At 37.5% G+C, this 72,089-nt stretch overlaps 1 pseudogene; it reads right to left on the reverse strand.

Moving 5' to 3' along the window:
• Positions 1 to 44,778: 44,778 nt before the first annotated feature.
• LOC148028078 (pyrophosphate-energized vacuolar membrane proton pump 1 pseudogene) lies at positions 44,779 to 45,807 on the reverse strand (annotated as a pseudogene).
• Between the last annotated feature and the right edge of the window lie 26,282 nt (positions 45,808 to 72,089).

Raw genomic sequence — 72,089 nt, forward strand, 5'->3', positions numbered from 1 at the left:
CTCATTTTAGGTAGGCCTTGGTGGAAGTGAGATCTATACAAGATTAGGGAAAATGTATAATTAATCTTGTGGATAAAAGAGGGGTGTTAGAAAAATTCAACATGATTACCAAGTGGGGCATTGAAGGGGGAACAAGAAAAAAGAAGAAGGGATTACCAGTATACACTACAACATATAGACACAATAGCGACCTTTAAAGTGATGAAATTATTCATGGAAAAAATTACCCCCATCACGCTATTTGCATCGATGTTAACAACGCGATAAGATCATTGCTATTAGCAACACTATTTGCATTGCTATTTGTGTCTCTATTAGCGTCGGTATTTCTCTCGCTATTTATGTTGCTACAATCAAGATATAGCGATGCAAATAGCAACGCTAATAGCGACGCAAATAGAAACGCTAATAGTAGCGACGATTGCAAAGTAAATATCTGATGCAAATAACGACGGTTATTACAGAGGGGGAAAAAAATAGGTAGCAAGGCATGCAGTCTTGTCACCCTTATTGTATAATTCATTTGCCAATGTCACCTACACATGATGTCTAACATTGTGAATCAGATTTTCAAAGAAAAAAGGAATCCTTTGATTGCAAAAGCTAGACATTATCAATTGGAAAATGTATTATGCAAGGACGTTTTTCATCACTTATTTAGGCTCAAGAAGAAGAAGAGCTTGTGATTGCAAAAGCTAGATATAATCTATTCAAAAAAGTATTACTCAAGGAACTTTTTTATCACTTGCTTAGGCCCAAGAAGAAGAGCTTCACTTCAAGCTTTCATTGCAGTCAGGACCATGAAGTATGAATAAGTCCCATCGATCTTCTGCTCACTCAAAAACTTGTTCAAGTTTTTTGGGGGAGCATTTGAACATTTGTAAGAGTTATACCATGGCATTGGAGCAAAAAACACTTATATAGGGAGTAGTAGTGTCTCTAAGCTCTACTTCTTCCTTCTTGTTTTTACCTACGTCTAAGTCATCTTCTATCTCTTCTTTCTTGGTCTCACCCTTAATCTCAATGGATGGAGGTGTTTCAAGATCAAAAAACTCAAGATCATCCTTTACCTTCTCAAACTCCATTTCTTGAGCTCAGACTCGTTGTTGTATTTCAAGTAGCTCCCTGAAACGAACAAATTTCTCTTTACCAAGTGATTTGGTAAATATATTTGCTACCTGGTCTTCTGTCTCACATGAAGTAGATCGATCTGTTCTACAAGTACCATTTCCTTGATGAAATGGTAATGAACCTCTATGTTTTTGGATCTAGCATGATAGACGAGGTTGCTCGCTAGCATCACATTACTGAGATTTTCACAATGCAATGTGACTTTGCTGTCCAACTAGATACCCAAATCGTGTAGTAGTTTCACAAGCCAAACTGCTTTGTATGCCACTAAGGCTGCACCCCTGTATTCTACCTCTATGTACTAAATAAAGCAATGTTGGGCTGCTTTGTACTACTCGAGCTAATCATACTACTGCCAAAACTAAAAGAATAACCACTGGTTGAGCTCGTGTGACAGACACAACCAGTCCAATCAGCATCCCTATAACCTTTCAAGTCGAATGATTTTCCATGCTCATAAAATAGCCCATAATAAGCAATATCCTTCACGTAGTGCATAATCCTCCTGACTGCATGTAAGTGTGGCTTACGAGGTTTCTGCATAAATTAGCTAATTGGCCCCATTGCATAACTCAAATCAAGACAGGTAATTGTAAGGTAAATCAAGCTGCCCACCATCTGTCTGTACATATTGACATTCTCGATCTCAGTCCCAACATCAACTGCAAGTGTGACATTCTAATCCAATGGTGTTTCCATGGCTTTACACTCCATCATGCCATATTTCACCAACATATCATGAGCATATTGTTTTTGCAACATCCATACATCTTGAGGTGTAGAGACAAGCTCAATCGTGAGAAAGTACTTCAACTCACCAAGATCCTTGACTTTGAATTCGGCCTGTAACATTGCTTTAATTTCAGCAATCCCATGATCATAATCTCCAATGATGATCAAATCATTGACATAAACCACCATAAAACACTACAAGGATATAGAGGCATAGAGATGGGCAGTTGCGACGCATATTAGCGGCGTCGCTATTTGCATTGCAAATAGTGATGGTACTCAAAGAAAAAAAAAGTGTGGGACATTTTGTTGCAAAGAATGAAAGAGATCATGCCTTTGGGAGCGAGATGGAGAGGAAGAGAGAATGAGAGAGAATGAGAGCTTCTCACCGCCAGCGTCATTGTCATTCATGAAGAAGAGGAGGAAGTGCATGAAAGAAGAAGAGGGGCCATCACGAAGAGGAGACGAAGAATCCATCCTCCAGCCTTTGCGGTGAGTACATTGCCTCCTCTTGGTTTATTCTTATTCTTTATTCTTTTCTTGTGTTTTTTTTGTTGAGAATGAGGTGCATTGAGGGTGAAAGAGAGGAAATGAGAGAGGGAGAAGAAGAAAGGAAAAGGAAGAGATCATGGGAGAGAGAGAATAAACATGAAAGATAACAAAGAATGTAAGAAAGAGAGAGAGGGAGGTAGGCAGAGAGAAGAATGAGTGAGAAAACATAAGGAATTGAGAGAAACAAAGAGAGGGTTTGTCGTGAAGAGGAGAGGAACAAACCATCCTCCTCTTGGTTTTTTCTTGTTTTTTCTTCATTTTTTTGGGTTTTTTTTAAAAGAATGAGGTGCATTGAGGAGAAAGAGAGGAAATGAGAGAGGGAAAAGAAGAAAGGAAAAGAGAGAGAGAGAGAGAGAGAGAGAGAGAGAGAGAGAGAGAGAGAGAGAGAGATTTGTATAGTTTAGGGATATAGATTTATAGATTTATCTATTAGTTAGTTAGTTTAGTTAGATACTTTGCTTTAAATGATTTAAAATACTGATCATTGATTAAGATAGAGAGAGAGAGAGGTTTTTATTGTTTAAATTGTTATGTATTTAAAGAATTGATTAGTAAGTTAGTAGGTTTGTTTACAATTAGTAAGTTTAGATTTATAGATTTCTAGTTGATTTAAAGAGAGAGAGAGAGAGAGAGAGAGAGAGGGAGGGAGGGAGGAGAATGAGTGAAAAAATATGAGGAGGTGATAGATTTATTGATTTATCTATCAGTTAGTTAGTTTAGTTAGATACTTTGCTTTAAATTTTTTAGATTATTGATCAATGATTGTGTGTGAGAGAGAGAGAGAGAGGTTTGTATTGTTCAAATTGTTATCTATTTAAATAATTGATTAGTAAGTTAGTAGGCTTGTTTACAATTAGTAAGATTAGATTTATAGATTTCTAAGTGATTTAAAGAGAAAGAGAGAGGGAGGGAGAGAGGAGAATGAGTGAGAAAACTTGAGGGGTGGGAGAGAAACAAAGAGAGGATTTGTCACGAAGAGGAGATGAACAATCCATCCTCCTCTTAGTTTGTTCTGACAACACCTAAAAACATGCCATTTATTGCAATAATTTTTTGGCAAAACTGTATACAATTGACACTTTATTACTAAATTTTTACATGAATTCAATGCAGATGCGGTGTTTGTTGTTGTTGTCTTTGGAGACCGTGTCCTTGCAGTCTAGCTAGGAGATGTGGTACAATGAAGTTCTTGTACGGGAGGAAGGTGGAGTTTTAGATAAAAAATTTGATAGGTCTACTTAGTGAATCTCAGCTATGACTATTTAAAATTTTACTGTAGGGATTATTACTACTTAGAGGAGATAAGACCTTGTTATAAATTAGGAGTTTTTGGGGAATTTTAGACTTGGCAAGGTCTTGACAAGTTGATAGGATATCTTAGCATTAATCTCAGGGATGGAGGATTTCATTAGCTATGCTACCTCTTACCTCCCAAGGATTAAATTACTTATGAAAAAATACATAGCATTATGATTGTGATTATTGTCTGCAGTAATACTGTAGTGATGATGAAGGGGTGATCATTAAATCATTGATGAAAGATTTCTTTGGGGAGGTGTTGAATATCAGATTCAGGAGGATGACTCTTGGCAAGGACGAAGTAATTCAAAAGGGACTGCTCTGCTACTAGGCAATTCCCTATAGAGGCCAACATGGGTGTTATCAAGGTAATTTGTAAATCACCCATGTGCGTCAAGGTAACCATTAGCAGCCTTTGACCATGTTGAATATGTCTTATAAGCTTTTTGTCAAGGCTTTGGCACTCAAAATTAAGTGATTACTAGCTTAAGTCATCCAACCCGAGCATTATGGCTTCATTTTCTTTATCAGAAGATAGAAAATGCCATCCCTAGCTTTGCAACAGCTATTGACTAAGCAATGATTGGTGGACAGGACTACCCCTTAGTGGATGGATTTTGAAAAGGCATGTAATCATATTCCTTAGGATTTCATCTGCATTTACCTCGAAGCAATGGTCTTGGGAAGGAAGTTCTCTAGGATGATTATGATACGATCGAGATTATTCCAAATTCTCAATTCTCATATGTTTTATAGGATTGTGACCTCCAAATGCGAAACTACCTAGGAATTGAATCTGTCACCAAAGAGGTCTCTGTGAAGCTGCGCCAAGGGTACAAAGAGGTAGAGAGGCTGGAAAGGGAGGTTTTGGGATCAATTGAATTGGAATATGCACGTCATCAACAAATGGGTGATCTAACAAGTCTGAGGGAACATATGTGCCGTCTTCTTTCATCCAAGCTGCAAATGTGCAATGAGGCGAAGGAAAAAATACGGACTTCAGACCTAGTGATTGGATTCCTAACAGAAAAACTGCAAGATGTGGAAGATCACTTTGAAAAGTTTTCCAAGCTTTATAATGTCATGCGAGCTCAGAGAAACAAGTTTATTACACTTGTTCAGGCTAGTAAAATCACAATGGCTGAACTGAAAGATAAAGTGAGAAGATTGGAAGTGGAATACAACATGTTACAAGGTGAGCTGCAATATAAGGACAGAGTTCTGAATCAAATGCGAAAAGAATTTGTGAGCAGTGTGCAGGCTAGGTTCCATCTGCGCACGGAACTTATCAAATGCTCAAAGTCCCTCCAAAAGCAAAAGGAGCTTGTTGATGAGAAGGTTATTGAAGCTTCAAGGATGAATGGGTTCATCAACACTGCAGAGAAAGAGATGTCTTTATTCCGAAAGCACTATGAAACATGTGTGCTTGATCGAAATTATGTGGGAATCTCCTTGATTGACCGCAATGATGAGCTCTGCATTCTGTATGAAAAGTCAAATGTATCAGGAGGAGCTCTTCAAGGTTTCAGATATAGAGATGTCAAAGCGAGATAATGAGATATCATTCCTGAAGCATCAAGTGGGAGGCTTAGAAAGATCAATTCTAATTTGCTATACATTTTTTCCAAGAGCCCGGGTCAAAGTAAATAAAAAAAAAGAGAGAAAAAAACGGTTATGATGGGAAGGAGGGCCGTTACGGACACGTCGTGAAGAGGAAGAGAGGGCGCCATTCCCATTGACGATGGCTGCTCTGTCGTCGACGTCGTCCTTCACTCACACCGTCTTCCGGAGCGTGGCTCTGCTACCCTTCCGTCATGGCCATAGCCATAGCAGCCATGCCTTCTCCTTCCCCCCTCGTCAATCGCGCATCCCGTGGTCTCCACAGTAATAGCCATCGTCAGAGGCCGCAGCGCCCCGTCCTCTCCACCATCGCTGTCGCCACCTCCCCCTCCTGCAGAATCTATCACTACAGCAGCGTCTATAAGCTCCAGGGTTGCTCCTGTACCCTCTAGAAATGGTGATGATGCTCACAGTCCTCGCCTTATGAGATGCCATGCAGTAAGACGGGACATGTTCAACGATTGGAATTTCGAAGAATTCATGGCTGGTTGTGTATGAGTCTCATACATATAGGGTAGATTTATACATGAGTGACGACATGCTGTTGGGTCAAGAAATCACCATCTGTGCTGCCACTTCTCCCCTCCCTTGTCCATCCGACCCCGTGCCATGTCCCTGCAGCAGCAAGAGCAACCGCCGCATCTAAACGAGCACCATGTTGTTCATATTGACATGACATTACGGCTCTTCCATATTATTGGGTGACATCTTCCTAAAGGTTTTTGATCCAGATGGCTCTTCCTCGGACATGATGATGATGCTCTCAATATCCAAAAGGGTTGTCCAAGTTTATATGCAGCAAACAAGATGTTGGTAATGTACTGAAAAGGCAAGCCAAAGGTCTTCATCATCTTGGAGATGGATTTTTTTTTTAAATGCCTCTAATGGTGATAGTGAATTTGGCTATTTGAAAGTGATTACTCAAAGCTTGTTTAATGGAATAAGTGCTTTGGATGTTACTAATTCATGGGATTATTAATAAGCTCATACTTTGGATAACAATGGAGATGGTGTTTATTCCAACAACAAAGTTGCATGGAGACAAGAAATGTTGAGCTTGAGATGCACAATGGCTGGATAGTGGCTAGACAGAAAGAGGACACGGTCTCCAAGGACGTGACGACGACCTGCGGTTTTCCAAGTAAGTGTCTAACTGGTTTATCTAAAGTAAATGATATGGCATGATAATTTATCTAGTTTATAATTTTTAAAATATGTCTTTAAACCTGTTTTCTTATGCTACATGGTTGTTTGCATTTATCTGAATTGGTTTTTATTTATTAAAAATCAAAAACAATCAAAAACACTAAAAAATGACTCAAAATTATCTTAAATAAAATATTATAAAAGTAATGACTGAAAATTTATAAGTTCTGATATTGTTCCTATAAATCTTATGAGTCAGGGAATTTACTGAATTTCTATCAAGATTTTTAAAGATGCTTTGTTATATTTAAAAATTAGAAAAGAGTTATATTTAAGGAAAAAACATAGTTTTCCTTTATGTAAAATGTGTTATTTATTGATATAAACTATGGATTCTTAGTGAAGTATTGGAAACAAAATCTTTGATTGGTTAGTGCATTTATGTTGTAAGGATTAAAGAAAAGAAATAATGATTTAATAATATTTTACTTAAGAAATGTTCGTATAAAGATATGGTGTTTTAGTTTTGATAAGAGAAATTATATGCGGTGTGAACATTTAGGAAACATGGGAAATTACAAATAAAAAGTTTGACAACACTTTATAATGATTTATAATGTTAGGTTGCAGTTATAAAATTTAGTTTAAATTAAAACCAAAATAAAATCAAAATAATTTAATGATTGGATGGCATGAGAAAAAGCCTCAGCATCTATGTTAAATTTTTACATGTTATTCATTTTAAAATCAATTTCTTAAATATATGGAGTGGAGGGCCAGTAGGATAATTTAAAGAAAACTAAGGGGAAATACGGGATTTAAAATGAACGTTGTATGTGAACCATAAGAGTATGGAAGAACTTGTTTTATTCTGATTGAGGTTTGATAATAGAAAAGAAGGAAAGAACGTTATATTCGCAAAATGAATTAAGTATTTAAAAACTAATAAGCAACGACGAAATTAATATACGGAGTGGGAAATGTCTACCAAGGGAGATTAAAATTTAGGGATTTATGGTATGTCAGAAAATTTGATTTGAATGTTTGTTTAAAATTAAAGAAATAAAAAGAATTAATTTTAATCAGGAGAGAAACATAAAAAGGAATTTTAAATGGAGATATATAAATAGATCTAAGAGATCTATATTCTTGAAACAACCTTTCCAAAGTCAAACATTAAAAACATTTCCTGGATAAACCGCCACTAGCATGGCAGGAGTACATTATGAGGAGCTGCCTCTGAGAGATGAGGAGAAACCATAGTTATCTTAGGTTTAGCAATTTAGTGCCCAGTATAATTTACTGAAGTTTAGAATCTTTGCAGTTGGACTACTACAAACAACGTTGTAGATATTAAGGAAGGCTAAGTCGAGTCAAATTAAAACAATTAGTGAAATAATCACTTGTTTAGTGCAACAACTCTTAGGAGTTGGCTTGTTAACCTGGGTAAAAGTGGCTTGGTCTTTGGCCAGTCATTTTTGGTGCGTCTGCCGGGAGCCAAGTGCGCTCGAACGAGTGATAAATCTTCCGGGGGTATTTTAGATCCTAAGTGTTATTTATGAGTGAATACGCAGTCTCTTTTCTAAGGGACTATTTTCCTAATTTGCCCCAGGAGTGTCAAAGAAAAGTGCTAGACTGGGCGAGAGATACAGAGTTAGTAGAGGGAGGCACATATTTTGGGCCACAATTAACTGTGGACGTTGAACAATTATCCTCTTGGAGCTGGGGTTATAACGACTGTGCGCAAACCATAGTTCTACTAGCGACACACTTTGGGTTAATAGACGCGGTAGAAATAAATACAATCAGTGTATCGTACCACTTTGATTGGTATTACCGCACAGCTTATCGGACGTTTAGAAGAGTAGTGTGGGATGATGTGTTGCCTTGGATACGTGTATCCAGAGGTTTAAGAATTTCTTTCGACACGAAAGACGTTAGAGAGGTTGCTGAAATTCTAGGTTTAATCCCCGAGCAAGAAGAAAAGTTACCTTTTGGGGAGATAGACCCAGAGCTGCCGACTATTTTGGAACTTCTAAGTGTGCATACAAGCGACAACCTAATTTTATAGCTTCAAATAGAACGAGTGTAATTTTGGAGTATGACAGTAACAGCTAGTTTTGTACTCGTGGATGAATTCAGAAGAGAGACGGAAGCAGCAAAACGAAGCTAGGGATCAGCGAGTTAGAGAACGAGCAGTGCGACAAGAGGCTTGGCTATTAGAAAGGCTAGAGAGGGTCAACGCATTGCTGAATTTGGGAGTAGACGCTGTGTCTAACTCAACGGTAGAACCTCTTCAGCCTAACTTGTCAACTGGTAGAACACCATTGAAAGAAAGTGAAGCAGCTTCATATCAATGGGATCAAGTTGTCTCCAGTACTAGCAGTGTCACTGGGGAAAGAGGTAGGCAAATTAGGGAAACTAGGGAGAGTGAAGCTAATGCTACGGTCGGGAGTATTGAACTGCTCTTTGACTGGGATTTAGAGTCAAATTTCGGATTGCGTCAATTATTTAAGGAACCTCAGGAACCTCCGTGGTTTGATACTATCAACGATTTAGGGTTAGGGCTACTATTTAGAGAAACAATGGCTCGCAACCCAGTTAGGTTAGCTGATTTCACGCAATTCGGGGGGCTATGGGACGAAGATCCCGATGCCCATTCGCAAAGATTTGAGGTGACTTGCGTCGCCAATGAGATAATAGATGACGACCAAAAGCTTCATATCTTCCCTGCAACATTAAAAGATGAAGCAGCGAAATGGTATGGGAATTTAGATGCTCAACATAAAGGGACCTATGATGCCTTATCAAGAGCTTTTCTAGAAAAATTTAGACGACAAGGTTTTCAAGATAGATTGGCTCTTCAACTGGATTATCTGTCCCAAGGAGCAACTGAAAGTGTTGAACATTATATTGAGCGCATGGAGACGATCATTCGTAAGATGAATCCTGCTCCTGACGATCCCACGCAAAAACGTAAGTTTATTGATGGACTTAATCCTGAAGTTCATCAGCATGTTAGTTTACAACGACCAGCTACGTTGGCAGATGCTAAAACACATGCTAGATGGTGGGAAGAAGTGCAGCTTAGTCAACAACGACGGAGAGATCTATTCAAAGAATCTCGGACAGAATACCCAAGCACTTCAGGTGGGGTACCTAAGAACGTGTCTTATGTGACCGTTCCTTTAAATCCCTCGGTAACCGCAAGCTCAAACATGTCGAGTGTACCTTTAAATCCGTACACTTCAATTCCAGCCTATATGATGCAGACAGGAATGCCTTCTATGCCGCAATCTCAATCTCCTTTGGATGAAGCAAAAGTAGCAGATATTATTGCGAAATCTCTAGGAAAATTAAAGGAGGAAATTATGACTGCAGTACAAGCACCTTTGAAGGAAATTTATTCGATAACGACACAAGGATCTAGTGCTCAACAATCGTCGGGAAATTCGACTTCAAACCCACCTCGATCTAATATCTGGTGTGGCAAGTGTCATGGTTACGGCCATGTGGCTACAGAGTGTCCGAGGCCTTCAAGGTTAATGCCCGATCATCCACCGTTTTGCTCTTTTTGCCACAAGACTGGTCATTTAGACACAAATTGTTGGCATAAATTAGGTCAAGAGCAACAACAAGCTCGTTCAATGCAAACGAATTACAATTACATGGATCGTAATAATAGGACTTATGAGATTGGACCACCCAATCAACCTTTTAGGCCACGAGGATTGCCCACCCAGGGTAGACCCCCAGTGCCTCGAAACAATTACAACAGTGATGGCAATCGAGGGAGAAATTCTCCTTTTAGAAGAAATAATGGAAATTTTCGTAATCCAATGGGCCAAGGTGGTCAACAAAGACCTAGGGGACCAGTAATTTGTTATCGATGCCAACAAGAAGGTCACATAGCCACATATTGTCCAAATGCGCGTAAAAATCAAGACTATACTCCTCTTTGCAGGAGGTGCAGTGGTGAAGGACACTATGAAGAGAATTGTCCTAAGCGAGAGGATAATAAAATGTCTGACAAAGGGAAACAAACCTCTAGCGAACCTTCAACGTTTGCTGCAAATTTAGTTGAAGTAGACGCAATAAGGAAAGATATTGGAGTTAAATCAAAATTTATACCTCGTAAGGTGACTTTTAGAGCTGACCCTATGATTGGTGTTATTACTCGGGCACAAAAGCAACAACAGAAGGAGCAAGGTTTAGAGGAAGAGAGTCCACAATTAAACGGAGCAGTGAAGGATAAGTCTAAGGACATAGATCCTAATATAGAACTACCTGAATCGGATTCTCCGCAGCATTCCTCTGACCATCCATTATTACCTGTGCCCTTAGTAAATCCTAAGATTCAAGTGGGAGTAGCTCCTTTTCCCGAAAGATTGGTTCCTCCTAAGGAAAGGAGTAAAGATTATGTATAATCTGTAAATAAGACCTATGATCTTTGGGTTGCATTAGAAGAAATATCATTGACTATTAACCTTCGGCAATTGCTAGAAATAGCGCCTGTTTGTCGGAAACAACTTTACCATAAATTAGTTCGGCGTCGAAGGAAGAGGAGTGAAATAAACGCTTCTAAAGTCAGTGAAAATTCTTCCAAAGGAAAAACAACTAAGGATGTAAAAATAGTAGATTTATTTGTGGACCCAGGAGCTCCAGTTATCGATACTACTATTAATGGCCATTTGCTACATGAAGTGCAGTTAGATGGTGGCTCAGCAGTTAATTTGATGACAGAACAAGCTATGCAAGAATTAGGGTTGAAGGATCTAGAACCTACTCATATTGTTTTACGTGTGGCTGATCAAAGAAAAGTAACTCCTTTGGGGTTACTGCGAAATGTGAAATCTGTAGTAGCCGGATTAGAATTTCATGTGAACTATTTGATCGTTCGTTCGCAAACAAATATTTCATCGTATTCTGTCCTGTTGGGAAGACCTTGGTTATACCAAGCAAGATGCATTCAGGACTGGTATAAAGGTTCAATTGTGATTGGTCCTAGAGATGATAGGGTTAAAATACAAGTTATTTCAAAAGGATTTTTGAAAGATTCAGGAGATGAGGCAGTTAGTGAAATGGATGAGAAATCCAACAGTGAGTTTTATGATTCAGAAATGGAGAGGACTGATCATGAAGGGCCTTATGCCTGGTTATTTAAAACTTCACACCCAGCAGGAGCAGAGAAAGTGGAGGTCAATATAGTACATCAGCCTCACAAGGTAGAACAGATGGGTATTGGTGAGTATGCTGTAGCGTTTTCATCTGACAATGATTCGGATAGCGATATTACTCAGTGGTTATCCACATCCGAAGATACAACCCTCGACTGCTTAATGCTTTCAGCAGAGGAAGCAGAGTATCCTGATGATTCGCTTGAAACATGTTTTCAATTATCTACAAATCAAGAAGGAAATGATCAAGAAGATGTATTTTCTGCTTACAACAGGTCGGAAGTGATTTCTATGGATGAATTAGAGGAGGAAGAAATGCTTGAGTTAATGATATCTGATGTGGCTGACATTTCAATAACCTCTTCAGAAGGTATGGGAGAAGATGATGTTACTGATAATCATAATAGTATGCTTGAGAGTAGGATTTTAGAAGCTCTTCCTTATGGGGAAAATGCTTTACCCTTTGGATTTGGACAATTGCCAGATAGAGCTAAAAGGATTTATTACTACCAGCTAGAAGCGAAGGAAAGAGAAAGGAGAAGTAGGCATAGGTGCAAACCCCTACAAAGACCACTATCTCGTGAGGATGAGGATGATTCAGCTTCGGCTTTTAACAGGTTTTCACAGACTTCTCGTGAACATCATGATAATTACGCTAGGATTATTAGAGAATTGGAAGAGGCATTGGAAGTAGAGCGTGAGGCAGCGTTGACTGCTGTAAATGAAGCAATGAAGAAGATTACTGAGTTGCAAAAGGAAAAGGCAGAATTTCAGTTTAGAGAAAGGCGATATCTAGATGAAATCTCGCTTTTAGAATTTTATTTAGAAGAAGAGAAATCTAAATTCAGTAGGGGTGAGTTACAGATGGACCAAGCGTTATCTATGGATACAAATTATTGGGAAGAACATGAAAACACTGATAGGTTTTTGGAAAAAAATAAATCTAAGAATACTTTTGAACCAGAGACTCAAGAGAAAAACCCTACAAATGTTCCCTGGTTGTGTCATTCTTTTAGGCGTTCGACCGGAATTGCACAGAAGATTTATTGCTGTTCTAGGGGACCCATAATTGGTTATCAACGAGTCCAATCTGAACCTACTAAGGTTAAATTGCACAATATGCAAGCGGTGGTGTTGCCTCATCCAAAAGAAAGAGTAATGGATTTTACTATTTATGGGGATGGGCAAGAGCCACAACTTAGATGGTTTGAACCTGCAGTACCTAGAAATTTTGTGGAACTGAAACAAGTTATACATTATTTGGGCTGTCGAATTCAGGGCGAGGAGGATGAGAATCTACATTCATTAATTCTCAAGCTTAAAGATAATCAATGGTTTTGGAGTTTAGATGATCAGGAATGTCTAGAAAAGAATAACGAAATTTTACGTCGATATCGCCGTAGGTTACATGCTCAATATCCATGTACTTCAGAGCAGATACCTAGCGTAATTGACTCTGTAAGAACCTCATTTACCATGAAATCTCGTAAAAATGTAAATGTCAATAATGGCGATTTAGATAAATATGGGAAGAGATATACTGAAAAATCCTTTCCTGAGTTAGTAAATGTCTATGGAGTAGAAGTTGATAGTGCTACGCAAGATAACCTGGCTATTATTCCTTATAGGGCTTTACCCTTAGTAAATTCTGTGAATGTGGGAGAAGAAGCACTGGAATCAAGTACTAAGAATAACCTGCTTGGAAATGTGTTGATGCAGATATCCGAAGGTGTGCCCATAATTAAGCCACGAAGAATAGACTCTCTATTTATTGAAGAGCCTGAAGTTGAAGTAGTTAAGCTTAAAATGGCAGAAGGAAAATATTTAAATTTAGGAGACCAATTGGAATCGCCACATCGTGAAAGATTCGAAGAAGTCTTACGATTGCATGTTGACGCTTTTGCTTGGTCATATAGGGACCTTAAGGGTATCAAAGCTGAATTATGTCAGCATTTTATTGATCTAGAACCAGGCACAAAACCTGTATGTCAACGTCAACGACGAACAAACCCTGTGTATGCAGAGTTAGTGAAAGCTGAAATTACTAAGCTTTTAGATGCTGGATTCATTTATCCTGTTGCATACAGTGAATGGGTATCTCCTATTGTGGTAGTACCTAAGAAGAATAGTAAGAAGATTCGCATTTGTGTCGATTATAGAAAGCTGAATAGCAAAACACGTAAAGATCATTTTCCTTTGCCATTTACTGATCAGGTACTTGATAAGGTTGCTGGTCATGAGCTGTATTCTTTCATGGATGGATTTAGCGGTTATAACCAAGTACTAATTCATCCTGAAGATCAATCCAAAACTACATTTACTACTGAATGGGGTACATTTGCTTATAGAGTAATGCCTTTTGGTTTGTGCAATGCACCCGCAACATTTCAGAGAGTTATGATTGCAGCTTATCAAGATTTTCTACGTCAATGGATGGAAGTTTTCTTAGATGACTTTTGTGTCTATGGTACGGCAAAAGAAATGCCTGAGTTACTAACGCAAGTATTTGAACGTAGTGATGAAGTAGGTATATCCTTGAATCCTGATAAATGTGTTTTTGGAGTACCAAAAGAAACCTTATTGGGGCATATCGTTTCTAAAGAAGGTATTGCAATGGATCCAGCTAAAATTATTAAGATTTCTGCACTTCCTCCTCCAACAAATCTTAAGCAATTGCGTGGATTTTTAGGACATCTAAATTATTATCGGAGATTTATTTCCGATTTTGCAAAGGTGGCATCACCTTTAACAAATCTGCTACGAAAGGATACTCCTTTTATTTGGGATGGTGTTTGCCAGAAAGCATTTGAATTTCTTAAACATAAGTTAATTGAAGGACCAGTACTCGCACCCCCAGATTGGACAAAAGAATTCCATATTCATGCCGATGCATCTATGTATGCTGTAGGAGCTGTTTTGTGTCAAGCAGATGATAATAAGGTGGATCATCCAATTTATTATGCGAGTCGAAATTTAAGTGATGCAGAAAGGAATTATACCACCACTGAGAAAGAATGCCTATCAATGGTATTTGCGGTGGAGAAATTTCGTCATTATTTATTAGGGAATAAGTTTACTATATATGTTGATCATGAGGCGTTAAAGTATTTGCTTAATAAAGCAGAACTTTCAGGACGTGTGATTCGTTGGATGTTGTTATTCCAAGAGTTTGATTTTCAAATAGTTACTCGTCCTGGTAGAGCTCATGTGCTAGCAGATCATCTATCACGATTATTAACATCAGACAAAGAGGAAGGTGTGGAAGATGATTTGCCGGATGCATCACTTTTTACTGTGGAGACACAAGTTCCATGGTATGCTGATATTGCGAATTTTCTTAGTACTGCTCGATATCCACCTGGTGCTGATAAGCGCAGGAAACGTCAGATATTAATGCAATCACGCTCCTATGGATTATTAGGGGGTTACCTTTATAAATTTTTTCCACGCGAAGGTATCTATCGACGTTGTGTAAGGGAAGATGAAGTATCAGTGGTTCTTAAGGCATTGCATGATGAGCCGTGTGGTGGCCATTTTGCCGGTGAATTGACTGCAAGGAAAGTTCTATTAGCTGGTTATTGGTGGCCTACTCTATTTAAAGATACTTATTATTATTGTCGCAAATGCGATGTATGTCAAAGGACTGGTCGTCCTTCTAAGAGTTTTGCTACGCCTTTGACACCTATATTAGCATTAGCACCTTTTGAGAAATGGGGAATTGATTTTGTAGGCCCAATTGATCCGCCTACTAGATATCGATCGAATCGTTATATCTTAGTCTGTACTGACTATATTACGAAGTGGGTGGAAGCGAAAGCGCTTAAAACGGATAAAGCCATTGATGTGGCTAAGTTTATGTATGAGAATATTATTACGCGTTTTGGTTGCCCACTGGAATTAGTAAGTGATCGAGGTTCCCATTTCTTGAATGGTCTTATTAGCGAGTTAATGGAAATCTATAAAATTAAACATCGCAAATCAACACCTTATTATCCCAGAGCTAACGGTCAGGTTGAAGTAACCAATCGCATTATATGTGGGATTTTAACTAAAACGGTTGCTTCCCACAGGCGAGATTGGGATGAACATTTATATGAAGCGTTATGGGCCTATAGAACTACTTATAAGGTGACAGTGCAAAATACACCCTTCAATTTAGTTTATGGCACTAATGCTATATTCCCTATTGAGCAAGAGTTGCCCACTTTACGAGTAGCTCTATCATTACGACTAGGTGAGGTTGAATCTTTGAAACAACGGATTTTACAATTGGTAAAGTTGGATGAGGAAAGATTATTAGCTCTACAAAGTCTAGAAGCAATGCAAAAACGTCGTAAAGCATGGCACGATCAGAATATTAAAGTACGGGAGTTTAAAGAAGGCGATTTAGTTTTACTTTATGACAGTCGTTATTATAAATTTCCTGGGAAGCTTAAAATTCGTTGGTTGGGACCTTTTAAGGTGATTAATGTTTATGATAATGGTTCTCTTGATGTGCAGGATATTAATGCTGAAAATGAGATATTTAGGGTTAATGGCCTGCGCCTTAAACATTTTGTGACTTAGGCTAGCTAGGTATAGTTAGGTTAGTAGTTACAATAATATTTTGTCTAATCCACTCTTGGATGTCTTTTCTTTCTTGGGGGGGTTTTTTTTAAATGGGATGCAGGTATGGCCTTTTTGTGGATGGATGCGCTTTACCCTCGTATTGATGCCGATAGTACTGATCCTGTTCATGCTGGACCTTACGATATTCCGCGTTTTCAGACGCATGACAGGTTTTTATATGCACCGAGAGGGGAGGCCTGTTGTGGTTCTTCCTTTGTGATTATTTTTTGTTTACAGTATCATCCACCTTTTGGTTGTAGGTCTTGTCAGCGGCATTTATTTGTGCGTGCTCAGCTCTTGTGTTGGCAGTGTCGCACATACTTTCGACGCTATGGTACCACTGCCATGCAGAAAATGATTGGTTATACCTACCAGCGTCATGATTATAATAGTGTTTTTTCTCCTGAGCGCGGCGCTGGTCAGTCTAGGGTAGGTAGAGAGCGAGCAGAATTTGCGAGATATCGTTCCACTGTCTACCGCCTTACTCCATCTTACCATGATTTACAGACTAGTGTTCCCTGCCCATGTTGGGATTATATTTGTTGGTACATGGATGCGACCGAGGGGCATTCCTTAGATGCTTTACCAGTGGCCCCTATGCCCTACTATGATGATGCAGCTTCGGCTTCGCTCCATGATGTGATGGAGGTTCTTAGCGATGCACCTGATAGCGGATCTGTGACTTCTGATATGTCTACGCTAGAGGCTATTCTTGAGCATCCTATAGATGATAGTTTAGTTAATAGGTTTGACTTAGATGGAGGTGATGATTTCGGATTAGGATTATTGTTTTCACTAGAAGATCTCAGAGACTTTGAAGATTTTAGTCTAGATATTTTGTTTTCTTAGTCTTTTATGTTTTTTTTCTTTTATTCTACATTTTGAAAAAACCAAACAAACAAACAAATATATATATCGTTTAAAAAAAAAACATACAATGCTTTGAGTTATTGATATCCTGTAGGTTTTCATGCACTTTAGTTTTATTTTCCACGTAGTTAGGTAGTTAGTTGCACGCACGGTCAGGATATTCCTTTCAGTGCTGGAGTTTGGGATATTTAAGTTAGTAAGATGGACAGTTCTATATGTAAGAATGGTTATCAAGTGGAGAAATATACTGTGGGAGCGTTATGACAGTCTAGTTGATCGCGATTGTGACATGAGTATTTGACAATTCTTTGGTACAGGGAGAAGTTTTTTTATTTATCTAACCCTTTAACATTGTACTGGCTAGTGTATGTTTCATGTGCAGATTTGACTATGATTTTGCGTTACACACTGTTGTATGTTTCTGATTTATTCTTGGAGTTGCAATATCCACGAACATACAAGGTTGTTTCATACCTAAACTTTTTATTTCATATTCATTTTGAAAGATACATGAATAAAAAAATTGATGGAATGGAATTAGAGATGTCGAAGAAAAAAAAAAACACCTTAGTAAATTACAGAGGAATTATAAATAGATATTTCAAACAAATATGAATGATATATATACACAATTCTCTATATGAAGTCCACTCACATGGGATGGGACTTAGCATTAGGGAGTGATTAAAAAAAAGGGGGTGACATGTGTGCATAACATAGTGAATTTCATTGTATGGGTGTCCGATTAGGAATCCTATAGAGTTTTCCCTTATCTTTTGGTCGCTTTTCTAGCGATATGTGGGATAGCTCAATAACAAGGTTCTCTCCATGAAATTTTGACTAGGAGTAGCGTGGAAGAAAGATGCTGAGCTGGTGAGTATTCTTTGCTTATCATTTGCCTAGGCAGAGTGACTAGTATTATGCGCTAGATTAGATTCCTCGAGCAAAGTTGTTGAGCTGAAATGTTTGACCGTTCAATTAAGTGATGTATTCTTAGCTCTTAGTTGATCCTTTAAAAACAACAACAAAACAATCCTTAAAATCCAATCCAAATATTAAAAGTTTGGAAGAGTCTATATATTTATTCTTTTTAAATAAAGAAAGAAAGAAGGAAAACAAACAAGAAAAAAAAAAAACACCCTGAGACTGCAGGGTTTGAAAAAAAACCAAAAGAAGATAACCATCGCCTCTGAGGTCTTGGTAGGCTGTAGGGATTTTCTTGACGGGTGCCCTGTGTCCGATGCCTTGTATCTCTTTGGGGTGGGACCTTTTGGGAAAGAGAATCAATGTATATACTCTTTTGACATTTAAAAAAAAAAAACCATTAAACATAAACTTAAAAGAAGAGCCTTGGACAATTAGAAGTTGTGAACCATTGGCTGGTTGTTCTAGTAGAACATGAATGGTTAGCAGCTAAACCCTAGGAGTCCTATTTAGTGTTGTAGTATTAGTTTACCTTGTTTGGGTTCTTTGCTAAGTAACGACCTTATCAGTGATGCTATTTCAGAAGCAATATTTTTAGTAGGATAGTAGTGTGGCAACTTATTGCCTAGAGGGATTATTGTTGTTTAGCGATTCTAGACAGTTTCCTAGTTGGTATATTCTATGCAATGGATGAAGCTCTGTTATGCATTTCAGTGGGGAGAGTGAGTAAGGGAGAATGTTAGTTTGCACAAGTTTTTACATCTTTTCATTGAAACATTTATATTGTTTGCACTTTAATATGACACAAATAAGTATTTTTTCTACTTTTCCAGTGTCTACTAGTTGTCCATGTGCGGTTTTGCAGATCTTGTAGCTGTGCTCGCGAGGACGCTTCGCAATTAAGTGGAGGAGAGTATATTTTTCTTTCAAAGTTGCGTAGCAGTGCTCGTGATGCTGAATGTTCGTGATGTAGCTGTGCTCGCGAGGACGCTTCGCATTTCAGTGGGGGAGGAATGACAACACCTAAAAACATGCCATTTATTGCAATAATTTTTTGGCAAAACTGTATACAATTGACACTTTATTACTAAATTTTTACATGAATTCAATGCAGATGCGGTGTTTGTTGTTGCTGTCTTTGGAGACCGTGTCCTTGCAGTCTAGCTAGGAGATGTGGTACAATGAAGTTCTTGTACGGGAGGAAGGTGGAGTTTTAGATAAAAAATTTGATAGGTCTACTTAGTGAATCTCAGCTATGACTATTTAAAATTTTACTGTAGGGATTATTACTACTTAGAGGAGATAAGACCTTGTTATAAATTAGGAGTTTTTGGGGAATTTTAGACTTGGCAAGGTCTTGACAAGTTGATAGGATATCTTAGCATTAATCTCAGGGATGGAGGATTTCATTAGCTATGCTACCTCTTACCTCCCAAGGATTAAATTACTTATGAAAAAATACATAGCATTATGATTGTGATTATTGTCTGCAGTAATACTGTAGTGATGATGAAGGGGTGATCATTAAATCATTGATGAAAGATTTCTTTGGGGAGGTGTTGAATATCAGATTCAGGAGGATGACTCTTGGCAAGGACGAAGTAATTCAAAAGGGACTGCTCTGCTACTAGGCAATTCCCTATAGAGGCCAACATGGGTGTTATCAAGGTAATTTGTAAATCACCCATGTGCGTCAAGGTAACCATTAGCAGCCTTTGACCATGTTGAATATGTCTTATAAGCTTTTTGTCAAGGCTTTGGCACTCAAAATTAAGTGATTACTAGCTTAAGTCATCCAACCCGAGCATTATGGCTTCATTTTCTTTATCAGAAGATAGAAAATGCCATCCCTAGCTTTGCAACAGCTATTGACTAAGCAATGATTGGTGGACAGGACTACCCCTTAGTGGATGGATTTTGAAAAGGCATGTAATCATATTCCTTAGGATTTCATCTGCATTTACCTCGAAGCAATGGTCTTGGGAAGGAAGTTCTCTAGGATGATTATGATACGATCGAGATTATTCCAAATTCTCAATTCTCATATGTTTTATAGGATTGTGACCTCCAAATGCGAAACTACCTAGGAATTGAATCTGTCACCAAAGAGGTCTCTGTGAAGCTGCGCCAAGGGTACAAAGAGGTAGAGAGGCTGGAAAGGGAGGTTTTGGGATCAATTGAATTGGAATATGCACGTCATCAACAAATGGGTGATCTAACAAGTCTGAGGGAACATATGTGCCGTCTTCTTTCATCCAAGCTGCAAATGTGCAATGAGGCGAAGGAAAAAATACGGACTTCAGACCTAGTGATTGGATTCCTAACAGAAAAACTGCAAGATGTGGAAGATCACTTTGAAAAGTTTTCCAAGCTTTATAATGTCATGCGAGCTCAGAGAAACAAGTTTATTACACTTGTTCAGGCTAGTAAAATCACAATGGCTGAACTGAAAGATAAAGTGAGAAGATTGGAAGTGGAATACAACATGTTACAAGGTGAGCTGCAATATAAGGACAGAGTTCTGAATCAAATGCGAAAAGAATTTGTGAGCAGTGTGCAGGCTAGGTTCCATCTGCGCACGGAACTTATCAAATGCTCAAAGTCCCTCCAAAAGCAAAAGGAGCTTGTTGATGAGAAGGTTATTGAAGCTTCAAGGATGAATGGGTTCATCAACACTGCAGAGAAAGAGATGTCTTTATTCCGAAAGCACTATGAAACATGTGTGCTTGATCGAAATTATGTGGGAATCTCCTTGATTGACCGCAATGATGAGCTCTGCATTCTGTATGAAAAGTCAAATGTATCAGGAGGAGCTCTTCAAGGTTTCAGATATAGAGATGTCAAAGCGAGATAATGAGATATCATTCCTGAAGCATCAAGTGGGAGGCTTAGAAAGATCAATTCTAATTTGCTATACATTTTTTCCAAGAGCCCGGGTCAAAGTAAATAAAAAAAAAGAGAGAAAAAAACGGTTATGATGGGAAGGAGGGCCGTTACGGACACGTCGTGAAGAGGAAGAGAGGGCGCCATTCCCATTGACGATGGCTGCTCTGTCGTCGACGTCGTCCTTCACTCACACCGTCTTCCGGAGCGTGGCTCTGCTACCCTTCCGTCATGGCCATAGCCATAGCAGCCACGCCTTCTCCTTCCCCCCTCGTCAATCGCGCATCCCGTGGTCTCCACAGTAATAGCCATCGTCAGAGGCCGCAGCGCCCCGTCCTCTCCACCATCGCTGTCGCCACCTCCCCCTCCTGCAGAATCTATCACTACAGCAGCGTCTATAAGCTCCAGGGTTGCTCCTGTACCCTCTAGAAATGGTGATGATGCTCACAGTCCTCGCCTTATGAGATGCCATGCAGTAAGACGGGACATGTTCAACGATTGGAATTTCGAAGAATTCATGGCTGGTTGTGTATGAGTCTCATACATATAGGGTAGATTTATACATGAGTGACGACATGCTGTTGGGTCAAGAAATCACCATCTGTGCTGCCACTTCTCCCCTCCCTTGTCCATCCGACCCCGTGCCATGTCCCTGCAGCAGCAAGAGCAACCGCCGCATCTAAACGAGCACCATGTTGTTCATATTGACATGACATTACGGCTCTTCCATATTATTGGGTGACATCTTCCTAAAGGTTTTTGATCCAGATGGCTCTTCCTCGGACATGATGATGATGCTCTCAATATCCAAAAGGGTTGTCCAAGTTTATATGCAGCAAACAAGATGTTGGTAATGTACTGAAAAGGCAAGCCAAAGGTCTTCATCATCTTGGAGATGGATTTTTTTTTAAAATGCCTCTAATGGTGATAGTGAATTTGGCTATTTGAAAGTGATTACTCAAAGCTTGTTTAATGGAATAAGTGCTTTGGATGTTACTAATTCATGGGATTATTAATAAGCTCATACTTTGGATAACAATGGAGATGGTGTTTATTCCAACAACAAAGTTGCATGGAGACAAGAAATGTTGAGCTTGAGATGCACAATGGCTGGATAGTGGCTAGACAGAAAGAGGACACGGTCTCCAAGGACGTGACGACGACCTGCGGTTTTCCAAGTAAGTGTCTAACTGGTTTATCTAAAGTAAATGATATGGCATGATAATTTATCTAGTTTATAATTTTTAAAATATGTCTTTAAACCTGTTTTCTTATGCTACATGGTTGTTTGCATTTATCTGAATTGGTTTTTATTTATTAAAAATCAAAAACAATCAAAAACACTAAAAAATGACTCAAAATTATCTTAAATAAAATATTATAAAAGTAATGACTGAAAATTTATAAGTTCTGATATTTTTCCTATAAATCTTATGAGTCAGGGAATTTACTGAATTTCTATCAAGATTTTTAAAGATGCTTTGTTATATTTAAAAATTAGAAAAGAGTTATATTTAAGGAAAAAACATAGTTTTCCTTTATGTAAAATGTGTTATTTATTGATATAAACTATGGATTCTTAGTGAAGTATTGGAAACAAAATCTTTGATTGGTTAGTGCATTTATGTTGTAAGGATTAAAGAAAAGAAATAATGATTTAATAATATTTTACTTAAGAAATGTTCGTATAAAGATATGGTGTTTTAGTTTTGATAAGAGAAATTATATGCGGTGTGAACATTTAGGAAACATGGGAAATTACAAATAAAAAGTTTGACAACACTTTATAATGATTTATAATGTTAGGTTGCAGTTATAAAATTTAGTTTAAATTAAAACCAAAATAAAATCAAAATAATTTAATGATTGGATGGCATGAGAAAAAGCCTCAGCATCTATGTTAAATTTTTACATGTTATTCATTTTAAAATCAATTTCTTAAATATATGGAGTGGAGGGCCAGTAGGATAATTTAAAGAAAACTAAGGGGAAATACGGGATTTAAAATGAACGTTGTATGTGAACCATAAGAGTATGGAAGAACTTGTTTTATTCTGATTGAGGTTTGATAATAGAAAAGAAGGAAAGAACGTTATATTCGCAAAATGAATTAAGTATTTAAAAACTAATAAGCAACGACGAAATTAATATACGGAGTGGGAAATGTCTACCAAGGGAGATTAAAATTTAGGGATTTATGGTATGTCAGAAAATTTGATTTGAATGTTTGTTTAAAATTAAAGAAATAAAAAGAATTAATTTTAATCAGGAGAGAAACATAAAAAGGAATTTTAAATGGAGATATATAAATAGATCTAAGAGATCTATATTCTTGAAACAACCTTTCCAAAGTCAAACATTAAAAACATTTCCTGGATAAACCGCCACTAGCATGGCAGGAGTACATTATGAGGAGCTACCTCTGAGAGATGAGGAGAAACCATAGTTATCTTAGGTTTAGCAATTTAGTGCCCAGTATAATTTACTGAAGTTTAGAATCTTTGCAGTTGGACTACTACAAACAACGTTGTAGATATTAAGGAAGGCTAAGTCGAGTCAAATTAAAACAATTAGTGAAATAATCACTTGTTTAGTGCAACAACTCTTAGGAGTTGGCTTGTTAACCTGGGTAAAAGTGGCTTGGTCTTTGGCCAGTCATGTTCTTGTTCTTTCTTCATTTTTTCTGTTTATTTTTCTTGAGAATGAGGTGCATTGATGGAGAAAGAGAGGAAATGAGAGAGGGAGAACAAGAAAGGAAAAGGAAGAGAGAACAAGAGAGAGAGAAAATAAACATGAAAGATAGCAAAGAAATGGGGAAAGAGAGAGAGGGAGGGAGGGAGAAAGGAGAATGAGTGAGAAAACACGAGGGGGTGGAAAGAAACAAAGAGAAGGATAACAAAGAGAGAGGGAGAGAGAGAGAGACAGAGAGAGAGAGAGAGAAGGGGGAAAGAACATAAAATGAAGAATGCAAAGAAAAGGGGAGAAAATCAAGACTTTAGTTGATGTTGATTTTGTTGAGTTACAAGAGAAGAAATCGCTTCTCAAACAAATTAAGAAAGAAAAAGAGAATAACAACAAAAACCAATTGTTTGTCATAGCACAGAAAAAATGGAAAACAATGATGGTCGTGATGTTCAAGATTGCGAGGCATACCTTAATCAGTGTGTCCCATGTCCTTGCTCTCAAGGCAAGCTGGCAATCAGACAAAAGCGTTGGTTGTCTATAGAACACATATGACACTTGGACAAGTTTCAATCGGAGATCATTGATAAGGAGATCTCAAACTTTGAGCAAACGGTAAGAAAAATGTGTATCAATCATGCCTTATATTATTTTTGCAAACTAATTGAATATCATATATGAAAACATTAGAGGTGGTCATAATATTTACACAGGGACGTGACATCTCATCCCAAGGAGAAATGCACCTATTGCGGGCAGTTAGAAGAGTTCGTGGACATACGATGGATGGAGTGTCTGAGCCAATCCACCACTTGGAAGGCACGACCCAATCTATACCATCAATAGCAGAGGAGACAGGTAACCTTTCAGACTTTCCTACAATCTTGAAGCTTGAGATGGAGGCAATGATTGATGCATTGATACCCATAGATGCCGAGACACATGATCCGCTAAAAGAAAGGAAGCATCTATACTATTATATGATGGGTGCCCAATATCTCACCTGAAGGCGCTGCTTGCACTCCTAAGTATGCAAGCAAAATATGGGTGGAACAATACGAGTGTGATCGAGTTGTTCAAGTACCTTCTACATACACTTCCTTGATTTCTTTTCGGCACCATTATGAAAAATAATTGTTCTTTTTCAATATGTTTTATGATTTCTTTTCAGGTTGCTAAAGTATCATATATTTCCACTTGAAAATACCTTGTTTGTGTCTTGTGATGATGCGCAACATGTTTTATGAAAGCTTGGCATGGACTACATTAGCATCCATGCATGTGTCAATGATTGTGTGCTCTTTCAAGGAGAGTATGAGACTATGGAGACATGTCCAAAGTGTGATGCTCACTGGTATCGATAGAACTTGTAAGGGTAAACCATCCCTCAAAAAGTTCTTAAACACTTTGCACTTATCCCCTATATACGTCACGTGTTCCATACGTCACACATGGCAAACTTGACAATGTGCAGAATAGATCCACAGATGGAGTCCAATGAATATCAATAGATTCACACGCATGGAGCCACATTGACTTTGCCTTTCTGGGCTTTGCATGAGAGCCAAGGAATCTGCAGCTCGGTATTGTTATGGATGGTGTGAACCCATTCGGTCTTCACTCAACTTCTTACAATGTATGGCATGTAGTACTTGTTAACTAATCTAACCATTTCAATGTACATTAAAAAATATACTCTGCGGCATGGTCGTGCGGGTGACATTTCCGCGTCGAGTGCATCAACAAAATGTGCTCCACAATGGATTGTTGTATCATGGCAAAGTTCGAGCAAGAGAGCTGACGGCGAGCCACGGATCCAAACATTGTTATAGATGAGATGGAGTATTTTGGAAACTTGAAAAGTGTTATCACAGTGGATTAGCGTAGCTTCTCCATGATCATATTCGCTATGCAGTGGTTCAAAGTGCTATTAGAAGGAGCTGGGGCAACCGTTCGGTCAACGAGGTCCACCTAGATTTCTTGAAGAATAGATTTCTAAAAAAGATAGATGGATTTGCACAACACGTTTGTCTTGCCGGCCCATTATGAACATGTGCATGAACTATTTTTTAAAATTTTATTACGACATGATATGTGTCACAAATATTGAACCTCTCTTGTATGTAATTTTGAACATGTAATTTTCCATCTAGATTGCTGACAACCTCGATGGTGGTATATTGTGCCTTCAGCTCCTCAAAGTGTAAAAGTGTATGATGAAAGAAATGTTTCCAGTGTAGATGAAGTGTAAAAGTGTATGATGAAAGAAATGTTTCCAATGTAGATGAGGATAGTATGCAAATGGAGGGGTCGATATTGCAAGGGGCGGAGGTCAAAGATGGCTTAAAGCGTGTAGGGGAGGCAGAATTGTGTAATGATGATGGAAAGACAAGAGGCCACGAATTCTTTGAGAACGAGGTGGACTCATTCTTTTATGGTGACCTATCTATTGATATTTCAGTCAATGTGCAATTGTGCCAGGAGATTGAGATGGAACCATAGGCTACGTCATACTTGGAGCATCCACCTACACAATTCGTTGATGAGTCAATTATAAGGATACTCTAGAATATGCATTATAAGTAATATCATTTTTTTAAGGGTTATATTACCATACTTTGCTTGAATCTTTATATTGACTATGCTGACATCACTTTTTGTCTGTGCAGGTGATCTTTGATGATATTTTGGAGAGCATGATGAGTTGAGGGATGAGCAATGAGGAGTTGCATGATATATTTACACGTATGTCTTCAAATCAAATGGCTCGATTAAGAGATATGGTAGACCAGGAGCTGTCTCAAACACCATCAAGCTGTTCTATTAGATCTACATCGGCATGCTCAGATGATTTGATTTCCAGTAGATGAGGTAGATGCTCCAAACTTGGGCCAGACAGAGGGAGTGGTTCTAGGGGATGTTGCGGAGACATAGATGCAATGAAAGCCCACGGTCGGCTGGAGATATAGATGCTACTCCTTACTCTCATGTAGGTTTTTGAGAGGGTGGATGTGATTGTTGTGAAGGCACTGATGCAGTGTCTATCTCTCGTCATTCTCGTGGAGTTGCACCACCTGTAGGATTTGTCACATCTATGGGGATGTCTACTCCAATGACTCTAGCTTTTTCTCCATGCTTTTTCTCAGCCATCTGTAGGTGGCACCCCTATGGGTGCTACTCTTAGAGATAGCACCCCCATGGGTACACCGAATGTACAGAGGTCTCCTAGTTATGCCTAGGAGCGCGATCGTAGGTGGGACATCACACATCTTAGACATACCCTAGAGGGCTATAGATACCTTGTAGATGAGAGGACAAGAGTCATGATCATGAATTATGAGGGGAGGAGGGTGATGGCTCGTATGAGAGAGTTGTGCCAATAAGGTTTTTGGCATAGCATGGTGGACCGTTGGAAGAATATACTTGAGGGGAGCAAGGACTACATAGTAGAATCCTTGCATGAGGAGTTTCCGGTATCCACCATGGCAGATAGGTTTTCCAGAGGCTAGATGATGGAGTGCATGCATTTGTACATGTCACACAGAATATGAGACACATGCAAGGCACTTAAGAGTGACATCTCAAAGCCGAAGTAGCTAGATATAGATGATAGGCGCAAACTTAGGGAGGAGGCTATAGATTCTCCAGGATGTTAAAGACAGCAATGTGAGGCAGTGAGGGTATGGCTAGAGGTAGAGGTGGTCCATCATCTTGAGAGTGGCCGCCAAAGAACTTATCTCAAGGACTTTGTAAGTTTTTTTTTAATTTTTCTCACTTATTTTTTTGCAATATCATTGTATTGACAATCGTGTTTCTAGCAGTTGTATTTTGTTTTCTTTGCAGCAATCCATTACAAACTACAATCCCAATGGTCTAGAGACTTGATATGTAGAGAGACATGGTCACATTGTATTGATCGATAGATTGTATGCATGCATCGGCTCAATAAGTCACTTATCTTTCTTGTCCATAATTACTATCTTTATTAAAATGCATTATGTATGGTGGACTGATGCATAGTGTTTTTTTTTTGCAAAGTCTGCTCGATGCTCCTTTACATCGGGATGAGCTTTTTGATGGCGAGGATCTATAGCTCGAGCTTGGATTCATGGAGCACACATCCTCTTTCTTTTTGGTTTTATGATTTATGTAGGCATTTTCTATGCACTATGTTATTATCATCCTTTGTCTATTTCCATGATTCCATGAGCTTTCATTTAGCGATGTCGGGGGTTCAAAGATTGTATCCACCGGGTATCAGAGATAGAAGGAAGTAGAGATAGGAGATAGAAGAGAAGAAAAAGAATAGACAAGAGCTAAACATGACAAAGATCAACAAAGCACAATGAATCAAATCAATATATATTGATAGAACATGGTGGAATCCCTTATTTTGCACTACTTAGAAGCACTCTCCAAGCATTAGTTCTCTTGGAGCTCCTTCGTAAACAAAAAACGTTCATCAAAATAACAACTCCTTCTCTGTTGCTCATTAGAAACCAAGTCTGATGGCTTCATTGGCTTCGAAAGGGATGTAAAACCCCAGGACACCTGATCAGGGATCTCCTAGTTCACTCCTTTTTCTTCTTCCAGTTCAAAGTGCAATTTTCAGCCTATCAATCGTGATGCATGCAATTTCGCCAATCTTTTTAAAAAAATGAAAATTCCCATAACTAGCTAAAAAAGCAACTTGCTTTTGCATGCTATCCTAATCTAGAAGCTTTCCTACATTTTTTGGATATTTATAATAAATAATATCCAACATATAAAAAATAGGCTAAAATTATCCAAAAATCTAGTATTTTTGGACAATTCATGCCACAAGGACACTAGCACTAATGACTCATATCACATTGACTCTCTACATTAATAAGAAAGTTGGATGATGATGTACTCCAAAGTTTTTCACACCATGTCCACTTAGTGGCACGACAACGATATTATATTTATTTGATGTATTAGTCTTATGGGTTCAAGTACATTTTACCTTCATTTTGATGACCATTGTAGAGTTTACATGTAATCCATTTGTAAAATGTAAAGACAGCACATAGTACTACATGTGGTGGGGCAGCTTGCTACCTTGCCACAATTTTTTTTCTCTATAACCATTGCTATTAGCATCGTAAATTTTACTGCACGCCTTGCTATTATCCTCGCAATTCATATTGCAAACCATCGCTATTTGCATCATTATTTGCGTTACAAATGCAACACAAATAACGAATCTAATAGAGACGACAATAGCAACAGTTCTATGAAGATGCTAATAATGACGTATTTAACGACGATGGGGGCTTTTTTTTTGTGAACATTTTTGTTGCTTTGAATATTAGTATGAGGCCAGTATCTTGTAGTGAAAAACATAAACATGCTCTATCTTCTTTGTAAACAATGTCTCTACCCTAAGATATGCTTGAACTTGTATTCAAGCAAAGCTTTACTTCTTCATGTAGTAGCAATGTAAGTAACTCATGCTAATAAGGGGGTTCTGCTCTCACAGAAATGGCTGCATCAAATGCCTTATTCTCCTTGCCTAACCCATTCAATGTCACTTCAATCTTATCATCCTTTGAAACACGAGATCCAACCATAGTAGCCAGCTGGTCAGCTATGGTCAGAAAAGAGAGAAGAGAGAATGCACTTATCTCAAAGCTTGAATAAGAATCTTTTTGCACCTCTCTCTTTCTTCTTCTTCTCCTTCATGGTTTCCCTCCTTCTCCTTTGGGTACAGTTGTCCCCTCTCTTTTCGTGGATGGGCGATAGAAATGGCGTTGGTAGAAGCCTCTCTCTCTCTCTCTCTCTCTCCCTTGTGTTGATCTCTCTCCCTTCTTCTCTCTATATATCTCTTCATCAACAAAAAGAAAGAGAGAAGTAAAGAAAAGAGAAAAACAAAGAGATAAGAGATAGTACACTTACCTCAAGCTTGAAGAAGAATCCATTCGTACTTCCCTCCTTTTTCTTCTCCTTCACAAGTTCCTTTCTTCTCCATTACACTTGTCTCCTCCCTCTTCATGGATGGTGGCGATGGTGGCAGACTCTCTCTCTCTCTCTCTCTCTCTCTCTCTCTCTCTCTCATTTACAAACCTGTAAAATTTCATGCTCGAGTTTTGACACTTTTTTATGAAGCCCCACTCTCTCCCCTTTTTTATTTATTTGAGTCTCTATCTTCATTCCCCTCCCTTCTTCTCTCTATTTCTCTCCCTCCTTCCCTCCCCACTCTCACTCAATGCATCTTGTTGTTGCAAACACAATCAAAGATAGAAAATAAAAAGCCTTAAAAACAAAGATATTGAAAGAAATGTCACCCCACCTCTGTTTATCTCTCTCCCCCCTCTCCCTTTACTTTTATTTCCTAATCTTCTCTCTCATTCTCTCATTGTCTTCCTATTTCTCTCTCCCTCTTTCTTGCTCTCTATTTTTCTCTCTCTACCTCTCTTTCTCCCTCTCTCTCTCTTCTTTTCACTCTCCTTCCTCCCTTTACCTCACCCTTTTTTTCTACCTCCTCCTCTTCTCTTCCTTCCCTCTCCCTCTCTCTATTTCTCTCCCCCTCTCTTTCTCTCTCTATTTCCCTTTCTTTGTTTCCTATCTCTTTGTTTCTCCCCCTCTCTCCCTCGTTGTTTCTTTCACTCATCCTCCTCTGATCTCCCTCCCTTCATCTCTCATTTATCTCTTCCTCTTTCTCTTCATTTCTTTTCTCCTCTTTCTCTCTTCCTCTCCCTGCCTTCTTCTCCCTCCCTCTCTTTCCATGCATCTCTTTGCAAAGAAAACAAAAAAAGAAAAGAAGATAACACAAAAATAAAGCAAGAAGAGGAAATGTACCTGTTGAGAGAGAGAGTACGAGAGAGATACACAAGACATGCTCCCAAAGAATGATTCATATTGATGTAGAGTTAGTATATATAGGTGAGACCCAAGTCAAGTGAGAGATGATATATATAGTTGTAACATCCCCACTCAAACAAAGATCTCTGGCTGCGAGTGAAAAAACCCTTGGGGAGAACAAGGTAAAAACCCGAGCCCCTACACATACCTACGATACAAAAATGATTTACTATAAAGTTTTCTTGAATACAATGATGCATGCTTCAATCAGTGAGACAAGAACTTGGAACAATACCAAGTGCATGTCTTAATGAACTAAAGCGAGCTTCACTAAGAGCTTTTGTGAAGATGTGTGCAACCATTTGATCACTGGGACAATGCTCCACCATAATGGAACCTTTCTTGACTTCATGTCGAACATAATGATAATGAATAGCAATATGCTTTGATTTACTATGTTATATATAGTCTTTGGTAAGACTAATAGCACTTTGGTTGTCACATTGAAGAGGTGTACTAGATGATGAAGGATGTCCCAAATCTACAAGTCGTTGTCGAATCCAAAGTAGCTTGCGAGCTGCTAATGATGCAGCAACATATTCGGCCTTAGTTGTAGAAACCGCAACACATCGTTGTTTCTTGCTGGACCAAGAAACCAAACATCCATTTACAAAGAAACAATTTCCACTTGTAGATCACATGGATAAATGTGAACTTGCCCAATCAGCATCTATATATCCAATAAGGTCAACAAAAGTTGAAGAAGATTAAGAAGAATCCTCTCGATGACGATAAATAAGACCAAACTCCTTAGTACCCTTGAGGTACTTAAGAATATGTTTTGCAGCACTCCAATGAATAGTGGAAGGAAAAGAAAGATATTATCCCAAAACGTTAGCTGCAAATAGAATATCTGAACTTGTGTTTAAACCAATAAATTGAAGACAACCAACAAGATTAGCAAAAGGTTTATGAATGGCTGATTCTTCATTGCATGTTGTAGATGTACCCTTGGTAGAGCTCGAAAGAATGGGAGTGTTTGCAGAGTGTGCATTTGTCAACCCAAACTTCTTAACAATATCATTAATAAACTTTGTCTGGCGAAGAAGAAGAATGCCTTGTTGTCAGTGTCGTTGAACATGAATACCCAAACAAGAATGTATCTTACCAAGATCCACCATTTTAAATGCAGTCGATAAAAGCTTCTTCATAGCATCCAAGAAAGCAATATTATTTGACACAAGAATAGTATCATCAACATATAGAGCAAGAATAATTAAACATTTGTCCTCCCTTTTGATGTAAAGATTTGGGTCAGCAAAACATGCAACAAAACCTTTAGATGTGAGGAACCGATCAATCTTAATATACCAAGCATGAGAGGCTTGCTTCAATCCATATAATGTACAATGAAGCTGGCATACAAGATGCTCCTTTCCTGCAATCATAAAACCTTCAGGTTGCTCCATATAGATTTCTTCTTCAAGATCTCCATTGAGAAAAGCCATTTTAACATCCATTTGGTGAATTTCTAGATCAAATAGTGTTGCAAAAGCCAAAAGCATACGAACAATTATGGAGTGCACAATGGGAGAAAATGTTTCTTGATAATCTACTCCTGCAATCTACGAGTAACCTTTTGCAACAAGTCATGCTTTGAACTTATAAAATGAGCCATCAGCTTTGGTCTTGGTTTTATAAACCCATTTACATTTGATAGGAACACGATTTGGGGGGAGTTCAGTAAGAATCCATGTACCTTTGGAGATTAAAGAATTGTACTCAACTTACATAGCTTCTTGCCATTGATCCCTTTGAGATGAATTGATAGCTTCCATATACGATATTGGATCCTCTTGGACAGACATAGCATCATCAAAGACATCATATTCAATAGAATAGAATCCATGCTCTATCTCAATAGGAAGATCTACATATATCTCCAAATTTTCATCAATCTTCTTTGGAGGTGAAGGAGGTTTATGATCATCAGAATTAGTAGACTCACAAAGCAAGTAAGGAAATGCACTAAGCAAAGACTGTGTATCATCTAAAACATCTGATGACCATGTGCCACCCATAGTCTTCTCATCAAATATAGCATCACGCTCAGCAACACCATTTTGCTGAGGAGAATAAGGAACTATAAACTCATGATGAATACATTGATCCTTACAGAAGTCATCAAATAGATTGGATACATATTTACCGCCATTGTCACTGCGAAGAGTCTTTATAGAGAATCCACTTTGAAGCTCCACGCTTATCTTGTCTTGTTTAAATATAGATAAAGCCTCAGACTTATGTCGAAGAAGATAGACATGTGTGTACCGTGAGAAATCATCAATGAAAGTTATAAAATATCGATACTGAGACTTTGAGGCAAGAAAAGGACCACAAATATCGGTATGAACCAAATCCAAGAGAGCACAAGAATGTGATGAAGTAGAAGTGTGGAAAGGTGAACGATGGTGTTTTCCAAGTGCACAGTACTCACATATTCCCATACATGGATGAGATTTAAGATCCATACCTTACACAAGACTATGACGATGAAGATCAAGAATTTTGGCAAAATCGGAGTGTGCAAATCGTTGATGCCATAATTTGCAATCTACATCTCCAGGGGCAGTAACAACATTTGCAACCGTATCATTCAATGATAGCTCAAATAGATTACCATGTCCAGGAGCCACTGCTATAGTATGTCTGTCCTTCCCTATACGACATTGATTATGATCAAAGCCAACAAACAAACCAAGATCAACTAGACGAGCAACAGAAAGAAGATTTCTTTGCAAATCTGGAACATGAAGAACTCCTCTTAATATTCTAGTGGATGAAACAGTCCCCAGATATAAATCACCCACTCCTTTGACTTGACAAGTCATATCATCCGCAAGGTAAACAAACTTCTTGACAGGAAGAGAATGATGATTGTGAAGCCACTGCGATTGGTATGTCATGTTTTCGGTAGCACCTGAATCAACGATAAATAGAGAACCATCATGAACATGAAGTACCTTTTCTGGAGAGATATCATGATGGATGAAATTGAGCTCCTGATGAGTATGATCATCATCAGTTGTAGTTTGTTGAACAATATAAGCTCGAGAACATTGTTCATCATATCTGCGTTTATAACAACGACGAGATGGATGATCTGTATGTGCACAATAATCACAAGGAGGAAAACTTTAGGATGAGCGAAGTTGCTTTGTAGTAACTCCATACTCCTCATCATATTGACATGCCCAGCAATTAGAAGCCACATGGCCTTTCTTATCACAATAAGAACAATGTTTGTTAGGATAAGCAAGACAAGAAGATTTACCACCTTGATTAGGGCGTCCACCCTACTGAAAACGTGAAGCGGGACGCTTGCGAGCAACAAAAGTAGCATCAAAATCCCTTTGTTCGCGAGTGACCAAAACAACATCAGATTTTTCCAAATGATGCTCATGACATTGAGAATATTCAATAAGAGATATACATGCTTTGTCAAAGTGGATATCATCCTTGTTAGACAAAATAGTGATGATATTGTCATATAAAGGATCTTTGATGGTATGAAGAAGTTGAGTAACAATCTGTTTTCTAGCAACAGGAGCGTCGGCAACACCAAGCTGATTGATAATGTCTTTAAAAGCCTCGATATGAGAGTACACAGAAGTACCAACCTTATATTGAAGATTCTTCAAATGAGTTTGGAGATATAAAATTTCGGTGACCGATTTATTCTCAAACGTTGAGATAAGATACTCCCAAACAGCATGAGAGGTTTCCAGATGAAAGACATCCAACATAAGTGAGTCAGAAAGTGCAAACAATATATAACGATGAGCCGCTTTGTCATGACGAATCTAATCAGTATGATCAATTTTTCATTGTTCAAATAACGGGCCATCAATAATTAAAGAATTGTCATTCATCACATCAATAGGTTGAACTGGGCAAGATAGGTCACCCAAAACAATATCAAATAATTCGTCACCTTCAAGAATTAGCATCATCTTTGCTTTCCACCCAAGAAAGCCTTGTCGTTGGAAGAAGGGAACCAAACGTTGGCCAGACGGATATCCATTAACAATTACGCAATTGGCCATGCTTGTATCTCAAGAGAAAACAATTAAGATGAGATTGCAGAATCTGTAAACCATGAACAAGACGAGCGTGGTTGAAACGCGTGACAATCAAAATAGGGAGATGCACATAAGAACAATGAAAAGTATTGAGTGACTAAAAAGAAAGCCCAAAATAGAGAGACGTAACGTGTAAGACGAGATGACGCGTATAAGAAAAGTGCTATTTGGACCGAACAAAGAACGTGAACGAGAATAAAACATCGCTAAGAATAGTAAGAAGTTTGCTTGTCATAATCAACATCATTAACGAAGACGAGCGATTAACAAACTGTAATTTGGGATTAACGAACTATAATTAGAATTACAGTTTTAAATAAAAAATCCCAAATTCGAGCAGAATTGTTGTCTTGAATCCTGAACTATCATAACTTTTGATCCAGAAATCCGATTGACAAGCGGTTTTGACAAGATTCGAGAGCACGATGAGAGCTACGCACCCACACTTGGTTTTGTTTTTAAAGACAAAATTAACTAATACTTCTAATTTGAATAAGTTCATGTATCAAATCATCACTTGTGCAAAGAATTCAATCAAGTATAAACAATGAGACAACTTATCTTCCTTGTTGCTGCTATGCATCCATAGCTCTGATACCATGTTGAGAGAGAGAGAGAGTACGAGAGAGTTACACAAGAGATGCTCCCAAAGAATGATTCATATTGATGTAGATTTAGTATATATAGGTGAGACCCAAGTCAAGTGAGAGATGATATATATAGTTGTAACAGTACCTACCTCAAAGGCCTAGAGATGTAACCCTTTGTACCTTCTCTTTGCACCTTCCCTCTCTTCTCCCTTGCAAACTTCTCTTTCTTCTTCCTGTATTGTGCGGTGGCAGTGACAGTGGTGATGCGGTTCCCCTCTCTCTCTCTCTCTCTTCCTCTCTCTCTCCCTCTTAAATCTTTAAGCTCTCTCGCTCTCTCTTTCATTCTTTCTTGCAATTTTTTTCTCAGGCGCAAATGTCAAATTTAGATTTTTGAAACTTTTTTCTCATACCAATGTTGCTATTAGCATCGCTAAAAGTGTCATTATGTGTGTCATTATTGGCATCGCTAAAAGCATTGCTATTAGTGTCACTATTAGCATCACTATAATTATTGCTATTGGCGTCGCTATTTCTATTAGTGACCCCACTTTTTGCATCACAAATGGCCGTCGCTATTTCCCCATTCCCTTGTAGTGATGGATGAGGAGAGTAGTGAGAAAGAGGATAGCAAATCACATTGTAGCAATGAAGATGTTGGAATGATTTTTTTGGATGAGGATGAGAGAAATTATTTTCATTAGAAAGAAGTAACGCAAAAAAGGATTGTGAAAGAAATGATCTTTTTTGCAACCAAAATTTGATTCACAAGAATATTTTATTGAATGTTGTTACCATGGAAGTTTTCTTTTGTTAACCAGCAAACTTTCTCAAGAATGTTTTCTAACTATCCTAAGTAATTTGTTGCCACATATGAGGAGATTAAAAGATCAAAGATGAGGATCTTGGCATCCAATTGAAAGGCAAAACAAAGACTACTTGCTAAAGGTTGCAACCTCTAAATAAGAGCAACAACAACTTGCAATAAGGGAATAAATTGAGAATATAATCAGAGAAGACATAATTTATCTAGTAGTTAACTTTGAATTGGAGATCCAATTGTGATTCAACCTAAAAAATATGGAAGTTGAGGAATATGTATTGACTATAAGCCACTCAATGCTACAACCAAGAAGCATCATTACCCTTCACTACATACAGATGGTTTCTTGGATTCTATGGTTTGACATGAATGTTACGATATATGTGATGGATACTCAAAATACTTCCACTTAATAATAGCATCAGAGGATCAAAAGAAAACAACCATTATCATACCATTGGAATGTTTATATTATCATGCATTTCCATTTGTCTCATGAAGGGCCCAACCTATTATCAAAGGAGGTCGAATCAAGTGTTTTCACCATTCCATGATAAGTGCTTGAAATTCTTTATGGATGATATTTGTGTATATTCAAGTATAAATTTTCATTAGGGAAAATTGGACTTGGTCCTAGGAAAGTTTGATGCATAAGGCTTTCAACTTAACCCAAAGAAAATTTTGATGTGAAGGAAGACTAAGCTCTTAAGACACATTGTCTCAAAAAATGGGATTCAACCTGATGATGACAAAGTTAAGGGGTTTTTTTTTCTACCTTCTCCACAAGGTATTAGACCATTGCTTACTTTCATCCAAAAAGTAAAATCCATGACCTGCTATATACCTATGGCTTCTATAATTATCTACCTATTACAAAAATTCATAGAAAATGAAGTCTTAAAGCAAGATAGAGACTATGATTCAGTTCTTTAAAATGTGAAAGAAATTATTGGTAACTTTTTTTAAATATCCAATCTCGATATTGGAGCAAGCCATTTTAAATCAATTGATGAGTTGGAGAAACTACTTTAGGAGCACTCCTAGTTCAACAAGGGATCTCGACCTATAAGGGATCTCAACCTTGTATATAGGGACTACTTATTATTGCCAGTTAGATAAAGGTCCCTATAGAAATAATCTATGAAGAAGTTGATCAAGTTATGACAAACCATATTTTTTATTGCAATTGGTTCTAACATTATATCTTTCCAAAACTTTTATCATTCTTACAAGCTATGATCTCCTAGTGCAACTTCTAAATAACTCTAGTTTCTATGAGGGAAAGCTAAAATAGGAATATGAATTGCAAAAATGATTGAAACGTCAAGATGATACATTTGAGCTAATTGAGGTACATATAGATATTGGCACATAAGTATAAAGCAAGAAAAGTAACAAAAAGAGGTTCAAGAAGAAGAAACACAACCTAGAAACGAGGTACATGTATTATTCTTTGATGCATCTTTTCAAAGGACTCATAATAAGTCTTTAGGAGGGATCGTGCTTTATGATCCAATAGAAAACAAAGTCACTTTGTTGCATGTCTCATTGCATGTCAAGAGCCACAATGAGGTTGAATATATGCCTACAATGTCAAGAAATAGGTAAAAAACCTTGAAACTAGAATTAAGATAGGAGTTTTTTTCAATTCAGATTTTCAAAAGTTGGTTTATTGATGTATTTGGACCATTACCCATGTTTGCTAGATGTAAAAGCTATGTTCTTAATATAGTAGATTATCTATCTAAGTGGGTGTGGAAACCCATGCCATTGAACAAGTCAATGAGAAAAATGTATCAAATTTTATTAATGAAGATATTTGCTATAAGTATGGCATACCTTTGGGAATTTTATCTAACAATGGGCATGATTTAGATGAAAACTCATTGAGCACCTTTGTGATAAGTTTGAGATAAGCATGGACATACCACTTCATAATACTGTGAATGTAATGGCATGAATGAATGCTTCAACAATGATTTAATTTTTATATTCACGAAAACATAAAGGGATATGGAACTCCTTGTTGGGATCCAAAGCTTCTAGGGTCTCTATGGGCTATAAAACAAGGAACTTGACCCTATCGATATCATTCCATTTATGTAAAGGAGGCTTTCTTTCCTATGGAGGTGGTAATACTTGCAGTCAATGTGCTAATGGAATAGCTAGAGCAAGGAGAAAACAAGTTATCATAAAGGATACTCAATTTAGAAGAGATGTCAATGAGAAAGTTAGGCAAAATAAGACTGAAATTGGTGATCTTGTGTTAAGATACGACAGTGTCTTGTAGAATTGTTTCCAAACTAACTTCTAGTTAGAGTGGCACAAACTATTTCAAGTTCATCAAATATATGCAAATGATATGCTTATCAATTGACATAATTTGATGAAAAACTCCACAAGGGAAGGGTAAATGCTATAAACTCAAGAAATATTTTCTCGTTTGATGGAGCTAATTCAAGACCATGATGGGGACCATGTCTCAAAAGAAGCATGCCAAGAATTGAAAGATGAGGATTATAATATCTCTAGTTTGTTTGATGCTACTAAGCATGGCTATGATTTAGCAATTTGCAAAGGGAGGTAAGAATATCACACTTTCTTTGCAAGATAGGGAAAGGACTCTTGTATATATCATATAGTCCTCGTTTTAGGATATGTGAAATTAAAATGCTTGTAAGGCTCACTTGTATTATATAGTGTAAGGTTTGTTTTCTAAGTATTCTAACATCAATACCAACATTTTAAAAAATGGTGAAGGTTTTCATTCATGTTTTAGTGATGCAATGAAGCCTTGAGTGCATATAGGCATTTGGAAGAGAAGAGGTTTGAGGAAAATTCAAATGGGCATAGCACCCACATGAGAAAATGCATTGCTATGTAGATGTGTTACAGAAGTTGGATTATTGTCCCTCTAAGTCTTCCTAATGGCATAATTGATGTCATAACCTACCCTAAGCCAATCTATAAAAAAAGTCATTTTATATATTTTTTTCATCTCCTATTCTAAGCACATGACTTTGTATCTTATCTTGGGTCTTGCACCTACAATTTTGGTCATAATTATGTATGGTTCCATGCATGGAGGTGATCTCTTGGCCTTTTCAAACTGAGTGGATGCTCATCCTCAAGTTACATCCCTATGTCAAGAGTATAAGGGTTCAAGAAGAGCTTCCATATGTGGTAATGTGTCTATGGTTTTCAAATAGGAGTTCACACTCTAATGGCTCATGTGGAAGATAACTTCCCCTTGCACAAGTTTGTGAAGGTGTAAACTGCTACATTATCTAATTTATATGTATGTACTAAAAAGAGATTAATGAGATTGTAAAGAATAGTCATGATCTTTTGTGCAAATATTTGAGTTTCAAGTGAATTATGAGCTTTGGTTTCTATGGATCAATATTCAGTTATGTGGATAAATGGCTATAGAGTTTCATATTGTTCATCTCTATGAACTCCCAACAAAATGTGGAGAGCTAAAAATAGTAGGAGAATATAGCTAAGAGACCCAATATAAGGTCAAATTACTTGGAAGTTGGTAGACTTCTCACTATGAGAAAATACTCAAAGCCCTTCTCAATTAAGCCATGACATGTTTTTAATCTTGATATGATGTTTGAAAAAGTGATACTATTGAAATATGCCTCTTTAATAGGCTCGTGTGAATTCTCCTCAGTTGGATTAAAAAAAGAGAGATGATTTTGGACCCTTTTTTAGAGAAGTATTTGGACCCATGTGAGTATTACAGCACTCATGACATAAGCAAGTAACTTTCAAAGCCCATATAAGAGTCTCATTCTCATTGTAACAAACAACTCTTCGATCTATCAACATAAATACAATTCTACTTTTCATCTTTACTTACACATTCTCTCTCACACACAACCATGAGCACACTAAGATATCATCCACTATAGCTATGTTGTGAAGCTTGTGATCTTATGGAAACACAAAGTTCAACATGTTATCAAAGCACGCAGTGTCCTTGCCTAGACAAAGATCCTCATTCATCTCTTTCTTATTTTGTGATTCTTGTTTTAGATCAATTTTATGATGTCATTAGGTGATTCATATTTTCTATTTTGCACGTGTTATTTTCTCTCTCTTCATTATCATCACCTGCCTTGTAGCTTTCAAATCTCCTACCTTATCTCATGTTTATTCTTGAAACTCACTCTCTTTTATTCTACACACAACAATTCCTAATCTTATTTACTTACTCACATGTAACTCTCCTCTTATTTTTCCTCAATTATCCAACTTGGAGCCCTTCAATCCCTTCCTCATTCTCTCCTACTTACCATCCTTTAGAGAGAGAAAGAGAGAGGAAATATCTAGCCTTGATAAAAGGTTTTAAATAACATTTAAAATTTTTAGATTTTCAAGAACCTTGCAAAGCTCATTGGGCACAATGGTTATTACTACAAGAAGCCACAACAACATTCACACCAACATCATTGATAATTGTCCATCACCAAAGCGGCAACTATTGCACACAACAATCCTAATCAATGCAGAAGATCAAATACACATGTGGTATTGTCATAACAAAGCACACAACCATTGTCATCCTTATCAGGCATCAATCACACTAGCTACCTCAACAACAATCTTCTAGCTATAGACACAATACATAATCAACTCGACCTCACCATCTAATGACATTTAGTGATAATGTTCATGCTAATCTGATAGAAATCTCTTATATTATTGGACCAAATCAATATTAGATAGGAATTGAAGGCTTATCAATCCTTTTTTAAGGATAATAACTTTAATACTACTAAGTCCCCATTCATGTGCATGGAGGCTTGAACTAGCTCACAAACTTGGGTTCACCATACAAGCACTAAACTAGTCCCAAGAAATACACCTCAAAGATCAACAAGAAGCTTCTATAAAAAAACATGGAGGCAAAGGTTTCAAGAGCACATGACCAAGAGAAGAACATATTGTTTTACTTGTAAGGGGGAGCTATTGAAATTATATTTGGACCACTTTAACAAAAGCAAAAATGCACAACATACTTCTAAATCATTAGGATATCAAATCCAAGTGTTCAACAAGGAAGTTCTTCATTGAAAAACTACTCTAACTAGGAAGATCAACATAATATGGTTCTTCTACGCTTCCTCTCTTTTATCACACTATGTGCTTACCATTGAGCATAAACAACTATGCTTGCCCTCTCAATTGAAGAATTTAAAGACTATCATTGTAATGGCTAGGTTTATTTGTTTGTTCTTGGAATCTCCTCTCATAATCCTAGCCTTAACAAGTTTTAGATGTTCCTTTCCCTTGTAATCATGCACCTCTAGATGTTTTGTAGAAATTGTGGTCAATATAAGTACTAGATGTCTTGTAACCTTGTAGTAATTGTGGTCAATATAAGTAGTAGATGTCTTGTAACCTTGTAATCCTAAACTAGTTAGGTAAGTTCTAGAAGTCTTGTCTTTTAAAGTGAGTACCAGCTAGCTCAGTTGTCATATCTATCATACCTTATCTATCTTTTACCTACTATTTGAGCTAGAGAGGATTATTGAAATATGCCTCTCTAAGAGGCTAATGTGAATCTTCCTCTATCTGGTGGAGGGAAGATGAATTTAGACCCTTTTGAGAGAAGTGTCTCAAAATGTGCATTGGACAAAGAAATGAATAGTTCCAACTACAAACCATGATTCATCATATCATAACATTTGAGCATCAAATAAATGATGACAATACTCACAATTTCATGAAGAGTGATTTACAAATTTTGGGGTTTATTGATGCGATAAGAAACGAGGATACATGTCAATGTACTCTTGCAATACTTTTGCATGACAAGAAGTCAAAGGTAGCATTGTTGCACATTATGAGGCTCAATGCTTGTACATAGTCCATGCTCTTGATTTTGCCATGCCATGATGTTCACAAATGCCACTATCTCTACATCCATCAACGTACTACTTGTGAGCAAATATAAACACTTGTGATTACTTTCAAATACCATAGTTTCAATCTAGATTGGAGTATTTCCTGTGTTTTTTATTCTGGAGCCTTAGAAAAAGGCAATCTCTATAGGCCTACCCAAGTTTTTTAGTACTACTATTGATAAAAGCATTGCATCATGTGTCCTTGTCAGCAAATATTTTCATGACAGACAATAGATTTAGGATAGCTAAAATGTAAGTCTTTGATCTCTTGCTTAAGCATTTCTAGTAAGAATAGGCTATGTGAAGTAAAACAACTTACAAATCACAAAACTTTGAACAACAATATTAGTATTCAGCCAAAGGGACTGAATGTCTTCATCCAGCACCTCTATCACAAGGAACTTTCAATCGATCCCCATATAGGAAAAAAAGTGAATTCCCCATGGAATTCCCTAGTTGAAAATACATATAAGTGGGGAAAGTAAAAACTAGGGAAAATGGGACATTTCCTAGTGAGAATAAGTAGGGAATCACATAAGACCTTTCCTATGTAGAAAATATTTCCTACATAGGAAATATTTTCTATATAGGAAAATACAAAATTTTCTATGTAGGGAATAATTCCTATATAGGAAAGGAAATATTTCATATATAGGAAAAATTTTCTAGAGGTGATTCCCTAGGTACTCTCACTAGGAAATCTCTCATTTTTCCTATTTTTTACATTCCCTACTTATATGTACCTTCAACTAGGGAATTCCGTGGAAATTCTCTTTTTTCCTTATCACTTTATCTACTTTTCCCTTCCTCTTAGACATGCTAATATCAAACAAGAAATTGCACAATAAATTTTTAACTAGAAATTTCTATAGAGAATGTAATCATTTCTAAGTAAGGATCAATAATATACATCTAATGATCAAAATAGATTAAACAAATTAAGACATCAACATCTACTTCTAGCAACCAAAAGTAAAATGAAAATAATTTTAAAGGAGCATAGAACTAAAAACTAATTAAGCAACATGTGTGTCTTGATTGTTTTATCTCTTAAATCTCCAATATGTTGCAAAGTAATAAATGTTTGTCTACCCTCTTCTCTAAATTTCAACATAGGTGGCCGATAGATATCATCATATGATGGTATGCGTATCACTCCTATTGATACTCAAGTGATCAAATATCATTAGTTAGTATAACCATTTCAAAAAATGACTCATTATCAACATAAGAAAGCTGGTAATACCTGATTCTTGGCTTGAAGAAGTGTTAAGGCAAGCAATCTCAATGTCTTCCTTTCTTGCATTGTCTCTTGTGTCATCTTTAGTAACTTGTTTACCTATATATACATAGAGTTAACCAAAGCTCACGATAATACAAGGTTATGAAAATTTTCAATAACACAAAAGAAAGTAATTAGATATTTTGTATCAATTTGGGTCACTAAATTTGTACAAGTTTTTGATCCTTAAAGTTGGTACCTGCATCTTGACTTGAAGAAACATTATTGCGAGTAACCTCTTGATCTCTCTTTCTTACATTACCTCTTTTCCCACCTTTTGTTGTTCTTTAATCTATATTTATATATATACACACAATTACTCAAAGTTTAAAAATATGAATAACTATGAACATTTTAAATTAGACAAAGAGACTAATTAAAACTAGTTAATCTCAAAATGAATCACCTAATAAAGCAAGATGTAAAATATGTACAAATTTTAATTTTCAAAAGACATATACCTGTATCATGATTTGAAGAGCCATTAGGGCCAATGACCTCCTTAGCTTTCATTGTTCCATTATCTCTTGTACCATCATTTGTGATTTTGTTACCTTTATGTACACATAATAAACCAAAGTTTAGAAACATAAGAGACATTTGTAAAACATCAAAACACGCATTTGTAAAACATCAAAACATCAAAACACGCATACCTTTTTTGCCATGTTCTTTACACCATCTGATAGTAAATTGAGTAGGTGAAAACAAGGAATTCATTGTTTATACTTTTATGGGCTCACCAACTTCTCCTTCTGGTTTGAAGCATCTTACAAACTTCCTGTTGAACAATGTGCGAGGGAGACGAGGAACGGAGGAAGAGAGAAGAGAAGAGAGACACGAGACACCGGAAGTGGAACCCCAGAAGTGCATCAAGTGAGCACACATTAGCTGCAACATCAGCTCCTTAGCTAGAATAGATAAAACATCAAGTAGAATAAACATAAGCTTGAACAGACGAATCAACTGAAAATAAACAAACAACAACTGGAAACAATGAAACATCAGCTAGAACAACTCAACAGCTAGAATAATAATGAAACATGAGCTGGAACATTTCAATAGCTGGAATAAGAATGAAATGAAATATCATCCCATCAGCTCGAAACATTTCTTATAAACAAAGCGTGGAATAATTTCAACACATTAGCTGTAATATAGATGAAATGATATGAAACGTAGCATGAAGAGCTAAAAATTAGCTGGAAGAAAGAAACATTTAGAATAATCAAATGATGAACAAAATACCGACAATCATCAGCAAGAACTCATCAGTTTTCTTATTGCTGCTCAGAGCCCAAGCAAACATCTTAGCAATCTGCTTCTGGGACTCTAGGAAATCTTTGTACGCCTAGCCTCCAGATCATCACAAAATCGCTCGAGCTCTCTCTCAATCTGCAGTTTCATCTCTTCTAATCTGAGAAAGCGCTCCCCCAAAGTGTGGATCACGGAGACCAATCTAAGAAAGCGCTCCCCCAAAGTGCTGTCAACTGGGGGCTATTAATGCTGCAAGCTGGACTTTGAAGTCCTATGGTTGAGGAATCTGTCCATCTTGAAAGCCTTCGCGGCCTCATAGTCTATACTGCGGCTGCGCTTCTTGTGGAGAGATGTGTAAGAAGTATCATGATCATCCAGAGACCGGTTGCGATACCAGCATTATCACTTATGGGACCATATGCATCTATGGCTAGACAGGTGGCAATGGTACAAAGCATTCCAAGAGCTGCAACTGTGATCCCGTACATGGTTGCTAGGGTATGGATGACATAGATAGAAACATCAATAGCAAATATTGGAACAATTACAGACTTGTAGCCAAGTTCCAAACCAAAGATGACATTGGTAGCAGCTCCTGTCCTATAAGAATGAGCAACATCCTCGACTCGTCTGTATGTATTGTTGGTGAAATATTGTGTAACGTATCCAATTACCAACCTTGCCCAAAGCCCTACTCCAACGCAAAAAAATAGTTTCCAGTTTTGAACCATCTTTGCACCACCGTTAGGATCATATATGTAAAACGTGGATGGTAGTGCCAGCCAACAAACAAAAGCTGCACCGAATGTCATTAAGATGGTGGATATCACCAACTGTCTCTTCAGTGTAGATTCAATATCCCTTAGATTTGAGATCTCGAACACATCAGTTGCGAACAAGGTTGTGATGAGGCACACCACAATGCCCATAGAGCTAATGAGTAGGGGGAAGCACATAGCAGTGAAGTCATGATTTGTGCCAAATGATGACATGGAAGCCACAACAAGAGTTGCGCAAGAAGCTTCAGCAAAGGAGCCAAACAAATCTGAACCCATTCCAGCAATATCTTCCACATTATCACCCACATTGTCAACAATGATCGTTGGATTTTGCGGATTGTCCTCTAGGATATTCCTTTCTACTTTTCCAACAAGATCTGCTCCAACATCCGTAGTTTTGGTATAGATTCCACCTCCAACCCTTTCAAATAGAGCCACGGATGAGCATCCAAGCCCATAGCCAGTGATGGCCTCAAAAAGGCCCTCCCAATCATCCTTGTAATAAAGTTGTAACAGTTTTATAGTGATGTATAAAACTATGAGGCCATTAGCAACAAGTAAGAAACCCATCACAGAAAATGACAGCAGCAAATATGCCCATGAAATAAACCAAAAACTTGTACTCTGTCAGCAAAAACGATGTGGCTCCTATGGATATGGCTTGCTGAATTTCAGCGCATTTCCTAATAGCTGCTGCATGTGATTCCTCATCTAATCTATCCTCCTCATCACAGTCTGATGATCCATTGACGATGTTGTGACTGTGGATGTCGTTGTTGTCTGATGATCCACAACAAGACAAATAATGAAATGATATTTAAATTATTTGCTCATGGAACCATATTGTATCATACTTACTAATGGGGATAAAACGATGCATCAAAAGCATGATAAGATTCCTCCTTTCCCTATCATATCTACTTTTAATGTTTTGTATAACAACCCTCAACCCATAACCCAGAAGGATTTTTACTAAAAGAACAAGAAACCTCCATTCCACTTACCTTGGAGCCTTCAGATTTGCTGAGTTACCAACTTGAACATGTCTAGCAATAGAAGATACCAAATTGAAATTATCCTACAAATTATGCAGATCATCATCACCAATCATGCCTCTTGATCCACCCATGTTGTTGAGCTGGAGCACATGCTCTTGACCAGTGCTGCCTAGTCTTGATCTGCTAAGTAGCATGGATGTCCATGGCCAATTTAAGGATATGCTAATCATACCACCTGACCTTGAAATATCAGCTTGATTCACTTGATTCATGATATGGCCAGGTTGATCAGATGGATCAGAATCCTTTGTAGTCATGTTGGCCTTAATCTCGAGGAGGTTCCTGATGTTCAGGATATCTTGACCAAATTCGCCATGATTATCGCATGAAGTGACCAAATTCTTCATGATCTCTCTATTCCTGCAGCCTACAAATCAAATGTCAAGATGGAATATAGTCAATCACAAGAAGTTTTTTTGACATAATTTTCCCATGTGGAAAAGGGAACTGTTTTCCCTTGTTTTCCCCTAATAGTGTTCAATAACATGAGCTTCTACTTGGGAGCTCCTCTCTCAGCCAACCATCACAACCTGTTGATCCATGGGCTGCTGTTGCCTATTCATTGCCCTCCACCTACTACTGATGACAGTCTACATGTGGTTCTGTCCACTAGTTTTTCTCCTAATTCATCATCCGCACCTCAACTATTACTATTTGAGATCTTTCAAGTCAGCTACAACCAACATGACCTGTCGAGCTGCTGCATTTCCACTCCAAGCCTGTTGACCACTTATTGTGGACTGCCATGTAGCATCTCAATTGCTGCATTTCAGATCTGCCCTACTTCATCTGCAAATTACATCACTTCATGATCCGTGTTTTGCTGTTTCAGTACTTCATCATCAATCTCCTTCAAGCTTCTTCAAGATTTTCATTATTTCTATATCTAACTCCATGAGTCATCAAAAATACAAAAAACAATATGTATTTGCTATGGTCTTGGCAGAGTTACACTTCCTCTCATGATTTAAAGAGCATCTGATATTATTGAGATGCTATTTGTAAAGCCTTTAAGCAACAAGTGGCCAATAAGCCTAATTTAAAGTCTTTAAAAGGGATCCATTTCTTGCTAATATGCAACAAGTGCAGCATTGTACCTTGAACTACAATGGTAAAAAAAACTAGTCAACTCTTTCAGAGATATCTTCTTTCTAGCTTGAGTAGAATCAAGTTTCATTTGCCAACTGTAGAATTTGTTACCTGAGGCGCTCCATCACACCATTCAATAATCCCACGAGCAATCACATTTCCCTACATGCAGAAAAATCAGCCTATTAGCAACATCCTAATAGTGATAAGACATGTACAATTTATTGATTTGACCTATGCTTAAAATCCACAGACCCAGATGGAAATAACATGAAGTATAGCAAGGGCAGCATTGTATGATTCTGCTAACCTACATGAAGTATAGCAAGGGCAGCATTGTATGATTCCAAAAAATTCTGATAATTTTCTGTCACAAAGGTTAATAGCTCATCTCCAAGAGGACTTTGTCCTCTCCCACTTGAGCCAAAAATCTCATCAATTAGAGTTCCCTATAAAAAGTTACGCCCCTTTTACTGACAGCAAGTCCTGTGGACTGCATCCAGATGGTTGGCTAGAAAGGCAAAAGCAAGGCCCAAGAGGAACTCTAGAGGGAGATTTGAGACTCTCGGACTTCCGGTGCCTGGTGGGTGTTGCATTTTCTAGTGCTTGAGGCCGCTCTCGTGTCATGTAGTGCTTATGGGCTGTTAATTAGATTCAAACGGCTCTAATCCGATGATTTCTACATGGGAGATTCTGATCCCGTGATTTCTACAAATTCATCAATAGCCTTGTCTTCTATGATTTTACTAGGCTGGGAGTCCAGAGAGCTATGCGGTGTATGATGATCCATAAAACCACCTCTTAGACTAGAAGTTGGTCAAAAACCAATATGAGAATGTTTCTTTCTTAGCAAAACCAATATGAGAATGTCAACAAGCAATTCGCTACACATATGAAGTTCTATTTTCTTAGCATAAGACTTTAGTATGGCCATGTACTTGTATGCCCTTCTCAATTGCTCATATGCTACCTTAAGCTCCAAAATAGTGGGGAAAGGCCCTACCCACATGTAGCCAACAAACCATACTCTATATAACACAAAAGCTTTCTCAAACCACTTCATAAACTATATGAAGTTTACCACCTAGTATTGAGAGAGCAAAGATATGGTCTAAATTTTCAAACACAATTCAATGCATGATTGGAGCAAACATACTCACTAAAAAAATTTAGTAGACCACCCCTAAGCAAGAAAGTACCTGGCAATCGCAACCTGGTTACAAGTTGTCTTCATTTGCAAAAAACTGCAAGTTGAATGTCATCTCTCTTCATTCAAGTAGTTGTTGTGGTTTGCGTTCATAAATGGAGCCAATGATCTCTTTCTTTACCTCTTTCAAGTAGACCAGCAAAACCACCATTTTTGATGGCTGTAGACATTTGACTACAAAACTTGTCCTTGTAAGAATCAACTCAATTTTGCATCTCTCAAATTTGATCCACTACTAAAAAAAACATGTTGAAGAAAAGGACAAGAACGATTCTTAAAAGAAACATGTTGACAAATTCAAACTAGTTAGAAGTGAAAGGAACTTACATAGCACATAATGCAGAGTATATGTGTCCAAAAGTAGAATCTTGACCAGCTTCTTTGAGCTTTTCCAATGAAGCTTTTCGCAACTCATCCTGGGGAGATCCTGATCCCATGATTTCTATAGATTCATCAACAACCTTGCCTTCTACGATGCTATCTTTTATATCAAGCTTGAGTCATTCTGTCATCCTTTTGCTGCATCTTTAGCAGATGCAAACACCTGATGTTCAAGGCAATCCCTTAAAACATTGCAACTCAATAACAATAGTACAAAATTGAAGGAACCATGACAAACATAATGGCCATGTTCTATAGTAGCTCACAGACCTCTCATTTATCAGGAGGATTCACCAATAGCTTTTCATTTATTAGAAAAAAAAGTTCCAATCAATATGTGAGTTGGACTTGGTATTGTTAATGGACTGGCAATTGTTGCTCCTATTACATTACCATCTAGCCCTGCTAGTTGTTATGCAAGTGTCTCCTTTATTAGTCAAAAGGAAACATCTAGAAAGACCTATACTAACCTAGAAATCCAACAAAAAATATGGTATATATATGAATCTAATGTCAGCTAAGTAAATCCAATGTCATCAAATTAACAACATACTAATGCAACAAAAAACATGGTATATATATGAATCTAAAACCATTTAAAATTTCATCACAAAAGTCAGAATAGACTTAGAGAGGAAAAGAGTGCTTACCATTATAAGCTTACTTTTGTTTTGTCGTATTGAATATGTCATTCGAACAATATAATATAGCATCCCTTGCATCCAAACCTCCAAATAGGTTGTAAAACAATCATGCAAGCCCCTTTTCTAGGCCAAAAAAAGGATCATTTCAGATTGTAAATCACTTGCTCTCCAAATGCGAATACAATGCTTCTAGCTTCATTGTGTCTCTGCTCAGTGTATCCACCAATTACTAGATAACCAAAGACTAAATCTTCTTTGGTTCTGCATTTAGATATGCTAGCTAAAAAACATGGCTGTTCAAAGCAAATGCTTTACTCAACCATGCCTACATCAAACCCAATTCTAGTTTCAAATGTGAGAGCAACCATACTAAAACAATAAAAGCAAACTGTACAACATGTGCACAATAACATGAGAATTACTAAGCATGACTTTTATATGAAGTGGATATCTCAATTAAACCAACATTAATAGTTTGGAGAGCATGGTGCGAAATTTGGACTATGAAGCATTTGTAAAATGACCAATGTAGACCTCAGCACACTCATCTTGCACACTGAAGATTCTAAGTTTTCTAAACTCAGAACCTGTAGTCACCATGCTAGTTGTGACTTGTAAGTGAAGGTCTCCATGCTGTGCAACAACAACTTCCAAGGATTTCACCCACATTTTTCAACTGGTCTGCTAGAGTTTATAGTTGGTGTAAATCTGCCAGCCACAAGCTTTTTCAAAATGAAAGCAAAGACAATCAAGTTGCATGAGAATATAATTCAGCATATCAATAAAGTCAATGAGCATGTATCATCCCTTCCATTTCAAGGATCTATTGATGCAGAGTGCCATTGCTAGACATCATCACTCTCATTTTGTGATGATATGCAAGCCCCATTTTTAGCATGTGAATGACACCTGGTCATATACATAAGGCTCCATCTAGTCTTAAGGCAAGAGATATCATGGAATGAAATGTAATCAAAATGGAAAACACTGCTCTCAAGAACATGTGCCTATGATGATACAAGCTCAATATACCTTGGTAATGGTAGGAGCGGTATGAAGCAGCCTCCATTTAGTAGACCCAACATCTTCTTGTCACAGCACGGACATGCATACATTATCCCTTTGCAGCTAAGTAGCATGTTGTTTCGCTAGGTGTGCCTGCACATGGTTAAGAGTGTTGCAGTTTTAATAAAATTCTTAAAAACTGTAAAATTCATAGATTGATGTGCTCTGTAAAGCAAAGATATGGTAGTGTTGAGGTATGGTGAGCGAGTAAGAGAAAGAGATGACAGCCACATTCCTGACCATATAACCCAATTAATAATTTCCAAGCTCAATATGTAGATGTGACCAATCTCGAATTATGTGAACCTTTATGATACCTCAACTAGGCAAAAGGACAATGAGATTGTAAACAATGCATGACATTTTAAAAAAAATCCCTTGACCAGGTAGTGACACCAAACCTCACAATAATGATTGATCCCTAAATCTATTGTGAATCGCAAAACAATTACTGTTGAGCAAGCTATGTACTAGAGAAAAAATGCAGATTCAAGGTTTGACTCACCTACCCAGATAGTGGCTCGATCACAGATTAGCGTCTCCAGCAAAGGACATATAAAGGCCCAGGTATGTAATAGGGAGGCACGCAAATGGAGCTCGAATATTTTGCACGACACATAGAGATCAACACTCGCATATGCTGTCACTAGCAAATCTTCCAGATGATGATACCGTCTTTCTTGGAACAACACGTGCTATTGAATATGTCTCTGTCATCCTTGCATCCTCCACTTTCAAGGACTATGTAGTAGATGTCATCGATGATGCTCTAGATTTCCTTCACAGAGGCCTTAATCTAGTGCAAGAAGCACATGAAAAAGAAATCTCAAATGGAGAAGCAACCACCGCACGCCGGCTTGTCCTGAACCAATACTTGTATTCTTGATTCTGCCCTCTTCAAAAAAAAAAGATACTTCTTTGAGTTTTTTTCTATTTTCCTTGCTAATTTCAGCACTATGCTTCTACCAATGCATGATATGGCACAAATCCTTCAAGCTGTGAATATGGACTACAAGCCCTCTACAATACATATTACTTTCCCTATTGTGTATTATGGAGATGTCATATGTGTTGGGAGAAATGATGATGACGAGGCTACTTATCTGAGTGCCAAATAATTTATTCGTGCAATAGAAGCCATAACATCTCAAGCAAGTGCAATTCTTCCATTAGTAGTGTCCAAACTAGTAATATAAGGTAGCCTATTTTGGTTCAAATTTTCTTTCCAATCAAAAGCACCCTCAATCCAAGATTCCTCTTGAATAAAGGTTTTCTGTTTGTGAAGATCCATAGCTTGCCACGTGACTTTAGATGCATTGGTACCAATCTATTTGCCCTAGAACAACCCTCTTCTACTTGCGGATTAATCATTCAAACCGGTCCTAGTTTTGATGGCTACAACCCTACTTGCTTTTTGCATGAAATTACTACCGCAACACTTTATAAACCCAATGGAATCAATTTCTATCTTCAAACCTTATGGAGGTGGTTGAGATCAATCATGGTGGTGCAGGTTCAAGCTCCCGGGTGAGTGATTCTTTGCCTAGATGCCCTCTAGACCTCTATTATAGGGTTCTTACAAGGATTTGAGGTCCAGCAAGTCAAGGGGGACTAATTACAATCTTGAGGGACAAACATAATGATATATTTTATCTTTCATGCGATGATCAATGAAGGGACATATTTGGTGAATGTGATGCAAGTTTGAATCATCTCACATCTCACATCTAGAGAGCCATCAACTCAAGGGGAATAAGTATGATGAAATTAAAATCATGCATGATATGAACATCCTATAAAGAGGTTTTTCTCTCATGTTGTTGTTTGTCAAAAAATTTTGGGATTATTTTGCAACTTTCACCAACATCTGACACAACCTTACATCTTCCAATTGGCACACCACAACTCAAGTGTGAGCAATTGTTGGGAAATTTCTAAGGCAATTATCTTGATTCCATTGTAACTCAAGAGACTCCTCAACATTCAAATTCCGTTGTATTTTGATTTCTTTCCCAATTTTTGGGCCATTTCTAAGTCAATAATCTTGACTATAATAGCTTTAGCTATTAGGATATCCCAAGATGTTGGGCCTATCCACCACAAACCTACTAAAGTATGGTAGGTTGCCACCCAAATCTTTATAATGATAGCCCATAGTTGTTGTGCATCCAGCCTCTTAAGTAGTTGAAACACCAAGGAATATGTTCCCTCTTTTGGTTTCATTAATCCAAGTCATTTTGACCTCTCAACTATTCAAAACTCCCATGCTACAACATGCCATCGATATTTGTTTCCTTCATGTTCGAGTTAGTCTCCATATTAAAAGCCATCCTGGTAGACCTACATATTTGAATTTTAAGTTGTCCATACTTGCATTGTCACCCCTCATGCCAATCTTAGGAGCTAGGTGCCTCATTTCTTGAAGAAGTTTTGAACCTCCACATTGTGTGCCTCAAAAGAGCATCCCTCTTCTTATATTCCCACATTACAAATGCATAGTTGTTGTGCATCCAACCTCTTAAGTAGTTGAAACACCAAGGAAATAATGATAGCCCATAGTTGTTGTGCATACAACCTCTTAAGAAGTTGAAACACCAAGGAATATGTTCCCTCTTTTGGTTTCATTAATCTAAGTCCTTCTTTTGACCTCTCAACACTTAAAAAACTCCCATGCTACAACATTCCATCGATATTTGTTTCCTTCATGTTTGATTTAGTCTCCACTTTCAAAGCCATCCTGGTAGACCTTTATTTGAATTTTAAGTTGTCCATACAAATGGCAAGAGGTTGACAAATTGCTGAAGGTTCAAATAAGAAATATACACCTCAGCTATCTATATCAGTAAAAACAGGCAAAAAATTGATTGTTGAATATATTGTTTGCAAATCAAGAGCAACTATACTGACAAAATTGCCCACCTCTCATGTCCTTTCTTCCTAGAAAATTAAATTGGATCCGTGAGCACATAATCTACCTTCAATAACCACCAATACCTTTCATGGCTTCATTAGCACATGAAACTTGATGGGATCCATTTTCATCTCCTAACACTATAATATTGAAGTAATTGAGGCACGCTTTAGAAACCACATAGGCACAAGTCGTCCAAAAGCTCACATGCCATAACTAGAATCAAACTCTATTCCTGTTTCACACGCATCCATTTTCTCTCTCTGTGATGTATTTTGATTGGTGTAATTCAATTTTATATGTGGTATCTTTGATAACTATATTGCATGAGATGTATTCTCATCACCATATTGGGATTGTACTTTTGTTACTTGTAAGTTGCATTTAAAGATTTTAGCTCCCACAAGCCAACAAGTGTGATTTATGAATAGACTTGGAATGGTGCTTTGTCTAATCTTGGATAGATGTACTAGGTTATGAATAGACTTGGAATGGCACTTTGTTGGTTAGGCATACTAGGTTATGGATGTAAAGAGCCAAAGCTGACTTGTGAACCTCATCACCTCGAGGAACATTGTTGGCTTAGGAAGGTTTCATAAATGCCCAAATGAACAAACACCTTAGAATGCATAAACCAAAAGAAATGAAAGGCGGATCAAACATGATTTGGGTGCTCCTGATTTCAAATTCGTCTGGATGCTTGCATGCATTTGATTGGTGGCAATGGCTAGCCACTCCTTTTTGTGTACTATAGAAAACTATCCACTCACTTGTCAAATTTAGCAACACTATGATAGTTCTATCCCCCATTGAATATTTGCAACCTCAATTAACATGTTTGTTGCACACATTTGTCCCCGAATGAATATGAAATGACCCTTAGTTATTCTAGAGTATTGATCCAAATGGCAAATACTTTTGTCTTAATTTGTATGGTTAGGTCCCTTACGAATTACATGGATGTAGCTCAAAATGGATGTTTTCTAACATGGTCACTCTAGAATGAGTTGTGATAAAGAAGTAAAAGTAGATTTCTTGTCTATGGCTAGGGCCCCACCCAAGCTTATAATGCCACCCTTAAATTCATTTGGAGAATTGTTCTATAAGAATTACTACCAGCCAAGGCATCACAATGGGTTGTTGAACTATGTTGCTTTGTATTTTGTATTTTTCTTTTTTATGGTTCTAATAGTCATAGAGTGTAACTCCTCCTCTCTAGGGACCTCTAAAAGTTAGTCCATAAGGGGCCTTACTAGGAGATCCCAGGGTCTTTGAATTATCTAGGGTATACAATATATGTGTCCTGCTATTTTAAGAAATACTAAAGGAAGATTACGACTCTTGGACACTTGTTATCACTATGGCACTCAAAGGCAAGCGCCATCTTGCTCATTTAAAGAAGTTATAAAAATACCAACATTTTCTCCTAACAAGAGTAATAGGATATCTCAAAAAAATTGGATCATTTCAACCATCTAGTCATTAGTCGAAACACTATAACTATTCAAAATCTTGATGGTTTCTCATCCAAGGCTCATAGGGTGCTAAACTAAGATTATGTTTACCTTGGCATGTCCAAGCTTGCAAGGGTGAGTATTTTACTATTGTTCTTAAATTAACCATGATTTGTAGACCAATTCATGCAAGGAGTGCACGGAAACCTATAAGGTTTTCAATCCAAACTTTGCCATGTGTGCCATTATTCAATATCCTATGTCTGCATGAAATATTAAAACATGTGCATTAAATGGTTACATTATCCAAAAAAGTTAGAGAAAAGAGAGTAATATTGCACAAAATAGGTATGTAACTACTTGGTTTGAGGCCTCCTTTTTCTGCAACATGGTGGTCATTTCCAACATTTAGTGCTAGGATAAACAAGCCCACGACTATATTTAGATATGGCATTTTGACTAAAAGTGAAGAAGCTTGCATGTGTGTGTATCTATGTGCATGTGTATGCATGTGCACACATGTTCATGTGTGTATGTGTGCACGCATACATGCAAACACATGTGCATGCAACATGTTCATATGTGTGTGTGGGGGGGTTAGAAAATCTAGGTTCACCTCCATATGGTTACTTTCAATATCATCTATTTTTATATTGTGTTTACGAGCTAGATTAAAGCTTGAATTTCTTATAATTTCCTATACATAGAATTTTGAGAGAAGGTAGAAAATTCTCTATGTACTTAAAGTTCCCTACTATTACAATTAGGAAGTGGCATTCTTATATAATTCTTTTATATAGGGAATTTTGAGAGAACATAGGAAATCTTCGTAGTGACCTATGTTTCCCTACAAGGAGAAGTAAGGAATTACGTTCATGTATACTCTTATATAGGGAATTTTAAAAGAAGGTAGGAAATAGTCTATATTGACCTTTAATTCGCTACTATTAGATGTGGGGAATCTCATTCCCTAGTTTTATATAGGGAATACATGCATACGCACATAGGAAAAATTGCAACATTTCCTACATTTCACAAGATTTCCTATATAGGGATTGATTAAAAGTCCCTTGTGTATGATCAGAAAGACGATTAATCTAATCTACAAATCAATGATGAAATTTGTGTTGTCTTTGGTGAACCTAGATCAAATGGTGCAAATTCACAATATGAGCAAGAACATGAGGCCTCTATGATATCAAAAAGAGGCTCTGAAGTTGAGGAGGTGGTTTCTTACGCTGAAGACCATGAAGCTTGACGAACAAGTAACCACCTTACATTTGACGAACTACTAGGCTAAAATCTATATCCAATTACCTATCTTGATGCACTTTTGAAATAGAAAATTATAACAAAGAAAATGAAATTATAACAAAGAATTACATGTCCAAATGATGTAGTGTTGTGCAATCATGGACTGTGGACAAGAAAGGTCTCTGCTTCCAGGTCTGTGCTGAAGCACCCAGGCTGTGCTAGAATACAGCGAACAAGATAATGGAATGAGTGAGTGAGAGAGAGAGAGAGAGAGAGAGAGAGAGAGAGAGAGAGAGAGAGATTAGGATTATGCATGCAACGATTACAAGTGTATCTGATTTGGTCAGCGATAACCATGTTTGGTTTCTGACACATAGCAGTTCCTTTGCAAGCTACCTTTGCGACACATCAACTCCTTTGATTCTAAGCAGGTAATGAGCATGCCTTATAAGCTTAACAATAATTATTATCGACATGCATAACACTATAGCCGAAGCTCCGTATATAATGACTGCCAATTTTCAATCACGCAAATTTGCAGAAGAAGCTTGCCTGCGAAGAAGAGGTCATTGAAGTGTGTGTACTGGTGGTTGTTGGAGAGTCAAACAACAAGTTTTCCAATGTAGGTGAAGTGTATGTATTGGTGGTTGTTGAAGTGTGTGCGAGGCTGCCATAGGCCTCGAAGTAAGTGCATAGATCTCAAAGTAGTAGAAGTGTGGAATAGCATCAATGAAATGGAAGTAGGAGCTGCAATGTTGCATGTAGGCCTCGACATGGAAGTAGGGGCTGCAATGTTGTATCTTATCTATACTTTGTGTACATTGTATTCTATGTGAAAGAAGAATAAGAAACTACTAAAAAAAATGTTTTTATCTGTCTCTCTCCTTGTATTCTTGAGTGAGCTTTCTCTTGTGTATATGGTGTGTGTTTTACGCAATAGCTCAAGCAAGTCTCTCCACTACATGATTCGTGATATGATATCAAAGTAGTGCCACAAACAAAGGCTCATTTTGAATGCTCATGTATAGAAGAAGAGACAAGGATTCTAGCATGTAGGCAATCGTTAAGAAGCTCTCCCATTCTTCTACTATTTCTCTTGGATAGTGTTTGTGGGGAGACACCAAAAGCAAGGCAGAGTAAAAATCTCAGATTACTATGAGATTTGGTGTGTGAGCAAAGTAATATATATTCTAAAAATAGGCACTTTAGGTCTTTTCCACAACTTTTTTGGCCAAGTGAGGTTATTTTGGACTTTACTTTAGGATCATAAGGTTGGGGATAGCAGTTTCATAATATATTGCAATTTATACTGGGTCAATCGAACTTATATGCATACGTTATAGATTTTGAATATGTGAGATTTGAGATGTTTGTGTAGAAGTAAACACAAGTTTTGTATGCTAACATGTTGCAAATTACATGTACTACTGTGAGCAATTTGTTAAAAAGGCTGTTTGGTGTAATGTTATATACTTGTTATGAAAAGTTGCAAAAGACTTCCTCATTATTTTGTATCAATTTTGTGATAATGGAAGCTCGCGTAAGTTACTTATGAATATATGTGTGCATCACGTGGGTTTAAAATAAGGTATTTTCAAAATATTATTTTTATAATTTTTTTAAATATATAATAGTGTAATATAAAGGGGCTATTTATCGATTGAATAGAAAAGGGTTATGTTTTATTAAGAAAAATTCACAGAAAATGATATTTATAAATAGGCCTTGAATGCATATGATGTAGACGATATACATATAGTAACCTCCTCGAGAATGGAAGAGAACAGTGGAAACCCCATCATTGAGAAGCTGGACAAGAACAACTATCCATTGTGGAAGTTTTGTGTGGAAAACTTTATTATTGAAAAGATCTCTACGAGTTTGTTTAGGTGAAGAAAAGGAGCCAAAGCTAAGTAATCATAGAACTGTAGAAGAATTGAAGGTGTGGAAAGAATGCAATGCAAAAGATAAAAGGTGATGTATTGGCTATCTACAATCATTGATAATACTATGTTAGGATATACTAGAAATGCAAAAACTTTTACATGCACCTTAGATATTTTTTTAGAACATGTGGCACAGAAGATTCAACTCAAGCAAGAGTTGAATACTTTGAAAAAAGAGAGGATATATATCAATGAGTATGTTTTAAAAGTGATAAGCATTGTAGATGCCTTAGCAGCTATTGATACAATGCATGATGATGATGATTTAGTTTTATCTACTTTGGGTGGTCTCAATAATGAGAAGACTTAAAAACCATTTGTCACTTTTGTTTATGTATAGAAGCTGTTTCTAGTTTTTTATGAGTTGGCCTCTCTCATAATCATTGAAGAGTTCAAGATGTAGGGTGAATCATCTAAAAGAAGTGGTGAATAGATCTAAGTATTTTAGTCAAGTCAAGAAGGGGACGTAGAAAATCCTCTTCAAGAGGCCATGGTATGACATTTATTGGCGATAACTAGAAAAATAGATTAAATCAGTAGTTTGTGAAATACAAGTTTCATAAGGCTGTAGAAACTTTAGAGATAGGGGAAGCTCTAGAGGAAGACATAGATGGTAGAATAAAGGTTCTAGCAATTCTTGTACTCTTTGTAATGAATGTGGAAAAATAGGTCAACTATAGCTTAGTGTTATACTAAGAAGGATGATATCCACAGTGGTAAATTGCAATGTTAAGGAAGCTGTGTTTCATCTTCATGATAGAATGAACATAAAATTGAGCATATATATGTTATGCAACATATGCTGAATGCTATTATAAGAAAGGATACACATATTCATGATATATAGTATGTTGAGTTAGGTGCATCTAACTAGCCATGTTGAATGGTTTGGAGAGATCCAAGATTTACAAAGTCGAGGTTATGTGCAAATAGGTGGTGATCTATGCCACCCAATTTCATACTTTAAAAAAGTTTCCTTGTCCTTATATGATGATCAAACAAAGAGTCTCTTAGATGTACTATGTGCCATCCATCACAAAGAGTTTAGTGTCTATTGAGTAGATAGTAGAACAATGGCCGTAGGTTTGATTTAATACAAAATGTTGTTTTATGAAAGATTTTAATTATAAGTGTAGGTTGGTCGTGAAAAATGAAGTAGAGTTGGCTATATATTACCTTTAAATATTGGAATGTCTACTATGAATACTGCTATGTGCAAATGTGAACAAATATTGGATATGCAAATGTGCAAAGGCTAAAATTTATGTAGTCCAAAGGGTTGGTTATAAGATTGCTTGCTTTTAGAGTTTCAAAAATTTATAAAGTGTGTGAAGCATGTCAGTTTAGTAAGCAACAAAGATAACCTATTTTACATGATAGAGATGTGACCAGGAATATACTTGATGTTAGGCATATAGATATTTGGGGGCCTACACAAAATATATCTCTTGGTGGTAGCAAATATTTTATCACATTTGTTGATGATTGTTAAAGAAAGCTATGGGTATATTTCATGAAGATAAAGAGTGATGTGTTTGAGTACTTCAAAACTTTCAAGACTATTGTTGAAACAAAAATAGGCTTGAAAGTTAAGTGCTTGAGGTTAGATGGAGGGGGAGAGTATCTCTCTGATGAGTTCAATGACTTTTTGAGGTCTCATGGAATAAATAGATAGTTTACTCGCAAGTACATAATGGGGTTGCAAAAAAGAAAATAATACATATTGCAGAAGTTGCATAAGCATTGATACCTGAAAAGAATTTGCCAAAACATTGTTTGTTTGAAATTGTTCATATTGCTATCTACATTATGAATAAAACTCCCATAATTTCAATTCATGGAATGATACTTGAAGAATACTTCACAAGTAAGAAATCCAATGTGTCACACTTGAATTTTTTTTTGTTGTATTGCATGTATTTATGTGATAGCAAGTTGCAAAGAAAGCTTGATCCAAAGATAAAATATATATTTTCACTGGACACACTTTTAAACAAAAAGGGTATCATTATTATAACCCTACCACATGTGAGTTCAAAATGAGTAGGAATGTTATTTCTTATGAGACAAGTACTTAGTCTGCATTTAGTAGTGATGCATTGGATGATGATGATGATAATGATCATGCTAGTTATGTATAGAAAGAAAAGCAAGAATCACGTAGCCCTAGTAGACCACCAGCATCATGTAGTACTACATCTATAGTTTGGGAGACTAAGGAGTAGCCCCATATCTTCAAGTGCATCTACAAGTATTGCAAGTAAAGTCAAAGAGAATAAGAAACTATTAAATGGTAATGATGTATATGCTAGTTATTTAGGATTTGATGGAGATTTCAATGATTTAAATTGTTTGGATGATGAGCTTGATGTTCCTTCAATTAGGACACCAAGTGTACAAAGACCACATGGTAATATAAAGGATCCACTAAGTGATCCAATGGTGCGCAACTCTAACAAGGTCAGATATCCTATTAAAAGATTTGGTTGTGAAGGTTATGCAACTCATCATTATGCTTATAATATGGTAAAGGTGGTTGCCTTGTTTTGAGGATGTTGTTGATCATGCTCAATGAATGAGGAGATGTGAATACATTAGACGCCAATAAGACTTGGGATCTAATACCATTACATAAGGTTAAAAAAGCTATTGGATGTAAGTGGATCTCCAAAATCCAATATAATGTAGATGGTTGTGTTAGCACATATAAGGCTAGGATGGTTGCAAAAGGCTATGCTCAAACATATGGCATAGATTATAAAGAAACATTCACTTTAGTTGCTAGGATGGCAACTATTAGATGTGTGATTGCTTTGGAAGTAGTGAAAGATTGGAGTTTGTAGAAATGGATGTAAAAACTGTCTTCTTGTAAGGTGAATTGCAAAAATATGTGTCTATGGAACAATCAGTAGGTTATGAGGATTTATATCATCCCACATATGTGCGTAGATCAAAGAAGGTGCTCTATGAAAGATCAACAAGTCTCTTGTCAACATCTTCTTGCATAGTGAATTTCAAGAAGATGTGTATATGGAACAACTAGTAGGTTATGAGGATTTATATCATCCCACATATGTGTACAAATTAAAAAATGTGCTCTACGGGCTGAAGCAACCACCTAAAGCATGGTTTGACAAGATCGAAGAGTATCTTATCAACTAGCTTTTATGTTTCTAATGCTAATCACTCATTTTATGGGAGAAAGGGAGATGGGGTTTATTTATCATAGTCATCTATGTGGATACTTTGATTGTTACAGGTGGTAGTGACAGTAGCATTACTGAAGTTAAGGATCTTTTGAAGAAGAAGTTTGAGATGAAGGATTTGGGTGAGCTAAGGTACTTTCTTAGTATTAAGGTGATCAAATGTGATGATAGTATATGGCTATTCCAAAAGTTCTATATCTTGGATATGTTGTCTAAGTAAGGTATGACAACATGTAAGCCTATTTCAATACCATTGGAATAAAATGTGAAGTTGAGTGCTGATATTGGTGATGAGATAGAAGGCTCTACTTTGTTTAGGAGGATAATAGAAAATTTGATATACATAAGTGTCACAAGGCCAGACTTGAACTATGCTATTGGCCTTGTCAATGAGTTAATGTAGATGCCTAAAAAGCCTCATTTGGATATAGTTAGATGTTTATTGAGGTATATGAAGTCCACTTTACATTATGAACTTTTTTATGAGATAGATAAGGATATACATGTATTTGGATTAGGCTAGTAGCATGTTTAATAGAAGATCTACCAACAAATTTATATTTTCCCTTGGTAGTGTAACAGTTAAGTAGAGTAACAAAAAGTAATCTACAGTTGCTTTGTTGAGTATAGAGAGTGAGTAATACAAAGGTATTGCTATGGTAGCATGTGAGGTGGTATGGCTACAAAAGTTATTGGGTGATTTGGATGTATAGGGAGATGGTCAAGTTGTCATTCACTATGACAACATAAGCATCATATAGTTAGCTAGGAACCAAGTACTCTATGTTAGGACAAACGACATTGAGGTGCATTACCACCTCCGAGGGTGGGGGGGCAGGGAAGGGGGGTGTCACCTTATAGAAGCTCTCTATATAACGTGTGCTCAAATGATACTTTAAAAAACTTTTTTTTAAATTTGACACCATTTTATATACCCCTTTTGTGAATTTTGAAGGCAATAGTTATATCCCCTCTGAAAATCTAAAATTCGAATCAAATATGCATTTTCATGGCCCCTTCTATACAATTCAAATTAAAATATGATACTATAGTATTTTAGCCATGGAATTCTCACAATCATCCAAGATGGATATCTGGACATGATGTTAATATTATGAAACTTTTACAATAGCACTCTAACATAGAGCTATACGCAAAAGACTTCAAGATCCACATGTCCAAAGCATGTCTTATACATTTCGATTGTGTAGTATGATAAAGGTTATATACTATAAAAAAGAATAATACATAAGTATGTTGAGTTCATTGCTTCCATGACTAGCCATCTCCATGCATTATGCTTCTTGAGAATCCCAAAAGATCAAAACTTCAAAAAATTTGTCTAATTTTTTAAATAAAAAATCCCTTGCATCAAGCACTCACACATCAATAGTGTGTGCAAAGTATATAGCTTAACTAAGATCAAAAGAAAAAGATTAGATATTACTTACAATATATGCAAAATATTTCAACCATGATGCAATAGTGATACATCACTTTAATACTTGAGCTACAAAAATATACTTCTATCAATGTAGCATGTTGCCATTTGACTAGTTTGAAGAGATCTCAAAAGAACTCTTTCGTTGCAATACTTCAACTCTGCAAAAAGTATACCCCAACCTTGCCAAGTTCTAGCTTGAACATCTGTTATCTACAAGAAAGAAGACACTATGTAAAGATAATGACCTTATTTAGAAAGATAATACAAAGCTTATCATAGATTAAACTCACTTACTTTGAGCATGAAAATGATTACTCAACACACTTGAGAAAGTCATTAAATATCTTATAATCATTCTCATCTAATTGGTATCTATCATTTGATGCATTGTATGTTAAATTTTCCAATGCAATGAGTGACTCTACAGCAATCATATTCAAGGCAGTTAAGTCATTGTATGTAAACATACATTGTCCTTTCACCCTCTAGTACCAACCAAGCTGAACTTCTATCCCTTGAAGTCAATTTGTCAAATCAAAGCCTTGTTTATAATCCACATATCTATGTCTTACTTTCTTCCTCATCTTTTGGACTCGGCCAAGATACCATGTGCCATAAGACTTATCCATTTTATTTAAGTTTGTGGATTTTCCATCTCTCTTTGGATGCTTGCTACTACCTTGATCTTGCGTGTCACACACAAAATATATTGCACAATCACAACATGTCCGAAAGAAATTCACATTGCTTGATGATTATGCGATTTGATTCATGAATGAAATAGACACCTTGCCTCACTCTTGTCAATTGATCTTTTGACAATGTTAAATTCCCATTTAATTGGCTAACCAATGTGGACTTGAAGATATACTTTCCATCAACTTCTATCCAAGTTGGGTTGATCTTCTGTCTCTTTGCAATAGTGCCTAAGTCATGAAATTTATCCAAGAGGCCATCAATTTCATGTCGAATATCACTAAGAGCAATGATCTCATCATCCCCATCTAAAACCTCTTGTAATTGTTGGCCATCACCACTTGGTTGTGCAAAGTCGATGTACTCATTAGCCTCTCCCATCTCAACATCTAGTTTTGACCATGTCAAATCTGTATCCTCCCAAGGGTGTAACCACTAATTCAAGTTATCTACTTTGCTAGATTTCAATCCCAATGATTGTCACAACATTTGTGCTTGATGCAAGCCCTCTTTCAAGGCATCCACTATTACATCATCTGAAGATACACATTCATAGTTGCCTAAATCTACTTCTACAATTCCATGTTTTTTATTCAAGTATTTTCAAATATGCTCCTGTTTTTTATGAGTGCTTGAGAAAACCAGCTCATCCCAACTACATTCATGCATGGCAATCTTATTCAAAGTACCAACATTGTACAGCAAATCTCCAAAGTCAAAGGTTCTCTCTTGTCCCACCATACCTCCAATTTTATTGAAATAAATTTTAGTTGGATTCAATCTAGTGATATGTAATAGATACTTGAGAGTAGGATAAAATTCATAAAAAACCTTTATGAGAAGCACAACAAAATGGCATGAAATTTGAATATCTATGTAGGTTTCTCTACTTATGAAATTTATCTTCAAGTTTTACATTGCATGTTGATGTATCCACAACCTCCAAAGCTTAAACTAAGGTTAGTTTCCATCACCACATGATCCTTCAAGTTTAGATATGGTGATAAGAAAATATCAATGTAATTAGCCACAGTATGCAAATATGCCACAATTCCTTGTATACTAATCTCTTTCTTTTGTAATTGTCTCATACAACATTGCACATGTTTGCTTGCAATCCTTTTGGGTAGCTGCTCAATTTTGATGATCATTGCTTTGTATATCTCCATCCTGTAGCTTCTCTTCACCAATGGAAAATGAGTTATAGACCATTGCAACATGATTAAGTGTAATCCAAACTTTACTAATCGCAAGGTGTTTAGTAGGGCTATCAAGTGGACTAACAAGATTTTTTCCACAATATACAAAGTTTTGATCATGTAAACCATACACATGCCCTTCCATAATTCTCCCTTTTAATTTCCATCCACACCAATTAATAAAGAGTTGGTCTTTATGCTCTCTAAGGTAATCTTCAAGCATGAGCTTGCGCGGTCTCCTATCTCCATCTAAAGCATGCCCAATTATTGGACATATTGTATCCTTTAGCTTGGCACTCCACAAATGCTTCACAATATTCCATTGATTTCTAATAAAAACACTATCAAAGCGATTACATGCCACGTGCACTACCAAAGCTAGTTGTGGTGGAAGACTCTCATAAAGAGGGTTTAATATCAAAAGTCTTGAATCATTTCCCACCACCACATGATTTTTAAAGGCATCCACTATCTTATTATAACCTTGTGATCCCTCTCCCATAATAATTGTGTCATTTGTAAGGCCTTGGTGACATTCTCCTTTATTTCCACAAAATCCAATAAGAGTGCCATCCTTCGCATTCCACCTCCATAAATAAAATTTCACTTTCACTTTCAATATCTTACAAACTTTCTTTACATGATTGAAAGTAAAAAATATTGCAAACTACAAGACATTAGATCTATTAAGCTCACCTTATGCGATGTTCCATGGCTCTCTCATCTTCAACAATAATAATTGGCACCACTAACGTTACTCCATGTTTACTCTTTGCATCCTTGTATATCTTACCCACTGCCTTAAAGATATACTTGTTCTCTCTAGGCATGAAGTGAATTGCTTATCACCCATTTTGGCAGTCCCCTAGAGCTTGACAGTGTGACCAAGGTATGCACTTCCTCAACAAGATTATGAAAGAGTTGATAGAACTGTATAAGATCTGCCATCGCAAGTCCATCCCCTATTACCCCAGAGCCAATGGCCAAGTTGAGTCACCAATCGCATTCTCTGCTCAATCTTGACAAGAACGATTGCCACACATTGCCATGATTGGGATGATTGACTTACAGAGGCTCTCTGGATGTACAGAACCTCCCATAAGGCAGCTATAGGAAAAACTCTTTTCCAGCTGGTGTATAGTTCAGAAGCTGTTTTTCCTATTGAACTCGAGCTACCCTCTCTACCCGTGGCCATCAAGGAATAGTTGGGAGATGATGAGTCCCTACAACACCGTCTTTTATACTTAGAGTGTCTTGATGAGATCCGCAAGATAGCCCTATAGTGCATGGAAGCCACACAGGTTCGCAGAAAGGCCTATCATGGCAGTTTCATCAAGCACAAGGACTTCAAGGAAGGTGATCTTGTCCTGGCCTATGATTTGTGATTTGGGAAGTTTATTGTGGCAAGCTTCAACAATGTTCGATGGGCCTCTATAAGGTACTTGTTGTCAATCCTAATGGCTCTGTCCAAGTGCAGACAATTGATGCCTCTTCCTGATCAATGGCTATTGCTTAAAGAAGTACTTCCCTCCCTGAGGATCTTGACAATTACAGCCGACCCACCCTTTCCCTTTTGGGCGTGGCACTGTCCTTCTCCTTGTGCTATTGATAGCCATTACGCTCTTCTTTATGAGGTGGCATCCTTCTACTAGCCCCTCCCAGATACCTCCCATCCTTACTCTATTATCCTCTCCTCTGATCCAACAGTGGTGGTAAGGATGGTCCTGACACATGGTATTTCTACCATTCCCGTAATTTATTTATTAAAATAAAAGGATATATCGGTCATGGGAGAAAATGACTTCGATCCCTGTCATGTCGACCTATTCTTCGAGAAAAGGTGGAAACACCCTCGGGAGTAGAAAAGAAGAGAAAACAAAAACAAAAACAAACAAACAAACAGCTATGGGAGAAAAGAAAGCAATTCCCTATCATATTAGGCCTCATTTCGAGAAAATGTGCTAAGCACCCTTGGGCGGGAAGTTGGCTGTGGAAAAGGTGGTAACACCCTGCAGTTAAGGATATCTACATCATCAATATGACACTTTTCGACACTATCTCCAAAAAATCTATAGTACCAGATATATGGGCCACCTCCCTGGGTATGCCTCTTCTTCAACACCCTGATGACAATAATAGACGAAGCGATCTTCATCGATAGCCCCTTGAGTGATGCGAGCTTTTATCCTAACTGTTGAGATATCGAGCTCCACTCGTGATATGCCAGGGTGACCGTTGTGCATTTATGTCACCGACGTGTTTGTTGCAGATGCGGTTGGTACACCGCCCATGAATAATAGCTAGACGACAGCTATCCTTATCTACTCTAGTTCGTGGCTCAGTTAGTATGCCACCTTAGTTAGTTGAGTTTGGTTTGAGACCCATATATAGGGTTCTTCTATTTCTTTGTATTAGAGTTCTTTTGGCTTACACAACTAAGAAGAGGAAAACTGTTTTCAGCCTCCACCCTTGTGTATATTCCCCCATTGTGCAAGCAAGAAAGCTACAAGTGAGACTCCTTTCTTCTCTCCCACAATCTTGACATGGTATCAGAGCCTTGTTCGTGGTAAGGAGCTCAAGAAAGCAAGCCAAGCTCACGGTGTTCTGGTAAGAGGAGCAGTGTTGCTTCATTTTCTGTTTTGGGAACAGATCTCTGCAGGTAGCACAGTCGAAAATTGCAAGAGTGCATTGTCTCAGGTTGAGACGCCCTTCGCGGTGAAGCAAGAGGGCAGTATATGCTGTGGGAGAGGGCTTTAGCCCATGGCGACCTTGTTTTTTTGATTTGAGGCCATTTCGGGGTCTGTTTTGGAGGCGGAAGTTTTCTGCACGCACTCAAGAAAAGGCTCAGTTTTATGCTGTGCAGCCACTGTTCTATAGGTTGGTGAAAAGTTACTGTAGAAATTGTATCGTATGCTTATGCGCAGAGACATTGGGAGTTTCAAAATCATCCTTGGTTTTTGTTTATGCAAAATCGTCACTAGGAAGTGATTGTGTGGTCAAATACCACTTTTGCCAGTTTTGCAGATTTGCCCTTGTGAGGGTGAAGCTGTGTTTTTTGCAGTGACAGAATTTTTTGCAGTATTCTGTAATGGCGTCTGATTCTCTTTCACAGATTGTCACTGAAAAGCTTGACAAGAACAACTTTCAAGCATGGAAGTTTAGAATGACGAATTTCCTTATGGGAAAAGGATATTGGGAATTTGTTGCAGGAAATGAAGAATAACCAGTTCTTCCTAATGTTCCCAATCAACAGCAAATGCAGGCATTCAAAGCATGGCATGAGAGAGCCAAGAAAGTCATGTACTGGCTGTCTATCAGTATTTCAGACTCTATGATTGTGCATATTCAAGATGCAAGTACGCCAAAGGAGGCATGGGATACTCTGTCAAAAATGTATAGCACAAATACGCAAGCCAGGAAAATGCAGCTCAAGCAAGAGTTGCATAATGTGCAAAGAGAAAATATGAGCATCAATGACTACCACATGAAGGTGAAGAAGATTGCAGATGCACTTGCTTCCATTGGGTCGCCAGTGGAAGATGATGATTTAGTTTCTGTGACCTTGAGTGGTCTAGGAAAGGATTATGCACATTTCCGAGCATCCATTTCTGTCCGTGAAAGATTTCCTGATTTTGAGGAGTTGATTGCTCTTCTAATTTCTGAGGAGCAGAGAAATGGTGGTGCATCTTCTTCAGGAGGAACTTCAAAAGAAGCTGTCTTCTACTCAAATGCTGGAAGAGGTAGAGGCAGAGGTAGAGGAGGCCGATTTGGAGGCCGTGGTAGAAATTAGAATATGCAGCAAACTCAAGAAAACCAGTCCTATGGAGGAGGACGTGGTAACTCAAGAGGCAGGGGGAGCCAAAGAGGTCGTGGTGGATGGCAAAGACGCCAAAATGCAAACAGTAATGTTGAATGCTACTACTGTGGTAAAATGGGTCATATGGCTAAAGACTGCTATAAAAAGCAGAATGACATCATGAATGGAAAACTGCAACAAGGGAATTATGCATCTTCTAGTAGACAGGGTGATGATAGAAATGAGCATTTGTTTATGGTACATCACATGAACAATTCTGTGACAAGTGCAGAAGAAAGCAATGATGTATGGTATGTTGACCCAGGTGCATCAAACCACATGACAGGTCATGCAGAATGGACGGAGGATGCAAGGAAAATGGAAAAACCAAGATTTGTGGAGACTGGTGATGATACTGCACATCCTATTGTGCAGATTGGAAAATTTCCTTTGTCTATGCAGGATGGGAAAAAGAAATACCTGTCCGATGTATTTCATGTCCCGAATATCACCAAGAATCTAGTTTCTGTTGGTCAAATGGTTGAACAGGGCTTGCAGGTCAGATTTAATCCTCATGGATGCTTTGTTGAGGATATGAAAAATAAAGGTCGCTTGATAGCAAAAGAAAAGAAGAAGGGCAGAATGTTTACGTTGGATGCAAACATGTCTGAATTGAGTGCAACAATGTTTGCACATGGGACCGGTGTAGTTGCAGATATTGATATCTGGCATAAATGCATTGGTCATGTTAATGTATAGCGACTTAAATCAATGGAGGCCCAAAACATTGTTGCAAGATTGCCTAAATTCAAGGTTGCAGAAAGGCATAAGGTATGTGAAGCCTGTCAGTTTGGAAAATAGGCAAGGAAACCATTTCCTAGACATGTTCAAGAGAGTAAGAAGCCATTGGAATTAATCCACTCTGATGTGTGGACTACTAAAGCTGCATCTCTTGGAGGCTGTCATTATTTTGTCACTTTTATTGATGACTATAGCAAAAAAGTTTGGGTGTATTTTATGAAAAAGAAAAGTGAAGTTTTTGGGCATTTCAAAACTCTTAAAGCTATGGTTGAAAAAGAAACAAGTTTGCAAATAAAATGCCTAAGGTCAGATGGAGAGGGAGAGTACCTCTCAAATGAGTTTGCAAGGTTCCTGCAGGAGCATGGCATAAAGTAGCAATATTCATGCAGTCATACCCCACAATAAAATGGAATTGCAGAAAGGAAAAACAGGCATATTGGAGAGGTATCTCGTGCCATGCTCAACGAAAAAGACTTGCCAGATTTTTACTAGGCTGAAGCAGTTGCTACAGCAGTCTACATAATGAATAGGACTCCCACTGCAACAATACATGGAATGACTCCAGAGGAGAGGTATACTAGTAGGAAACCAGATATTTCTCATTTGAAATTTTTTGGTTGCATTGCCTATGTACATGTGCCAGATAAGTTGAGATCCAAGTTGGATCCAAAAGCTGAGAAGTGCATCTTTATTGGTTACTCTCTGCAGCAAAAAGGGTATAGATGATATAACCCTTCTACTCGTAAGTTTACAGTGAGTAGAGATGTTGTTTTTGATGAGATGAGTAGCTGGTATAAACCAGTAAATGTGATTGATGATGTAGATGCACAAAATGGTAATGCTGCATAGAATTCACAGCAGCAGTCACAAAATATTAGTGGACATGGAGCGTCCTCTAGTAGTGATTCACATTCTTTGCCATGGATAGACAGATTGAGATCAGGAGAATCTTCTCAAAGCAATGCAGATAGTGGTATGTAGGTATCACGAAAAGGAAAAGAGAAGATTGATCAGCCCATGTTTGATGTGAATGTAGGTCACTCTTATGTGGATGGTAAATCCAATGGCTCAGAACAGAGCATTGATGATGAGTTGGGTATTCCTTCTATTGTTACACCTGGAGTAAGGAAGGCCAGGGATGTTTTGAGAGCACCTAGGAGTGAACCTACTTTGCGTAGGTCTACGAGAGCTAGGTATCCTGTGGATAGGCTGAAATATGATGGATTTACAGCCATTCACTATGCATATATGGTTAAAGTGATATAGGAACCAGAACCCACTTCTTTTGAGGAAGCCATGGGAAAAGAAAAATGGGAGAAAGCCATGGATGAAGAAATGGATGCCTTGGAAGCAAATGCTACATGGGAATTGGTACCTTTGCCTAAAGGTAAAAATGCAATTGGCTGTAAGTGGATTTATAAGGTGAAGCACAATGCAGATGGTTCTGTGAATAGATACAAGGCAAGATTAGTAGTCAAGGGGTATGCACAAACATATGGCATTGACTATGAAGAAACATTCAGTCCGGTTGCAAGGATGGCAACCGTAAGTGCAGTCATTGCTATGGCTGCATCAAAGGAATGGTCTTTACATCAGATGGATGTAAAGAATGCCTTCTTGCATGGTGATTTGCAAGAAGAGGTCTATATGGAGCAGCCACCAGGTTATGTGCATGTTGTTCATCCTGAGTTTGTTTGCAGGTTGAAGAAAGCCTTGTATGGCTTGAAGCAAGCACCTAGAGCATGGTCTGACAAGATAGGACAGTATCTTGTCACTATTGGCTTTCAGATTTCCAAGGCAGATTTCTCACTTTATGTGAGAAAAACAGAGAAAGGTATTATGCTACTTGTCATTTATGTTGATGATTTGATTATGACAGGTAACAGTGATGAAGATATCCTTCATGTGAAAATGCTATTGAAGCAGAAGTTTGAGATGAAGGATTTGGGAGAGCTGCGTTATTTCTTGGGCATTGAGGTGATTAAATCACCAAGTGGGATACAGCTCTTGCAGAGGCAGTATGGATTGGACATGCTGTCCAAATATGGGATGACAGGCTGTAAGCCTATTTCAGTTCCTTTGGAGCAGAATGTGAAGCTAAGCACAGATAGAGGTGAGCTTCTAGAAGACCCTACTATGTACAGACGCATAGTAGGAAGTTTGATTTATATGACTATTACTAGGCCAGATTTGAGCTATGTTGTTGGATTGGTAAGTCAGTTTATGCAGGCTCCAAAGAAACCACATTTGGATGCGGCTAGACGCATACTCAGGTATGTGAAGTTCACATTGCAGTACGGACTATTTTATGAGACTGGGGTTCAGATATAGTTGCATGGATACACTGATGCTGATTGGGCTGGTAGTATTTCTGATAGACGATCTACCACTGGATATGTGTTCTCTTTTGGGAGTGCTGCAGTCACTTGGAGCAGCAAGAAACAACCTACAGTTGCCTTGTCGAGCACAGAGGCTGAGTACAGGGGTGCAGCAATGGCTGCACGTGAGGTAGCTTGGTTGCATAAGCTACTTTATGATATGCATCAGTCTACAGATGGGCCAGTTGTCATTTATTGTAACAACATGAGTAGTATACACTTGGCAAATAACCCAGTCTATCATGCTAGAACAAAGCACATTGAGGTGCACTATCACTATGTGCGAGAGAGGGTTTTACTAGGTCTTATTGATCTAGTTTATG

Source organism: Lygodium microphyllum, chromosome 12 (assembly GCF_053477565.2).
Source record: "Lygodium microphyllum isolate KBCC chromosome 12, Lygodium_microphyllum_v1.1.10, whole genome shotgun sequence".
In the NCBI taxonomy this organism is placed as follows: Eukaryota; Viridiplantae; Streptophyta; class Polypodiopsida; order Schizaeales; family Lygodiaceae; genus Lygodium; species Lygodium microphyllum.